This window comes from Tetrao urogallus, assembly GCF_951394365.1.
Source record: "Tetrao urogallus genome assembly, chromosome: 8".
Taxonomy (NCBI): domain Eukaryota; kingdom Metazoa; phylum Chordata; class Aves; order Galliformes; family Phasianidae; genus Tetrao; species Tetrao urogallus.
This window is the reverse complement of record NC_136821.1, coordinates 18,507,615-18,558,530: the sequence shown is the minus strand read 5'-3', so window position 1 is coordinate 18,558,530 and position 50,916 is coordinate 18,507,615. Positions and strand designations below refer to the sequence as shown.

The 50,916-nt window shown below is 40.2% G+C and overlaps 3 protein-coding genes across 3 annotated transcripts; 1 reads left to right on the top strand and 2 right to left on the bottom strand.

Annotated features, from left to right (window-relative positions):
- Positions 1 to 1,156: 1,156 nt before the first annotated feature.
- Positions 1,157 to 1,891, bottom strand: PHOSPHO2 (phosphatase, orphan 2; the record flags this gene model as incomplete). Its single annotated transcript, XM_079538774.1, has 1 exon — positions 1,157 to 1,891. The coding sequence occupies one exon, from the start codon at positions 1,889 to 1,891 to the stop codon at positions 1,157 to 1,159; it is 735 nt and encodes a 244-aa protein (XP_079394900.1).
- A 383-nt stretch (positions 1,892 to 2,274) lies between these two features.
- Positions 2,275 to 8,601, top strand: CFAP210 (cilia and flagella associated protein 210; the record flags this gene model as incomplete). Its single annotated transcript, XM_079539244.1, is given in 10 exon segments — positions 2,275 to 2,353; positions 2,356 to 2,703; positions 3,181 to 3,407; positions 4,053 to 4,226; positions 4,320 to 4,513; positions 5,419 to 5,575; positions 6,107 to 6,246; positions 6,999 to 7,191; positions 7,659 to 7,823; positions 8,257 to 8,601. Coding segments are annotated over 10 exon segments (2,022 nt in total).
- Positions 8,602 to 24,682: 16,081 nt separating this feature from the next.
- Positions 24,683 to 41,301, bottom strand: PPIG (peptidylprolyl isomerase G; the record flags this gene model as incomplete). Its single annotated transcript, XM_079539243.1, has 12 exons — positions 24,683 to 25,793; positions 26,119 to 26,255; positions 26,563 to 26,647; positions 27,715 to 27,882; positions 28,875 to 29,079; positions 34,596 to 34,735; positions 34,824 to 34,853; positions 36,316 to 36,403; positions 38,138 to 38,182; positions 38,663 to 38,770; positions 41,059 to 41,133; positions 41,241 to 41,301. The coding sequence occupies 12 exons, from the start codon at positions 41,299 to 41,301 to the stop codon at positions 24,683 to 24,685; spliced, it is 2,253 nt and encodes a 750-aa protein (XP_079395369.1).
- Positions 41,302 to 50,916: the final 9,615 nt, after the last annotated feature.

The window sequence follows — 50,916 nt, the reverse complement described above, 5'->3', positions numbered from 1 at the left end:
TAGGCAGAATTCTAAGCTAAGGCATATAAAAGCTAAAACAGACAACAGTTCAACAGCAGACTTTAGCACAACTTGGGACCTCTGGGGAGACTGTCAGAAAGCAAACATTTGGCATGAAGACAGATCATTCAACTTTAATGAGACTGAAGTGCCTGTGCGTGCATAGTACAAGTCTTATGGTTCGTCTCACCACGAGTGAGAAACATGCTCACTACATGCTCACAAATGATTCCTTATTCAAACACAGGCAAATTTTGTTACACAGTTAAAACAGACACAGATGTTCCTTTTCAGCTTGTAGGAGAGGATTACAGGATGCACATAGACAAGAGTGAATAAGTGAAACTGGTACAAGAACGCATAGGGACACGCACAGCATTCTGTGGGCAGCAGAAAAAGCAGCAGGCTGAGTCCCAGCTGACAGCACAGGCTCTGTACCGAGTGGCAACAATGCAAAGTGACAACATTCCTCCTGTGCTTCAAGAGAGAACTGACCAAAAGACTGGTATTCTGCAGACTGACACCCACACTTGTGTTAAGCCACTCCAGGCCCTTACAGGAACGGAATGCACTACAGAATACCTTACAAAATCAGGCACTGCTCTTCTCAGTGACTGTAATTTTTATTGTCTTTAATACAAACTATTAAAAAGGAATTTAGTTTGGAAAATATTCAGTATATTAAAAATATAAATGCATCTTCAGATCAAACAGGATTAGAGACATACCAAATCATTTACAAATTAAACATTTATCCCCGATTTTAAAAAAAGTATTCAAAGCCAGAAGTTCCAGAATCACCTTCCTGGTAAGTAAAGCATATAAATTCTTTAAAATAATTATTCTTTTGTGCACTAATCTTACTCCTTCCCCACAGCACATGGAACATCACTTTGGTTGCTGGTAAAGGCTCAGGATGGAGAAGACAAAAGGAATTGGCAATTCCTTACGCAGCCCCCTCCCCCCCACATGCACACTACGCCTGAAAGCCATTTTAACACCACTTTCCCACTACTGACAAAACTGAAAATACAATTTTATATTATGTTTGAACAACATAAGTTCAGCTAATATCCCAGTTCCATAATGTTGTGTTTCCATGTGCATTCAGCATTTCTCACCCAGGAAGAAAAAAGGATAAATCAGTTTCCTTTTATCACTTCAAATGTTCTTTTATAAGCAGCTTCAGATAAGACATAATTTCAACAGCAGATGACCAAACCAGAACAGAACACTCTATGGGACAGAAATCTCGAGAGAGCTGAGAAATCTTTTTCTCTAGGGTATACCCATGCCTGGGCATAGCAACATCACCCTTCTTCAGAAACATCACAGGGCACAAGTCATTCCCACCATCACCTATATAGGTTATCTGCGTATAACTCACTCCTCTCTCCACCTGTTTATCTAGAAACTCTTTTAAAACTGTCCTTTTGCAAAGGTTTTTAGGGCACTTTGGACAATGGTGGGCATGAAAGTTCTGCACGGTCAGGTAGCCAGTACTGCTGAACACTGCTGGGTTTGTAAACACTTCATCAAACACATCATGGAAATCAGCAGCTTTTAAAATCCAGTCAATAAATACTGTGTTAGAATCTGAAACAATGATGCAGTCGAAAAACTCTTTGTTCTTGCCAATAAACCCCAGAAGATCGACCATGCCCGCAGTGAAAGGAATTGTTGTCATGGTTCTTTTCATGTCATCTTCTCGGACGCCACTGTCCCCCAAGTAGACAAAGACTCTGCCCATGTATTCTGTCCAGTGTCCTGGCCGGTAGGAGTTCCGTAACTCATTGGGAAGCTTTTTGTCAGGGGCACATCTCACAATCCAGGTGTCGCTATTTTCATCTACGATTGTATGGTCAAAATCAAAAACCAACAGAAATTTCATAGCTGTCCATGAATGGGTCCCAAAACAAACAAAAGGAGGAAAAAAATATTTACATAAATGAAACTACTGAAATGTTACCCTGGTTCTGCGCTCAGGAGAAAAAAAAAAAAAAAAAAGTAAGAAAGACAAATATCTGAACAGAAAAAGCTATTTATGGCCACTACAACTATGGGAAAAGTAACGCTGAGGCTAAAAACAGCAGTGTGGGAAGGTCAGAGCTGCAGCCCGTGCCAAACCTCCGCCCGCCGCAGCCCCGGACTGCGCCCAGCGGGAGCTGCAGCTCCAGCCGCGGGCCTCGCACCGCAGCAACGGTTGCACACTTCCCCGCCAGCACTCCCAGGGCACACAAACCGGGATTCTCCAGCACCTAGAGGGACACTCAGATGGCGCCACAGAGTTCGGAGACATTTGGCGAGCGAAACACCGAGCAGCGGGCGGCGAGGACACGCCAAACGCAAGGAACCTCCTCAGCCCGCGCAGCCCCCGCGACAGCTCCGCGCCCCGGCAGGACGCACCTCACGGGCCTCACCGAGCCCCTGCCTGCCGCCGTGCCCGGGCCGAAAGCGGCGGCGGCGGCGGCGCCCGGGGGCCCGCAGGACGACAGGACGCCGAGAGCCGGGAGCGGCACCGCCGGCAGCACCGATCGCCACTTCCGGCTCGCGCCGCCCGCCTCCGCTCCGCACCATCACGTGGCCCCGGCGGGGTTGCCCGGCAACGTGGCGCACACACGGCGCCGCGGCCGTCGGCCATGGCGGCGGGGACGAGGCTGACGCGCCGGAGGCGGCGGCTGGCGCGTGAGTGGAGCCTCGCGGGTGCGGGCAGAGCCGCTCCCCGTGACCCTGGGGGGTGTCCCCGGCGGGCGGCTCCCACCAGCGTCCTTAGGACGTACGAGCGCACGGGACGAGGGCGGCAAGGCACAGCCGGTGCGCACCGTGCGTTACAGCCTCCCCGGCGTTCCTCCCTCCCTCCCCGGAGCGCTGTCCGGTCCCGTCTGCTCTCTGACCCACGTCCAAGGGCCTTCCCAAACTGCCAGGTACCACAGGTCAAACCTGCGCACACAGACGGCCGTGGGACGTGTGAGCAGTGCCGCAGCCTGAGCACCAACACCTCTATGGTCAGAACGCGAGACCAGGCGCTCTGTGCTGGCTCCAGGGTGCCGAGGTGGGGAGAACGACCGTGAACAGCGCTTGCTGTCGCTACCGTGCACGAATTCAAACGCTGACACAGGTTTGAATTCAGGATTTTCTGACTCCAAATAACATCAGTATTTTATTCCCCCCTCTATGCAGCATCACATGGATTTGAAGCAAATAACATTCTAGATGGATGTTTTCTTCCAAACGAAGTAGATCTCTGTCAAGTAATTGTATTGCCAAGAGCAGAGTGGGAAAGGATGCAGGATGGCCTCGGCAGCATGAGCAGAGAGGCAGCACGCATCCTCGCGGAGCAAAAAGAACGACAAGAAATGCACTTACGCTCCAAAGCAGCTGTCAAAGACTGGACAAACACCATTATGGTAAGCACTGCATGCGTTTCTAGACTAGGCAAGTTGTTTTCATGTACCCAAAAAGAGAAGAGCCAAGCTGTGTGGTGTGATCAACGTGCCCAAGGGACGGGATGCCATCCAGAGAGACATAGACAGGCTGGAGCAGAGGGCCCAGACAGACCTCGTGAGGTTCAACAAATCCAAGTGCAAGGTCTCACACAGGGGTTGTAGCAACCCCCATTAACAATGCAAAGTGGGGGACGTAAGGACAGAGCACAGCTCTGCCGAAAAGGACTTGCGGGTACTGGTGGATGGCAAGCAGGGCACAAGCCAGCAATGTGCCATCATGGCCCAGAAAGCCCACTGTATCCCAGGCTGCATCAAGAAAATCGTGGCCAGCAGGGTGAGGGAGGTGATTTGTCCCTCTGCTCTGTGCATTGTGATTCTGTGACTCTAAAATGCAATAGTATTTACAGGTGTAATCCCTGGGTTTAACATTTGCTTTTAAACATGTATTTTAACTAAGCTCAGCATAAATAGTTTAATTGCCAAACCTGAAACGCAAGAGAAAAAAAAAAAAAAATCATGGAGTGTGCTATCTTCAGAATGGTTTATATTTAATCCACAATTTTTAAATGTGGTTTATAAGAAGGTGAATTTTTACCTGCATTGTAGGGCCAGGCACAAAGAAAACTGAAAGCCAAAAAACTACGTGAAGAAAAGCAAGAGGAAGAAAGAAAGTTACTTGATTTGGAAGAAGCAGAATTCCAAGCAGCAAAATGGAAGGAGACCATCAATAAAGCAAAAACTTATCTGTACCACCAGAACGAAAGAGTGAAAGGGTTGCATGTCTGTTGACAATTTACAATTTTTCCATTCAAATCATATTGAGTTTCTTTAAACACTTTGGACATGCAAATTACTAAAATTGTTCTCTTGCAGAGTGCCCTTCTACTTGCTGAGGTCCTAAAGGAAAGGGATGCTCAAATTGAATTTAAGAAGTTAAAGTCCGATGTTAACAAAAAGAAGGAAGAAGAAATAGAACGTAAATGTAAAGAAGCTATTCTCAGAGAGGAAGAAAAGGTACATCAACGTTATATGAATCGACTGGCACTATGCAGAGATCAGCTGGAACAGTAAGTAACAGTAAAGTAGGATTGTTTTGGATTAATTATTTAGACTCTCTTCTCACAAATACACTCTATAAGGTTTCTACAGAGAGTTAATAATCATTTGTCTCAGAAATGTGACATTTTAAAAAGAATAATCCAAACAAAAGACCTTGCACAAGAAGGAGAAGCAGTGTGGTAAAGTTGCCAACAGTCTGCATGTGAAATCACTTCCAGTAGGCAGCAATAGGTTTTAACCACATCACTATTTCAATTTTGTTCCTGACAGTGTATTCTAAATCAATTTTGATTCCAGAAAAAGAAGAAATTAGATCAGACTGTTGCATTGGCCATAATCAGCTACCAGATAATGCATCTAGAGAACTCATCACTGCTACCTCCATTCTTTCAGCTATTCCCAAGCATTTATGGGGGAGTCACCAATGCAGGTGACAATTACAGAACTGGTGGCTGACAGAAGGAATCAAATTCCCTGATGCAGGTGGTAGGTTTAAAGTCTGGTCTCAAGAATCCTAGGTCTGGAAGAATACTACTGGTTTAAGCTGTTGCCTGCGTGTCCACACAGAGAAATGTGGGTATGGTGGGACTTACTGGGGAAATCTTGCTCACTGAAGCTGCTGCAGAGATATGGCAAAATGTAATGGATGCAGAGGTGCTCATGAGTTGTCCAGCTCAATCTTGTTACCAGTCATCTGCAGTATATCTGCATATACTATGTAGCTAATTTCTGGTCAGATTACTGAAGAGCTACCTCTACAATGATGCTGGTTTTTACCTCAGACATTCTACCCACCTTCTCTTCAAAATACCAGATATTTAAGTGTTAAAGTACCTGTAGACATGCAGAATCCCTATCTGTTCATTACTTCGTATTGCCCCTTAACCCTTAAATTCCACTTTTTTTATTTCAGAATAAAGGAGCACAAGCATCAAGCAGATCTTGCCAAGCTAGAAGACAAAAGAGAAGGAGAAGAAATACAGAGACTGAGCCAATTGTACCAATTAGAACTTCTGAGAAAGATGGAAAAGGAACGGGAGGAAAAAGTTGAACGCCAGAGGTTGTATCGTGTAAGTAACAGGAAAGCAAAGAGTTCAAAATGTTCACTTTGTTTTGGCTGTCTGGAGTGAAACAGTAATGTTAATTACTATAGCTTAACGGGCCTACTGGCAACAGGAGGTTTGCTGATAGCTTCAGTATGCCATGTACCATGTACCTGCCCAGTTTTATGCCCATTTTTCTTTGATAGGAAAGGGGAATAATTGTAGTTTGTGAATATGAAAATAATTGGAGGGGTTTGCACAGTCCCATTCCTTTCAGCATTCCCTTCTCCCATGTGTGTGGATGGGAGCAAGGGATAATGCTCCCTGCTTTGCACAGTAATGGGTTGGCAGAAGCAGCTCCAACCCATGTCTGATGCTTGATTCCCCTTCTTTCTCTTCTACCACCTCCCCTTCATGCATGCTCAAACCAGATGAGGAAGCAATAAGAATCCCTTTCCTCTCCATTCTCTTTGAAAGAAACATGAAGAAAGGGAGTTGCTAATCCAGGCCTAGATTTTCTAAATTTCATATTATATCAGGATCATTTTGCCTATGCAGGAACATGTAGCTAACCAGAAAATTATCAAAGCAGTGGAGGAACAAAAGCAAATGGAAGAAGACGATCGGATTAGAGCTCATTTCAAAGCAAAGCAAACTATTGCCAAGCTGATGAAAAAGAAAGAAGCTGAAATGCGTAGGTAGGTTCAAAGCTAGCTTATAAAATGTATCTAAACTGCACACTTTTCTTATTCAAATATTTCAGACGGATGACATAACAAAACCCACAACTATTCTGTAATTAAATTCTACTCAATGGGATACAGAGAATTCAGGACAAAAAGGAAGTTCTTTCACAACATAATTAGTAATAGATCTCCTCACTCCTCAAAGCACAAAGATTTACAAAAGTGCAAAGTTCTACTCCAGTGTGTTGGGAACAGTGATTTTCTACAAGTCCTGACAAGCCTTTACCCTCTCAGCAATTAAAGACAACTAGAATCATAGTTAAAAGTATTTTGGGGCATAAGCTATACTTCTCTGAGATAGATCAAGAAAAATAGTTCTACTTCTTAGCAAGGCACCTATATTAATTAATTAAATTACTTTATTAATAATGCTATTAGCAAGGTCTACCTATTTAACACTGAAAGTACAGCATGAATATGCCAGTGATACGAATCTAACTGTTCCTATTTCTGGCCAATACTTTCTACAAGTCCCTCCTAATAGCAAGATTCCAGGCAGACTCCGAATGATACAGCATTTCACTGCAACAAAAAATCGTGTTACAAAATTATGGGGAACACTTACTTGCTAAATCAGATAATTTAAAAAAAATATGACAGGAGGAATACAAGGAGATGAAGAAGTGGAATGGGTGGGGTTTGGTAGAAGCAGTGCTTCATGTAGACTGGGTGCATATGTTATGAATACTTATGTTCCTCTGCAGAATAACACAGGAACGCCGGGATAAAATTGTTGGGCAATTAGCTGCCCAAATGAGTGAAGTAATGAAGATGGAAGATGAGCGTATTGCTAGAGACATTGCAAAAAAAGAAGCTGCACAAGAAAAAGAACAGAAAGAGAAGGAAGCAAAAAAAAAGGCTGCCATTGAGTCTATTGCTGAACACAGAGCCATTGTGGTAAGAAATCTAACCTGTTCTCCTCCCTCTTTGTGGCATGTACGTAGGAATACCTTCTAGGAATACTATGGTTTTTAGCATGCTAACTGTTAGTGAGACATACCCACAAGTTCTCAGTGGCTGCCTTGCATATTTACAATTTACAGTTACACATCTAACACCTTAAGCAAGCCACAAGGTACCTGAGTTCATCCGTTCGAGTTTGAAAGCTCTGTAATTGTTAGTAATTTGTGCAAACACTTCTCAGTCTCAGCCCTGCTTCCTGCAGCTGAGGAGCCTGTCAGTGCTGCCAGAAACTGCACCTGGACAGAGCGCAGCTGCCATCATCCAGCACATCAGAGCACTGGTGTGAGACTGCATTGTTACTGCTTCGGGATCTGGCCTGGAGAATGGCTGATTGAAAGGCATGGCTCCTCAAACTAGCAGGGTAACTGTTTGGTTAACTCCTTCTATTTTATAAAATGCAGGTCAAGATGAAATTGGAAAAGGAGAGAGAGGAAAAAGCAGAAAGTAAAAAAGAACTTCAAGCATTAGTGGAAAAGAATCAGATCTATCTGGAAACAGAAAAAGCCAAGAAACAAAGACAACGTGATGCAAACATAGAAGTACGGAAAATTCAGATCCAGCAAATGGTAAATGGAAGTGTCATACCCTTCCAGCGCCTTCAAAAAGGAGCATGAACCTAACTGACAGTGCTAGTCAGTGTGGGAGTCACCCATACAAACCCTTTCCTGTCAAGGAGTGGTGCATGAGTGAAAGCTGGTTTGCAATGACACATCACTTCCTGTCCTGTGTTGTTATGTATGGCTGCTGTCCCCTTGTATCTTCTGGGCAGATCCCCAAGGAACAGCAGTGAATGCTGACGTTTATTCAGCTATTCAGTGTACACTTTCCTATGGTGGGGTGAGCTGGGAATGAACTGGGGAGGAGTGATATCTGACAAGCATGGTAACGTCACCTCCAATCTCCTGTAAGCTTACCCTCTCTAAATTTTAACAGACAATTATGTTGTGAAAGAAATACTAAGCTTTGTTATTCCCTTTTTTATTTCTTTTTCTTCCTCAGGCAGAAAAGAAGGCAAAAGAACAGCAGGAGAAGCAAGCAGACTTGGACTACAATGCTCACAATGAGCTTATTGCGCTCCATAAAGAACATGAATTTCAGAAATATGCAAAGCAAGTAATTGAATCAGAGTCCATGACGACACATCATCTCTATCCTCTCCTGAAAGCCTCCAAAGAAATAAGAGGCCTTGGAAGTGGCCCATTTTCCAGAGGAAGTGAGGGAACAAATCCTGGTTTTCAAGCACAGGATGTTGCTGAGACCCAATTACCTTGTTGTAGCAGTGCTACTGCTGAAGAACTTAAGTGGTTAAAAACCAACCAACCAAACAAAACCCCAATTTCTTGAACCTTGAATCTTCAGTCAAAACTATAAATGGATCTACATTAAATATATGTTATGAATCTGAAAGTCCATTTGAAAAAATAAATTCCATAGAATTATGTTCTAAAAAAACACCAACTTGTATTTTATGGAAGTTGTAAGCTGTTTCTTTGCTGAAATGTTTCCATCACATTTTACGCGATGTGAACAGAGTTATGGTTTCATATAATAACTGGCTATAAGAATGCATTATATATAATTTTGACCATCAACATTACCCATTCCAGCCAAAGGCTCGCTACTACTGTTCCTTTTTCATTATTTTTCTAGAAATGCATTGTCCCATGTTTTTCAGTTCTGCAGGATATATGTGTGTGATACAGATTCCCAACACCAAAAAAAGCTGCAAAAAGTTACAGTGCTCACTAGCCTATTTCATTATTCAGTATTCTCCATAACAAAAACAAAACAAAACAAAACAGAATTTACAGGGCAGGAATGCACACAAAAGTCAGAGTACTTACGTTACTGCAGTTTCTGTAGTGCTTTGCAACTGTCTCTATAAAATTAATGCTTTGCTGTAAATTAGTTACGTAGAAGTAAGGATGTAAGCTGGTCACAGACAAATGTGCTTATCCAAAAGGCAAGTAAGTCCCAATGTTGCTGTAAATAGCTATGACAAAAATACCACGGCAGTAAGAAACAACACAGTTTGGTGGTTCTTGCAAAAAGAATAACATGCAATCTGCAGTAGGCAAATTCAGATCTAAAATTGTTTCTCAGGAAGCACAGAACTCTTTAGAGCTTACTCTGTTGCACAAAGCCACACATACATCTCAGTCCTTGAGATCTGTCTCTTTGCTGAAATGTTTCCATCGTGTTTCATGCGACATGGACAGAGTTAGAATTTCGTGTAACTTCCTCTGCAATATTCTGGGCTCTGAGCAGGACATTCCCACTTTGGGGTCCATCAGAACTACAGCCCAAGGAACCTGAAGCTTAGCTTAGCTGCACACATCTTTCTGTTCCAACCCCGAGCTGCCCATCTCTCTCAGCCAGGGCATTAGTTAACACAAGTGCTAAGAAAGTTAGGAAGTTTCACAAAAAGGATGATTGGTAATATTTGGAAAACGGGTCTTTGTGTCATCAACGTTCTGAGCCCGGCTCCTGATAGCAAAATGCTCTGACATACAGCACAGGGCCTGACACCAGAGGGCGGCCCCCCGCGCGACCACAGCTCCCCTTATCTCTGCTGCGTAGAGAGTGGGCACGTTCCTTCCGAACGGCAGCAATTGCCCCCTCGAGGAGCGTCTTCCAGGCAGGAGAAGGGAAGTCGAACGCAGTCGCTCCGCTCCCGCGCAGCCGAGGCCCGCCGTGCAGGGACACAGCGTACACAGGCAACGCGCCGCGGCCCGGCAGGGCGGCTCCCGCCACACGCGGCCCTTGGGGCCCGCCAGCAGCGCGCCGGGGCGGGGCCGTGCCGAGCCGCCATCGGAGCCGGGGCGTTCCCATCTCTTCCTTATTGTTGTCCTGTCGCTGCTGCTCTGCTCCTAGTACTGCTCTCCGCCTCAGGGCCGCGCGGGGCTGAGGCGCTCCCGCTCTGGAAACAAAGAGGGCGGGCGTGCCGGGACAGCGGTCGCCGCCGGTGGAGATCCGGAAAGCCGATTTTCTGGCTCTCGGCGGAAGCTACCGATGGAGCACCAGAAGCCGGGCGCCGAGCAGCGGGAGGCGGAGCGGGAACACGGCCGCTACATGGAGCGCCGGGCGGTGGCCAGAGAGCAGCTGGCGCAGTGAGTCGGGACCTCGCGGCTCCCGGAGCGGGGCTGGGGTCGAAAAGCCTGCCGGGGCTGTCAGCACAGCGCCTGCGGGCCGAGTGTGTCCTGAGCTGCCCGGCATCGGCACGGCGGTGCCGCGCTGGGCGGAGGGACCGCGTCCACTCGAAGCGGCCGGCGCGTAAGCGCTGCTCGGCCTCTCGTGCCTTTTTGAAGTCAGTTCTGCGGCTTCAGAAACGCCTCTTGTTGGTGGGGAGCTAAACAAGGGGAGCTGTGTTCTGGTGCTGAGGCAAGCGGCTTGCCTCCCTGGGGCAAAACTTGTCGTTCTTGCCGTTTCCCCGCGGTGATTCATAGGTCTGTCTGACGGGGACGGGCTGATGACTGTTCCGTGCCTCCGCTCGCGCTGTAGCGCTGCTCGGAAGGCTGCGCTCGGACAAAAGCCGAACTTGTACGTGGAGCGGGCCGGCTGTTAAACAAGTGACTCAAATGCAGGCTGTTATTCAAGTCCATATACAGGTCATGTTTGCTTTTGCTAGTATTAACTTAATCAGGAAATTCCTATACTTACTGTATGTGATGGAACTCAGCTTTGGCCAATGGATTTGTAGCTACTGTTTTAAAAAACATGATTCTATTTTGATCTGATGTTCTGCTTTCACTTCAAAGTATCAGATTGTTTAGTGTTCAAGTACTTGTAGATGTGCGGTATTCCAGTCCGTTCCCTATGTCATGAAGTCCCAGGGCCATCTATTTCCTTCCTTTTCTGTTTCAGAATAGAGGAGCACAAGCATCAGGCAGACCTGGTCAAGCAGGAAAACAAAAGAGAAGGTGAAAAAATACAAAGGCTGAGCCAGTTGTACCAACTGGAAATTCAGAGAGGAAAAGAAAAGGAACAGGGGGAGAAATGTGAACGCCAGAGGCAGTATCATGTAAGTAACAGAAGGAGAGAGTTCATTACATGCTTCACCATGAAGCACTTGTATTAGGACCATGAATAAATGGGTCTCTTGGCAGCAGGTTTGCTGACAGCTTCAGTAATGCTGGGTCATACTCCTCTGCCTTGCCAGTTGCAGGCAGTGTTGTTCCTGTCCTCTTTTGAGAAGGGCCCCTTGAAAGCTGCAGTGTGACACCCAGAGTTTTGACTGGTCTGTAATGGAAAACACTCGTGTAAGCACTGAAGAATAGCCCTGACTTGAGAACTGGATTTAAGCCTGTTTTAAGCCTGTTGCTCTTTCTTACAAAGAGGGGAGTAGGCTGGGTCTGTGAACGTGAAAATACCTTTATAAGTTGTCTTTCCCCTTGTGACTAGAGTTGTTTAGGAAATCATAGAATGGTTGGAAGGGACCCTGAAGATCTTCTAGTTTCAATCACCCTGCTATAGGCAGATGCACCTCCCTCCAGACCACAGAATCACAGAATCACAAGGCTGGAAACGACCTGCAAGATCATCCAGTCCAACCACCCTCCCATTCCTATCAGTGCCACAAGCTACTAAACCATCATTTGAGCAAACCAGATTGCTCAAAGCCCCATCCAGCCTGGCCTTGACTGCTTCCAGTGAGGGGGCATTCACAGCCTCTCTGGGCAACCTGTTCCAGTGTCTCACCACCCTCACAGTAAATAATTTCTTCCTAATATCTCGTCTGAATCTACCCTCTTCCAGTTTTAAATTGTTTCCCCTTCTGTCACTACATGCCCTTATAAAAAGTCTATTAAAATTACTTAACATACCTGCTGTTCTCCCCTCCACACATCTTACGTGAACCTCAGTGCTTGCTTAAACAAGGAGGCAGAGGTGGATTGATTCATTGCCAAATGAGACAGTACAAGGAGAGAACTCCACTGAAACCCTGTATGCCTTTTCTCCTCCTTCCTATATTCCTTCTAGTCCTCCATTTGCCTTCAACCTTGCATGTGTGAGAACAGTATTATATACTAATTGCCATTTCTAGGTGACTACAAAATACTTTGTGCTTTACACTTTCACAATTTTACAGAGTTACTTTTTGTATCCTTCAAACAGATACAGTGCCTTTCTTGTGGGCAGTAAGAAAGCAAAGGAAAATTTAACTGAAGGACATTGTACTGGGGACTGTGACTGCATACTAACTTTACTTCCATGGTAGTCTGTGATAGTTAGGTCCTGAGTGTTCTCTTCCATCTGTTCCTATGTTCTATACCTTCTCCACTGTTACAAAGAGCTCTAATTATGGACTAGATGTGAAGGCTCTACTGGATTTTTCTTTTCCTATTAAATATTTCAGAAGTCTCATTCTGCATTAAAATAAAAGTTCTTTTCCGTTTAAACAGGAGCATGTAGCTGAACAAGAAAAAATTAAAAGTGAAGAGAAACAAAAAGAAGACAAAGAGGATGATCAAATTAGGGCTTATGTTAAAGAAAAAGAACTGATGGCTGATCTGAGAAGAGAGAAAGATGCAGAGACCAGCAGGTAGGTTGAGGGCTAGAGTTCTTCGTGTTCTTCAAAGCTCCAACTTAATTTTGTGACAAACATTATTCTGAATTCTTATGCCACCAAAATCACGTGTGTGGTACAAGCACTTTTCAGTAATTAAAACTTGGAAAAAGGTGGAAAATTCAGAAGAAATGCTTATTGTTTTCAGTAGTAATTGGTGCTCTGCGGTCTGAAGTCTTCACGTTGCCTAGACCACAGATCTCTGCATCAGCATGTTGTCTCTTTCTCTAAGACACATAAAGAAACATATTTATTACACTAACAAAAGAAATTGTTTACCTGCTTAATTGTGAGCATATGACATTTCTGAGCCAATGCAACAAGTTCCCTCTGCGTCCTACTTTCAGCCAGTACTCCCAGCATTGACCTGTTTTGGCAGTGTGCTAGGTGAACTGTATGATCCATTTAATTACTGCAACAAAAAGCTAGCGTGACAATAAATATATACATAGGGAGCGCTTATTTGCCGTGTTAGCAAAAGGAGGTCAAGGAACTGAATGGGTGGGTCTGTATGGCAAGAGAGAAAAATGGAATCATGGAATCACCAAGGTTGGAAAAGACCTACAAGATACAAGAAGTAGGACTGCTGATTTTATTCTGAGAAATGCCTTGGAAGGCATAAGCATGTATCAGATATTCCGGTATGATATGGTAGCTTTTTTTGTGCTTCAGGCTAATTGAGGAGCATCAGGACAGAGCTTGTAAAAAACTAACTGCACAGATGACCAAGGCATTGAGGATGGAAGATGATCGTCTCGATCGAGCAGCTGCAGAGGTAGAAGATGAGTACCAAGTGAAAACCAAAGAGAAAGAAGCTAAAAAAAAGGCTGCCATTGAATCTATTGCTGAATACAGAGTCACTGACGTAAGAAAACCTAATCTGTTCTTGTCCTTTTTTCTGGTGTGTACTGAGAACATAGAAACATGTTTTTTAATGTGCTGTTAGTGAAACATACACGTGTATTGTCAGCAGTTTTCATTATATTCACAATCTACAGTTATACATCTAATACCTTAAGCAAGCTGCAAGTGGCATGCAGATTCATCCCTTTGAGTTTGAAAGCTCTGTAATTGTTGGTAATGTGTGCAAACACTTTCCAGTCTCAGCCATGCTTACTGCAGCTGAGAAACCTGGCCCAGATCACAGATTGTGTTGCTGGTGCCATCTTTCTGGGTCCTCTTTCCCACCTGGAGTTGGGGATCATCTGTTGGTGCTGTCGGAAACTCTGGGCCTGGCCAGAGTGCATCTGCCATGATCCAGCACACTAGAGTGCTGGTGTGGGGCTGCATCATTATTGCTTTTGGATCTGGCCTGGAGAGGCTGATTGCAAGACATGGCTCCTCAAACTAGCAAGGTGATTATTTAGTTAACTGCCTCTATTTTATAAAATGCAGGCAAAGATGAAATTGCAGAAGGAGAGAGAGGAAAAAGCAGAGGGTGTGAAGGACCGCAGTCAGTGGATGACAGATGATCGTATCTACCTGGAAATGGAAAAAGCTAAGAAAGACAAACAGCATGATGCAAATGTAGAACTACAGAAGTTTCGAATCCAGCAAATGGTAAATAGAAGTGTGGTACCCTTCCAGCCCTTTCAGAAAGAAGCATGCAGATATACCAACCACACTAAATACTGTTTGCAGGGCAGGGACAGAAGGCATATGTGTGTGATGTGTTTTGTTTGTGATCTGGGTGCGCTGCAGATGTTGGGATTGGGGAACCAGCCACATCTTAGAGTAGAACAGAAATTTATTCTGGGCTTCCTCAGCCTGTATTGGTCAGGGAGGATTACTAGGAAGGGCTATTGATAGCGAAGAGATCAGTGCTGCAAATATGGCCTCAAGAGACACCACTTAGGAATGGAGATCCCCTTTCTGCAACTGAATTTCCCTTGAGCTAATGATGTTATTATTCAGTTTCTTGTGATGTCTGTGTCCCAGTGTGGGAGCTGCTCACGCAAAGTTTCTCTTCCCAAAGAGTGTTGTGCAAGTCAAGTCGGTTTTTCTAATAATTCACTATTGCACTTTTTTCATAACTTGTAAGATGAATGGGATAAGAATTCTGAACATAGGTGCAAAACGTCTTAAGCTAATTATGTTGTAAAATAAATACTAAGCTTCGTAATTCTCTGTTTCTCAGGCAGAGAAACAGGCAAAAAAACAGCAGGAAAAACAAGCGGACTTGGACTACGATGCTCAGAGAGAAGCCACTTTTCATTAAGAGCAAAAATTTCAGAGATAAAGACAGTGAGTAACTTAATGTGTTGCAAATGCATGTAACTTTTATTCTCCCTTCCAAGCATCCAAGGTGGTAACAAGGCTCGGATTTAGGCCCCCTAAGTAGGTTTTATTCCTCTTTTTTTTTTTTTTTTTTTTTTTTTTTTTTTTTTTTTTCCTTTCTTAATCAAAATTAGTATAGGATACTGCTGGAACTCAGATACCTCAGTGTGGCTAAACTACTGCAACAGAAAATTACAAAGGAACATGGAAGGTATCCACCAAGAATTCATAAAATCTCAGCTGAAGATTAGTTTTTGCTAACTGTAAATGTTCATTTATTCAGTATATTAAAAAAAATAAGGCTTGTGTAGCACTATCCACATTCTTCCTTGACAAATGTATGTGAGCTGCTGTCTTGATCAGACACTGAGCAAATTCTTGGAATTGGGCAGGAATGTTGCGACTTACATGCCCCTCAAATCCCTGTCCAAGAATCCAGCCAGGACTCAGAGCACGGTCCCAGGTATTGCTATGGGCTGCTGAGCTGTTTCTGGACAGCAGGACATAGCAAAGTACAGCTGATTCTTTGTATCCACTTTAGTCAGTGCGGCCCAAAAGGGGCTGGTTGTGGAATGAAGAAGCTGCTGCTGAGAGCGTAACATTCATGATGCATGTATTTTGGGGGCATTTGCCCAAAGCAGCAGTAGTCTGGGGTCATGGCTCAATACTCATTACACTGTTTGGAGCATATCTTCCTTCTTAAGTTTTCATCCAAAAGGCTCCAGTTTATCATTACTCCGGAATATGAAAAGCACAGTAAGTAGGAACAACCAGAACAACCAAGAGATCTATCTCAAACTCGCTTCTCATCTACAGAAAGATGTATTCTTGCTGAACTGTCAGCTAAGTCATAGAGTTCTTTTCAGTTATCTTGGAATAATTGACTTGTTTGGAAATAAACTTTTTCTTTTGGGGAAAAAGGCATGACAGAGGCATGGCAATTAGTTTCTGAAATAGTCTCTAAATCCTTTTATACTTTTTTTTTTTTTTTTAGTTCACTAATGAAAAATTTATTTCCCCTCTCTCTGAGCTAGTGCTCTCTTTATTACTTCAAGCTTTTTTCAGCAAAGAATGGAAACTTTTAATAAAGCCTTTTGAAGCTGAAACCTTGAGAAGAAGCACTGACTACAGTAAGAGTTGTGCTGAAGTCTGCAGAGCTTGATTATGCTCCAAATGCATACCCAAGTTCACATTTACACATGCTCACTACCATGCGCAACTGGTGAGTTAAATGGATTTTAGTCTACTTGCACAGCAACGAGAAGCAAGGTGGATTGCAGCCTCATTTCCTACTTAGCTTTAAAAAAAAAAATCAAAAGCCCTGTTCTGTAGATTGTGTGCATTTGAAATCCACGGTGTTTCCATGGGGCTTATATTCCCTTTTCCTTGGAACGTCTACAGAACTACTAAATTCAACTACCAGAAAGCAATTCTTCCTTTCACTATCTATAGTGAAATAAGCATCTAGGGTAGTTTTTAAACACACTGGCTACATGTGGATTCAGTTGCTTATTTCAGCATTAAAAAAGCGTTAATGAGTGATATTGCATTGACCTCCAAAGATGTGTATTCTTTGTGTGCTTGTTTTAAATGATTAATTCTAGTTAGTGATCCCTATAAAAAAAGCAAAGAGGTTGTTTTAGCAACACGAAGAAGTAAATAGTTGAGGTTCTAGGATTTTTAGTGAGAAAACATTATGGTAACATTTAATTGTTCTTTACAGTTGTCCTACCTGAAAGGCAAGAATGGAAATCTTGCAAGAATAATAATACAGAAGACTAAAGTAATTTGTATGTTTGATATGTTGAAGAACACAAAGAAAGAAGAGAAGACTGGGAAGAAATTAAAAGAACAATTCACTGTGCAATTAAAAGCAGATGAAAGCTATTGAACAGCCTGAAATGATAAACAAACTGAAACAGTGAGAAAGTTGAGCTCACTGTCTGGCAAGGAAGAAGCTAAGGAGAGAGCTAGGAGCAGCCTGCAGCTGTTGGAAGGGTAGTACAGCTAAAGCAGAGCCAAGCTCTTGGTACTGTCAGATGATTGATACAACAGATTATTATGTGGGAGATCAGGTTGACTGTAAAGACACAGTGTGTTCATGCTGAAAGAGGTTAAAAATTGATCTTTTTGACTAGAATGGTGGTCAGCTATCAGCTGAGGAGGCTTTGAAATCATCACATTTAAAGCAGATTGGTCTAGCTGACCACCATCTCTAGAGTGATGCCAAGCGTCACTACATATGCTTATTAGCTAAAATTGCAATTTATAGTTAACAAATCAGAAGATGCTTTGAGAAATAACTTGACTACTAAACACGAACTACTGATTTTGCTCAACAGAGCCCCCTCTCAACTGGTGCGCTGCCTTGCTTCAGAAGTCATAGGACACATGCATGTCATAGGACACAGTCACAGGTATTGGTCTTATGAGAAGGCCAGGACCTAAGAAATGCAGGGCCTAGAGGGACTGAGACAAAGCAAACTGTGTTTTTTCCAAACGTGTCACCCAACTTTGTGGAAATAGATTGGCACTTTAAGTGCTTACCTCCAGGGTCAAGTGTGATTTTTCAGGACAATACCACAAGTCTGATGCCTGTATGACTATAGCAGTAGTCTTCTCTGATTGAATTCTCACACAAAATGGAAGAGAGGAACTTTTAAAATACCTCATCCTAGGTAGATTTAAGTTAATCACTGTGCAATTCTTTACTGTCAAGTGGTGATCTGGGCGAGAGTTTTCTAGTTCTAACATTACAGGCTGCTGCTGCTCAACTCAGAGGAAGGATGAAGATGACACCAAGTGGAAACAAACTTTTACTGAAGAGAAGAGTTGGCACCACAGGGCAATTAAGGATGGACGCTTTCAGATGCCACTATAGATTGGCTATATATAACTCTTGTGAAATTTTTTTCAAAACTTAATGGTGGTTTTAGTCAATTCAAAAGAATTTGTTCTTTTAATGACTAAGTTCTTTTAGATTTGTTATTTACTTATACCTTTTTCATATTTATAACACTCTCCCATTTCAAGACATGTAATCTTCTTCCTTTGTCTGATAATGATCCTTGTCTCTGCTGAATCTCCATTCTTGTTCTGGCAGTTCACCTTTTTCTCTGGTAGACAATCTTCCTTTTATTTCTAAATAGCTCAAAAAAAAAAAAAAAAAAAAAAGACTTCAGAGGCAGTTAAAGTGAAAGCTAGAGCTATGATAAGACTGCATAAGATACCTTTCTTTAATTCCTTCTATTTAATGTGTTGTGCTATGTTTCTAAATTTGGACTCTCTAGTCATTCTACTTACACTCTTGCACTGCCAACAGTGCAATTTAAGCATCTGTTATGGTCTAGTAAATGATTCAAACCTGCTATTTAATCTATTAAATCAATCTTTTAGAAGATCTAAATCAGCTTTAAAACATAGTATCAAGTAGTTACAATCAGCTATATTAAATAAACCATCATCATATTTTTTTAAAGTTATTTTTTTCCCTTCTGGGTTTCTCATCGCCAATACATTATCCAGAGAAAATGACAATTCTGTTAGGTACTGAAGGGTGTGTCAGAACTGCAGGCCCAATAAAATTCAACATTAGATTTTTGCTCATATAATAGTATTTTTACTACATACTCTCTTCCAAATAAGTAGCACCTGACTGGACTTACAGTAGTCTATACTGTTTAAAAAAGAAAGCTGGAAAGCTGCAATGCTTACTGTAGGAAACAAGTAATAGTCACTGTGCAGAGCAGAGAGAGGCTCAAAGGTTTGAGGCTACCGAAACCTGGCAGCCTCCAGCATCCAGCAACTGGAACAGGGGCGTGCCAGACATGGGAAATTTGGACCATCTTTGGTAAAGCTTAGTATTACCTTATTGCTGTAGGGCATTTACTATTGTTTCAATTACAATCCATCAATTCATGTACATTCAATTGTACAGTAATTAGAAATAACACAGCAGGACTTAAACTTTTTTTCTTTCTCCTTCAGAGATACATCTGACAAGCATAGGAGCACCTTCAAATGAATAAGAAGCTATAGCCACTCTGCAAAACCTACCAGTGCCTAACAGCTGAAGCTGATTGGAATACATTACAAGACATGCAACATGCCAGAACCTGCCTATATTCAGCTTCAGCTCAAGAAACAATTACCTTATCTACAGCCATAGATTTCAATAAGCAATTTTAACAGTGATTACTGTACTTTTATTATGAAACACAGCAGTAGATTTCAGGAAGCCAAGAGGTAAAAATCTAAACATGTATTTAAGCCTGACATCTGTGCTGTACTCCTTAAGCATTACTGGGCTTCTAAGCTTAAGTAAAACCTTGTGTTGTGGCTTTAAAAAAACCTGAATAATAAAACTGAGTAAGCTGTTCAAAAATAGCTGCCTGTAACAGTAATGTCAGTGCTGAGGGTTTTTTTTTTGTTTGTTATTTGTTTGTTTGTTTGGTTTTTTTTTGTGTGTGTGTGTATGTGATTTTTTGGGGGAAATGGTTTCTTTGGACAATTTTCTACTTAATTTTATTTTGAAAACATAGTAGAAGGACTAGATTGAGAAAGCTGCAGCACAGGCTCAGTCTCTAATTCTTTATTAGAGAAAGAGATGTCTGCAGCAAGATAGTTGTGTGCCTCACACTCAAATTTCTAAATTAATTAGGAAACACACAGCGAGGGTATGGTGTGCTTCTCTGCTGTCTCCTAAACACTGCCCTGGCAGAGCCAGGGTGCCAGAATGGAACACTTGTGTAGGTGAACTTTTGATCAAAACTTAGCTTTGCATTCAGTTCTAAGCTGGCAGCTATCTTACTGCTGTATTTAAATTCATGTCATCAAATAGGAACATCTTCTGTAACTGGTGAAAACTATTCTCCATAAATACAAGGTTTGTTTTGATCAGAGTTTGAAACTTGCAAAAAATCTATTGGGATAAAATACTAGATCAGTTTAGTCACACAGCTGCATTTTTGTGTGTTGAATTAGGTATTAGGTATATAGCCTGTCCTTTGTCTATTAGCAAACGTTATCGTCCAGTTCAGCGTGAGATTGAAGATGTGAATAGCCAGATTTTAATAAAAGCATATAAATTTGGGTTTAACTGAAGAGGTCACGGCCTTACATCACATCATCACATCCTGTAAATCTATACAAACAACAATTCAGAAGGCTCAAGATTTGAATCACAAGCACATTTAAATGCATCATTTGCACCATGGGAACCAGAAATGAGCAATTCCCTTAATTATACACAAAAAAATTAATACTGCAAGCACACTTTGCAGACAGATCAGTTATGCTAACAAATACGCCAAAAAAGCATTTATTACTGAAAATTAATTTAATACACAATATATACATTTCCTTTCAAGAACTTGCGTTCCCCCAGCTGAGAACTGGGTCATCATCCCAGTTGATAAGTACAGATTACAAAATATTGAAGAGACAAATTTTGAAATATTTCACTAAATATTACATGCACACCACTACTTACATAATGAACCACAGTTCTTTTAGCTGGTGAAGGAAACCAGTTATCAGCTGTTTCCTCTTACAACATATCATAAATAGGCCTAAATTTCCAATCCTTCCTTTAATTAGCAGTTATGACTAAAGCAACACAGTGACTAGTTTTTTAATGTACACTTACAGGGATATGTACAGAATATGTAGAAATAACTGCCTGCCAAAAACAGGATGCCTGCCTGCTTTGGATGTTGCAAAATTTCAATTCAAAGTCAGGGTGCTGGTGTAGTTAAATAGTTCATTTGATGTTATGGCAGAGCTTTCATGAATATAATTTTTGAACAAATATGCTTTTTGAACAAATGTTAGAGATGTGTATTTAGCAATGTAAGATCAGTCCTCTAAACTTGTTCATGTTAACTACCACATTTATTTCATATAAACAGTGACTATGATTAAGGAAGGACATACCTCTTCTACTTTTGCATAGTTTTACTATCTAAACTAATCACTTTATTATTGCTGTCCCTTTCATGGAATATCATATTAAGAAAACTTACTTTGATCTCATAGTTTTTGCCCCCACTCTCCAATTGAATATTACTTCTTGGTTTTATTTAGGAACAAGTTCTGTTGGAGTAATGTTTCAATGATGAGAACTGTTCAAGGATGTGTAATAAGTACTACACTAGAAGTACACACACAACAAGCAGGAAAGCTCAGTTTTTTTTGCTAGAAAGCTGCAATAATATACCAAATTCAAATTCTGCAAAATGCAGAGTTCTTAAACTTCGTGATATGCATTTTCTTGAACAATCTGGTTAAATGTTGCATTAGAAAAATTACAAAAGCAAAAGAAGGAAAGCAGCATGTAAGAGTTCTTAACATTTATGTCACTTTGATCTAGAAACATGAAGATTAACTTTGTCACTTGTGTCCCCCAGGTAAGTTGACCAAAAATTAACTCATGACTACTACTGCAAAATACTACTGTCTTTCATCAAAGTTCTTCCAGTATCAGGGAAGACATAAATCATTTAAAAGAGAGGTATATGGTAAAACATAGTATGTTTATCTTGAGGCTATTGTATCTCCAAAAGCAGAGAGATGCATTTTTGACAGTTTTTCTGGAGTAAGGTCAGTTCTGGGGTGCTGACAGCACAAGCTGCCTTCTAGGCAGACCATTCTCCCCGGCCTCATTCAGAAGGAATGACCACAAGCATTGTTTTCCAGTACATGTAATTATTGCTTTCAAACATGCTTCCACTTCAGTTTTCTAAACCAAAAGGCCAACAACTTACGACACTGCTGCCAAAGATGGCACTGAGTTGCACTCTGAGCACAGTGCAATGGAGATACAACATGAGGCTGAGAACAGAAAAACTGCTGTAGAGGGAAGAAGGGCTCAAGGACAGCAGGAGCAGTATCTACAAGCTCACCAGGCAACAAGAGTTCAGTGGTGCTTGGGGACATCCTGCTGTTCAAAGGACTGTGCTTCAGTCCCACTGAATGTCTTATCAGCATTCCTAATTTCTAGACAAAGAAAAGCACAAATGTGGCACATTCCCCCTCTCACTGCAATTTTTGAACTTAAAGCAAACAAAGCACTGAGCATTAAAACAATTGAGTATCAAATACAATACAGGCAAGGCACACACTCAGCAAGAGATTAAGAGTATCCTACCATGTGCTATTATAAGTGACCAACTTCTTCCATGTTACCTCAAAAAAGAGGAAAACAATCCTTGTGCCACTTATTCAAATGAATTTTAACCCGCTATAAAAGAACTAGAGAGCATTAAATCTGCACAAATTTTTGACCTATAGCAGGGAAAGCTCCATATTAAGAGCACATAAGTGCATCTTTTGAAATTACTTAGAGCTGAAAATTACAACTGAATCTTTGACATTTTAAATAATTATGTTCAAGACTTAGTAACCACTTAACATTTTAAAATAATTCCCTATGGATTACCTTATTGCTGCCTGGTGATATTTTTACCCTTTACTAGAGCAGGACTTGATATAGCTGAGGTTTTTTTGTTTGCAGGTTTATATGCCCTTCAGTGGCATTGGCAGGAACATTCTCAGTAGTGCAAACATACCTCTTGAGCAATGAGAAGTTCTGTAGCAGCTCCCTAAAAGATTAAAGAACACTGCAGTTTATACTCAAAGAGACCCCGAAGTGCACCGCACATGCATACTGCAGAGCAAAAATAACATTGTGTGAGCTGCCACATACATTTCTTAAGCCGAATTTCTTGACTTTTTCTTACTATTCAAAAATCAAGAAGGAACTGCTCCAAAGTTGTGCTGTGTTCTGACAGGCAATACACAGAACAGGCCCACTACAGGTCTTTAATTCACTCCCTTTTAAATAGTTGTGTTATCCACACTGTTTGGTCTTGGAAAACATTTTTACAAATTCTGCGTTAAATGACAATGCAAAATACATACTAAAACACTTTAAAAAAAACCAAAAAAACCCAAAAAAACGGTAGCCAAAGCAACTCCACAAACCATTCTACTAAAAAGTGATACTACACACCTCTAGTTTCTGTCCAGTAAGAGTTCTCACTTTGTTCACAATCCTGTATTTTCTTTTGTTCTCAAGACATAACAACTTGTTATTTCCTTTAGAGTAATAACTGTCTGGAGCACAACATCAAACAAAGTTTCAGCAATTCTGCTCATCTGCTGTGGACACATACTCATAATAAAGTGGGTTATTATACGGCAAAAATATTGACAAACATTACAAAAACAGTAAGAATAAGTTATATCATGCAATCAGATCTGCATTAAAAAAAATCAACTACTGAAATAGTTACACTTCAAAACAGCTTGACATTAATGCCCTTAAGACTTCTTAGAAACCTTAAGATTCATCAGCCTTTGGTGCAAGCAGACTGAAGGACGGACAAAAACGTTGGGGTTTGCACCACATTTGACCTCTCAACCCACAGCCATCACATACCAGCTCTGGGCTAATGGCACATATGGAAGCAATGCTGCAGCAACCAAACTGACTTCCTTCTTTTTCATGAACGTGTGGTGTTGAGAAAGAAACAAGGTAGAGTCCTAAAAGCATGAGAGGAAAGCACAAAAGGGAGGGAATTAAACTGAGGAATGTATGTTTGAGGATGGGTCTTTAGAAAGTGAGGACACAAGGAGGGAAGCAATTTTTTGCTCAAATTAATAATAATTTATTATTATTATACTCTTAATTGCTCAACTCTTAATTGCTTTTTCAAACTCTTAAAAAGCAGCAAAAATATAAAGGATTTGCTGGTGGTTCCTTATTCTGATCAGTGACCACCATGTCTGAGATGTGCAGACACCCACTATGAATTCTGGTAATTCTCACTTTCTTGTGCATTCATTAACTAGGAAGCGAGGCATGGCAGACTGAAGCACCCAAGCTGAATTTTCTACAGTAGACAAAGATGAAAGCATAGAACAAGAAGAGCGAGGTTAGAGAAAACAAGAAGTGAAGTGATGAGCACTCCAAAAAAACCTATTCTTCTACAGTCAAATACAGGACAAAGAAAGAATTCCCAAACACGGATGACTGCCTTACCACACAAATAAATTCTACTGTTGGCAGTGACATAAGTACAGAAAAAAATTAATTTTTGTAAATCACAAAGTGAATTAAGTCACTCATACTCCTTCACAAAAAAATAAAATAAAATCCTAGGTTGTACCTACTGAATTACAAATGTACCAGCACTGGAATGATAACCCCTTGCAAAATTATCCTGGGTTTAAGAATACATGTAGTGTATGTACAGCTTTTTTCACATGTGAAAAAAGGTTCTTCACAAGAAGTCACTGTGTGCCCCAATGTAAATTCACCAGGTGGAAAATACATGTGGCACAGAAAGTATCTTCTTAGCTGCTAACAAACAAGGGTGCATAAAACAAGGAAATATTTAAAACACAGCACACTGTATTACACGTAGAATTTTTCATTTCAAGTTTATTAAAACTTTAGCAGTACAAATGATCCAGGTTTTAGATTATCAAAAGACCAAACTGAAGTCCACATCTTAAAAAAAGGCGTTCCTCAAAACGTCTCTAAAACTTTGAGACGATGGAAACATTAAGTCCAAACACTCATGCATGCCTGTCATCATCTGTTCCAGGACTTGTTTCACGATCAGATTTCTTATCCTTACTAGGGGCATGATCTCTGTCCTGACTCTCTGATTTTTGGTTAATTTCTTTTTCAGCTGAGGATCTGGTCTTTTCCTTTTCATTACTCCTGTGTGAGTACGATTTTGATTCTCTCTCTTTGCTACTTGGTCTCTTTTTTGAATCTGGACTTCTATCTTGATCTCTACTAGACTTCTTACCTTTACTGGATTCAGGACTGCTACTTTCACGGCTTTTTGAATGCCTCTTCCTTTGGCTTTCACTATCATTCCTCCTATATGAGCTTCTACTTTCTCTATTTGAGTATCTTTCTCTGTTTCTGCTCTGACTTTCCTCTCTCTCTGAGCTCCTCGAGTTTCTCCTCCTCCTATTTTCTCTTCCTCTGTATCTATCTGGTGTACCTCTCCTTTCTCTGCTTCTTGATCGTCTTCTTCTTGATTCTCTATCCCTGTTCCTTGAATATTCCTTACTTCGACTGCGATCTCTGTCTCTGCTTCTTGATCTACCCCTTCTACCCCTATCTCTGCTTTTGCTTCGTTCCCTTGTTCTACTGCTGGAACTATGTTTTCCTCTAGCATGCTCACGCTCTCTGCTTCTTGATTTGTGTTTCTCCCTGTCTTTACTCTTCCTATGGTCATGTTCATTACTTCTTGAACCTGCCCTTCTGCTTCTCTCTTTACTCCTACTTCTTTCTTTATCTCTCCCTCTAGAATCATAGTGCTTTTCTTTTTCTCTGTCTTTCTCACGGTCCCTCTCTTTGCTTCTTGATCTTCTCTTCTCATCATGTCTGCTGTGTTTGGAGTCTCTTTCTTTACTTCTTGATTTCTCTCTGCTTTTACTATGGCTTCTAGATTTGCCTCTTTTCTTGGTCTTGCTTCTATTATGCTTGTCATCTTTTTCCAAATTTCTTCTTGTCTCCCTGTCTTTACTGCTGGATTTATGATCTTTTTTCTTCTCTTTTTCTCCTCTTCTGCTTGGACTTTCAGAAACTTGTCTGTGGTCTGATGTTTTTCTCTCCCTTCCTCTTCCTGGGCTTTTTTGATTATCTTTCCTGATTTCATTTATTTCACTCCTTGGAAAAAAAAAAATTGGAAAATTAAAAAATAATTTGAATCTCCTCCACTATGAAAAATGAAGTCAGAAATGAGGCTGCTTCACAATTGTAGCTTAAAATCACATTACATCATTTATAATAATAATTGTATTTTTATGGAAACCACAAATGAGTATGATTAAAGCCTGGTAGTTAAGTAATGGGATAACTAAGTCAGTGCGTCTTGTTTTCTTGGAATTAACTATAACTGAAAATTGAAGAGAATATGTATTACTTCTAATATATACAAAAATTTAAATGCATATATTTTAAATGCACATACACCGAACAGAAATCATCTTACTTGTCTCCTTTTATCCATCTTTCTCCACTTGACACTCTCATTCTTTGAGCTCTTTGCATTTCTTGCCTCCAATGTGGAGGAGTTTCACTGCGTCGGAATCGATCTCTTGACCTGGATCTGGAAGGAGTCCGGTAACGCTTGACAGAAAAAGAAAAGAAAGCCAGGTGCAAGTTAGCTATCAAAGCACATGAATCCAAAACAACGTTTTAATCCCCAGTGGTTGATTCTCCGCAGCACCTACCATGACTCAGACGCGTTCACTGAAATTATTAATTTACTGAACATCATGACATCATTCAGCTAAAGCAGCCCCTACATCAATTATGATGCACCCATAGATTATTTGCACACTTTTTTTTTTTTTAATTTACAAAATTGACCATCCTAATGAAAATGGAGTGCTGCCGCATTGTTTGCTTTGAGGAAGGGATTGCAAATATTTACCCTTGGTCCTCTTCCTTTTATTTTCCTTCCCGATCTGGTCACCAGCAGCCTTCTCTGGTATGTTGACTGGGAATTCGATAGATTACTAAAAATAAAAATCAGTATTGTTTGTAACATCAAAGAAGGAAAGAAGATCAAGACAACTTCATATCCTCACACAGCTCTGAGTGACACTATTGTATCCTGGCAGCAACAGTACACAGCCACCCTCCGCTATCAGTTCATTTCATGAGAATAGCTGATGCTCACTTTGAAGGTCTGATTAAACCTGTTACTGTAAAGTAACAGAAACTCAAGTGGTGAAGTATAATTATTCAATTGCATTTAAACCTTTCTAGCCCTGGCAGAAACAGCTACAATAATGGGCAACCCTGAAATCCTTCATTGCATAATTGTAAAACTTAAAACCCAAGATGTTTTATAAAACAGTGTTTGTGGAACTTGTATAATTTCCTAAGGGCATATTCAGTAATTACACAGCAGTAGCTTTCCATATGAAACTTCCACTTAGGCAAAAAGTAACCTACTTGAGACAAAGCCTGAACATGTACTGTTCATTTGTTTATTTAACAGATTTAACCTAAAAATAGGTAAGACAAGCTTGCCTAGTCTCTATATTAAAAGGATTTCATTTGAAGGGACATTAGAAGGAAAAGAAAGCTAAGAAGGAAACAAAAACTAATTTTTAGGTGTACTTTTCATTGGAAATTATGAGAGGTATACCTGTTATGCAGATAGAGATTTTCAATATTACTGTATCAGCTGGCTAATCAACCAAAATTTCTCATGAAAGCTTCAGTTTTGATTACTAGAAAGTATTTCACTGGACTGCTGAGTTCTTTTTTGAGGGCAGATTAAGATATAGACTCAGCTTGGACAGCTATAATGAATTCTAAATGAAACTGCAATCTATTTCATTTGCTTTTTCTTGAATCAGTCATTTTAAGCTTTTCATTCACCAAAAAACCATATTCAAACATTAAGCTTTTGCTCTAAAAAATAAAAGCAAAACCAACCGTTGCCAACTGAAAAAAGGATTCAGAAGTGATCACAACATTCAGCTGTTTAATAGGGAAATAACTCAGTAGTTTAAAACAGCACTACAACCATACCACTATCAGTGTCTAGTCAGACTCAAAACAGGTATACTACCTCTCTCTTTCCTTTTCTCTGCTTTTCCTCTCTTTTTCTTTCTCATCTGCTTTAGGAGGACTTTTTCTCATTAGGAACCGGTTTTCAGGTATTGGAGGAATTTCTTCAGGACGGACAGTAGATAACGGCTGTGCTTCAGGGTTTTCATCTTCACTTTCACTAGATGAACTGTATTTTTGTATAAACAAATATTTATGCTTAAGGCAAGTTATGTGGATGAGAAAAAAAATATTTGATCTATTTCAGTAATTCAGAATTCTCTCAATTCAGCATACAGATGATAAAATCAGAAACTTGGGGAACAAACAGAACTGTTTTAGAAACACTTTCTCCTACATCCTTATTCTGAAACATGCAATTGCAGTAGATTTTTGACTAGTATTTTTATTTTATGTAGTCCAGTGATGCAACACTGAACACTTATTTTGTATTTAGACAGAGCTTTAAAATAAATAGACATCAAGAAAGATAAGTTCAGATTTTTACACTCATATATATAACAGACTAAAAACTATTGTAACTCCCAAGTAGTGGGTATAATCGATAAAATTCTGTGAAATAGACTTAATTCCACAGAAAGAAAGCTTAGGCCCTAAATGAGTGTTTCTTACACTTTACCATTAGTTTGGAAAAATGTGACCTGCACTGACTACAGATTATAGAAGATTAGAAACACTACTTTCAGAAATAAGAACTTTTTGAGTTGTATCACATTCTAGTGACACTGCAAAACTTTGGGCACATCAGAACTAATGGTGTACATATATTCATCTGTATTCATCTAATTTTTTTGTTTAGTTCTGCTTATGCTTCTGTGTAGCACAGGAATCCCACGGCACACAACTGAAACTGAACTCTACAGAATTATCACGACTTATTTAAAACCAAACATTCCTGCAATTTTTCAAATCCAATATATGAAATTCTTAGTCTATTTTCTTCATTCCTGTACAAGCTGTAGTACATATGCACATAGATACTGCACTCTGTCATCAAGTCAGAAAAAGTAAGGTCATATACGAAAACAGCCTCCAAAATTTCCACGTATCTACTTTCCCAGTTACAGAATTGTACTTTGTGTTGTTACAGGATAGGAAAACAACACTGCACAGGAATATGTTAGAGAAAGCAAAAAACAAAAAACAACCCTCAATACTGACCTTTTCTTGCTTTTCTTTCTCTTTTTCTTTTCCTTCTTATGTTTCTTGGAATTTTTCTTGTGTTTCTTTTTTCGCTTTTTAGATTTCTCTTCTGAAGCACTCTCAGAATCCGATGATGAATCAGAAGATGATTCTGAATCACTTGAACTTTCTGAGTCGCTGGATGAGGAAGACGACTTGTGCCTTTTCTTGTCTTCTTTCTTGGCTTCAAGTCAGAACAATAAAGACATATATTTACATATCAGACAGTTTTAATTCACCACAGAAAAGCAAACTTATCTCGGAATTTCCTAAGCTGCTTATAATTGTGTCATGAAAGCACTTCACCAAAATACTCTAACAAAAGGTTTTGGGTAAAAAGACTGTTTCCCCCAAGTAAAATACAGTACAGGTCTCTAAATATATAAGGAATTTAAAATATTGTGTTTTCATAAAGAAGATCTAAAGCACTAAATATGTGCTGTCAAGAATTAGTATAACTGCATATGTTTTGCGATGACATTTTATGTAACATAAGCTTTATATGCAGTATTCTTAAAAATTAATTTTGTAAACATTTATAAAATTATTTGACTTTCGATGTAATCTGACATCATGTAAAAGATGCTCAAAGCACAAATGAGACAAGTTTACAAAAAGAAAATATACTTTACACTAAGTCCTTTGAAGTTAGCCCAACAGAGGGTAGACTCAGATTACGAGTTTTGCTACTATGTGAAACTGCTCAGAGAACAGCCCCACTCCTGCAGCTCACAGTGTTTTCCTACACAAAGATACAAACCCCTTACTAACCATCTGGTATGAAAAAGAACCTCGCTAAAGAGCAGGCTAGTCCTCAATTATGTACATCACCATTTCTCGTGTATCAACTGAAGCTGTAAATCAGAAATTTATTATCAATCTGATGGCAGTCCAACAGGAAGTAACACAGCACTTATCTTTTTATGCCCTGTAATGGAACTCAGATCTACTTAACCACTACACACTTCAGGTAAATTAATTAAACGGCATGGATACTCTCTAACGCGTTAAGAAATTCCTATCAAGCTATTAGCCACAAAATTAAAAGTTCTATTGAAAGCTCCAGTAGGGCACACTGGTTGTTTCTGTATAATCATAGTTAAATTTTTTAATTGGTATCAAATCTTACTTGACATGGCTCCTATAAATTGCAAAGACTATCGCTAACCATACAACACAATATCAGAATAACTGAAAAAAAAAAAAAAAATCTTCACCATTAAACAATTACACACAAAAAAAGCAATGGTTTCTACATAAGCAGGATAGAGATCTGAAGATTAAAAAAACCAGTAACATCCACTTAAAGAACCTTCTATGAAGAGTAGATGTGGAAACTGCCCTTTGGAAAAACCAAGCAGCTATTTCATGGAACAGCACACTGATTTTTGGAATTATCAATATTAGGATCTCCAGCTGCTTTGCAGTTATTATCAAGTTGACTGACACTTGAGAGAGGCAGCAGTAGGCAGCAGTAATATCAATAACATGACTACAATATAGCAAGTCTCCAATTTGACAACAACTTAACCTCATTTTTCCAGAACAACAACTCGGAAGGCAGCAATTTCTCAGAGATGATCAAAAGCAACAAAAATTGCATTAAATCTATTGTTCAGTCGGTAAAACTAAAAACAGTAAATGAATTTCTGCCTTGCTATGCATTATTTGTAGTAATAGGCTAGCACTTCCCACCAACTTTTCATGGGAAACAATAATTCTCATTTGGACTAACATTATAAAATCAGCAAGGACAGATCCATAGTTGGCCAACCAAAACAAGATTCTAGTTGTGGTTCAGGTAGGTTCTTTTTGATAAACCACGTGCTGTAGGAACTTCATGTTGCCTCTTGCATGTTGGATGTAACTGGATATGCTTTTGAGTAGAAAATTAAGTGGAAATGTACTATGCCAACTGTATAGTGACAGTTATGGTCCCTAATGGACATGAGAGCCAGCACATTTCAGAAAATAAATAGGAGGCACTACCTCCACGTAGGAGCAACCTATGTACTCTCTGATGACAACTCACTCATTCTGTCCACGACCAAATACTATTTTGAATACAGAACCAGTTTTTGAATACAGAGCCAGTGTGGTTCTGGCCAACTAAAGATCAAAACAACAAACAAAGCCACTCCTGCAGCATGAAGGTCATGAGGTGAGAAAGAAACAGACTTCTATTTACAGTTCAACTGTTCCAGATCATTAACTTCAGGATTAGGTTTCAGCTTATGGTCACATCTGAAATAGATGCCTTACTTCCTACTCCATTCACTGTGACATATATTCCCCACACTTCATGAATTACATGATCACACTGCACAATACAACCTAGCACTCCCCACATTTCAGTTTGTTATGAAGTGTAGCAACTCTCAGTTAGACATGTAGTATCAGACTCCTGGACTGAAACAAACAAATGACCTGGCCAGAAACAGTCACAGGCACAAAGGTCAGAACAGATAATCTCATCTCATAATTCACAGCTTCAATCTGTAGCTTCGTTTTGAACCTGTCAAAACCAACACACAGTTTGTACCCAATGGTCAGTTCACTTAAAAAAAAAATAAATAAATCCACAAAATAGCAAACTGTGAAGCTACAACAGTTAAGAGCAACCAGCTGGTAGAAAGAGGCATGCCAATGCTATGCAAAGAGCTTATGGAAGAAGTGAGTACCTAGGGGTCGGAGGGACAAGAAAAGAAGCAAAGGAGGAGACAAAACAGAAGTCCAGACAAACATGATTTATCAGAGTCACTGCTTTCTAAATGTTTTTCATTGACAATCCATGAGTCATTGCATAACTCTGCATCACCAATTCCTAATTTTTACGGGGAAAAATAAAGGTGCTAACTAAAGTGATAGAACAATTAAATTACAAAACTGTCCTCTGCTGAATGAGGAAGGCAGCCATAATCCTTTTAAACTGCAGAAGACACATGTTTACCAGCAGTGATTCTATAGAGATGTCTTCAACATCAGTGAAGATCATGAAACAAACATTCCAATGTTTGCAGAATCCTCTAAAAAATGTCATTTTTCCATGAAAAATCTTCATTAAAATCTCCTAACAAATACTGTCCAACTTGCAAACCATTTTTGTTACCATAGTAGCTCATCTAATCTGTAATGACCTTAGAAAACACTGACACATCAGTAGGTTTCTTTAAGTTTGTTGTGGCTTTTTTGTTTCCGTTACATTTTAAGATTTTTTTAAAATACCACTTGGCCAAAGAGATTCTTCTTCTATAATTTAGTTTTTCTCATTCAGTTTCACTAACACACCTTTACACTTCAAATAATAAAAATAGGAAAAAGCCTACAAGCATCCCACTTTTCTAGTCAATCAACCTCTAATACCAAGAGAAAGCTTCTGTTCTAAGCCTCTGCAATACTGTAATTCAACTGTGATCTTTAATTACTCAATTCACATAGAGTCCAGTAAGTTAACTCAATGGTGATCATCTTATCATCCCTAAACTGATCCAGTTCTTTTCTATGAACACTTCTGTTTGCTTCCTTCATAATATGCTTCATTCCAATACTCATGACAATAGCACAGAATCTTTCCTCAACTTCCAAAGAACATCCAAATCACACACCTAGCTTCTACTGTGATTCCTCCTAGTAGTGCCATCCTGGCTTCCCAAGAAACTCAAGAAACATCAGCGCAGTTTTCCCTCCATACAGACTTGCCCAATTCCTTTATGTTGCATATCAGACAAGCCTATAAAATAGATCTTAATTTAAGCCCCCTTAGCTATCATAGCATAACCCACATAAATTCATCACCATTATACTTCCCTTATTGTCAATCTCCTTGTTCCTCTGCCCTAGATAACAAATTCCCAAAAGCCAACTCTTCTGGTAACTGCTTCATGTTTCACAGCATCAGTCCATTTTTGCCTGCTACTGCTGTAATGTGCTACAAATACTTTCTTTCACAGCTAGATGATTCAATTGACCATCTTCCACTGTGCTACTCACCTCCCAAAAACTGCTGCTTTCATCTGGCTTCTTCCTTATACTCACAGGTATCAGGGCAAACACTTCCTTTAATTTCTGCTACCTCAGGCTCAGTTGCTTCATATTATGCATTTAGCAAACAATTAGAGTCATACCGTCCAGTTCTTTCAGTAGTGGTGAACTTCCCTCTGTAGATCCTACAGAAAGCCTTTGCCTTTCAATAGAGGGATTTTCCAATCACCACAAGCATTCTGCAAAGTAGCACCTTCATCAGGCTCCTCATTAATGCCCATACTCCTCCCTGCACTCAGGCACTAAGACTGCAAAGACAGAGGGCAGGGCTAAGTCTTGCTGATTCCCAAATACTCCTGCTGCCCAGTTATTTAGTACTGTGCCTTATGGTCAGTTGAGGGGCCTTCCTCTATCACTCTGGCAGCAATCTCTCTCCATGGCACACCAGACCAGCTACAGGGAGCAGAGCCTCCAGGATCCTAGCAGTACCAAGACAAAGAGGTATAACCACGCAGACAAACCGGTAGGACCAGTCAGATCTCTCCAGAAAAGCTAAAGGAAAAAAATGCACTTTTTTCCCCTGTGCCTTTGATGAATTCTTTAAAAGCCTCTCTAACAGCTGGAAGTCTGTGCAATTGAAACTATGACTTCCATTTAGTCTATTCAACTTCAAGATTTTTTGAATGTCTTAAGGAAAAGAAAATGTTTGGCTAACCAAGACAGAGCATGAGTATCTCATCCACTAGCTCCATCCATACTACATTTGTAGTCCTACCTCTTCATTTTCCAACTGATACAGCACTATTTTGTCCAAAAATATAAAAACAATGTTCTAACATAAAGGACAACTCATGGGTTAATTTAAGAAGTTGCAGAGCTTTTAAGAAGTCATAAGCCACTACTTGGAATTCTGAGAGATTTAAAACATCACTTCAGAACACACAGATTCCACAACAGGTAACCAGAGAACTACTATAAGGAAAACAAAACAACCAAGAAGCTCAAGTTTGAATGCTTGCATTTTCTTTAGGCCAAAGATACAATTAGCCCTGCCTCATGCCTTAAAATCCTTAGTGCAACCCTTCACAGTACTTATAAGCAGAATGTGCTGAGAAAGAAAAATGATGACAATCCTTATTAGAATTCCTACTAAAGATGTATCATGAGTCTCATTTACCAAGATTTTCTAGTGATAGCGGAATCTTAGATAGAGCCTTATTTTTTAAGAGAACCAGAATCCAGTCTCCAATACCACGTTCAACTCTGGAATGGCAGAGCAAAGAGATTCTGTCCCATTCCAGCTTATGAATACAGTTTATAGCTATTTAACAAGGATATGTGCTAAAGGGAAACTTCAGGCTTTCCTACTCTCCATGCCTGCTTTGCAGACTTACCTGAAACTTCAATTCAATTCATAAAAAGACACAGTTATTGAAGATAGTCAGACTGTTACTGCACTTAACACAACCTCTTCTTTAGGACAAGTGCTTACCAGTTTTGTACTAAGGCTGACCTAGCAGAGAAAAGATCTTCTGCACCAAAACCAGCTATGCTTTTTCAGAGACAAATTGTACTGCAGCGTTACTTAATTCCTTTCTGATTGTACCTCCATAACATTATCAAGAACGTCTCTAATTATTTCAGTGTCTACCAACAGGAAGAAAATTAGTAATACAATAGCACAGTTCACATATACCTAGATGTACAGTTAAAGCATACCTTTGGATTTTGGAATCAACTCTCCACAACTCAGTATGCGTACTTCAGCATATGGTTTACTAGATGCATCTGTTTTCTGGTTTTCTATTTCTCTCACAACTTCTTGACCTGAGATGACTTGTCCAAAAACAACATGATGTCTGAAGAATTTAAGGAAAAGTAAGAATTCTAATATTTAATTTTTAAGGCAGATCCCCAGAAAAGTATAAGAAAGTAACAGACACTTACCCATCTAAGTGAGGTGTAGGTTTAGTAGTTCTGTTGTTTCCAGTAGGTGTAATTTAAAGAGGAAAACAGGAATCAATTTTAGTGGAAAGCAGACAACATTTGAAATATGTACACAGATGATGAAAGTTACTGAATTAATAAAATTTAATACAACCAAGTACACATTATTCTAAGTTTGTATGCAGTTAAAAACATTGTATGATTTATACAAACTACCTATTCAATCCCTTACCATACCTTATTGAACAAGTTGTGACAAATTTTTAGATACATCCTCATTAAAAAAAGTATTAAGAATTGTATTTCTTAAATTACAGGAATACTACCAAGAACAGAAATAAAAATTAAGGCAACTGCCTCAGAAGAGGAAAAGTGAAAAAAAATAAAATAAAATAAAAAACCAACAACAAACTTATAGGAAAATAAATTAGCAAAGGAAAAAAAAATCTATATGTACAGAGTATTTGACATCAGAAGTAGAACTGACTCTCTACACCTGCACATAACTGAACAGTTGATAGCCTTCCCCTATATTAGAATTACTAAGGTATACATATGTCAGGCATGGCAAAAAAATAACAACAACAACAAAAAAACAACAAAACAACCCAAAACCTGAGCCAAATACAGTAACAATCACCCAAATATTCCAAAATAACGGTTTAATGATAAATCACAAGCACAACTTACCATGTTAAAAATGGTAATGAGAGATAGATAAGACTGATCAATTTCAAGTATTTACTTCTATAGAAGCATGTAATCCAGATGCATTTTAGAGTTTTAAGCTTTAGATATAGCTACAAATGAGACTGCATTGAGAAGTTATCTTGTGACAGAAAATTTTTCTGTTACTTTCAGCTAGAGGACCCCTGGAACTTTTTTGCTTCTTTCCAGACAACATATACTAGAAAAAAAGTGAAAGAGCTCTACAGGGAACTAACAGACTTATGCTGTTGCTTGAGTTAGAAGACAGTTACTAAAAGAGGACCAAAAGGTCTTTTGCACAGATAATAAACACTGAACAGCAGAGTGATAAAACCTCTCCCTAAAGAGCTCAGCAGGAAAATGGCTATTTCCGTGTGTATAATCAAAGAATATTAGGATGTTATAATCACAAAATAAACAAGAGAGTTAGGCAGACTATGATAACAAAAGAGAAAGCCCTTATCCTGGGCTCACCCTCAAAACACCATTAGAGACGATCTCCAGAAGAGATCCTTCCCCTCTGGTAGCCAGCTCTTAAATAGGTCTAGGAGCACAGCTGAATTGCCTTCACCTGTGCTCCTCTGGCTGACTCATGGCTCGCCTCAGGTGATCAATCAGAGGTTCAGGCCTCTGATTCAGGACTCAGCAGTTCCCGTACACCATGTAACTTCCTCAAGAGGCATCAACTTTTATATGTTGTAGACCACCTCCCATGCAAACTCAAAAAATAGTCTACAGCTTACAAAACAGCAAATCACACATTTCAGAACAGTTCAATACTTACATAAAGAACTGTGAACCATTTGTATCCTTTCCTCGGTTGGCCATTGAAAGAAGAAATTCTTTGTTGTGCTTTACAGCAAAGCTTTCATCTGAAACAAGCATTTTCAATCACTTTATATACATACTGCATATGCTTAGATGAATGCTCTACTCTAAGTAAACTCATTCACGTTAAATAAATTTACTAGTCACATCTGTAAAAAGTTACATTAAAACTCAATACAAGACAAAAGCTATTTTTTCATATACATTATTCTTTTTATTCTAAATAGTGTAATTTAAGAAAGGGAAGTAAGAATTAATAGCTTATAGTCTGGGAAAAACTAAAAATGGAAAACAGAATTTTCTTATAAGAGATTTGTTTTATTTTTCTTGATACCAACATTAATAGAGCAACAACTGAAAATAATGAGTTCTTTTTATTCATCACATGCTGGTCACTATGTCTTTGGAGTAAAAAAAAAAAAGTTTTCAGTTGCAAAGCACTATTAAGAAACCCTGTTTCTTCCAGAAAGTATTTTATTATGTATTGCTTAATACACAAGGATAGTCAGTTTGAGAGCAATAACAAAATGGTTCTGTTTCTCTGTCATCTACACAAATGATCTTAATAAGCCAGTCATTAAAAAAATAAATTCAACTTGGATGAAGCTTTTACTTCTAATAAGCACATCACTTCGACAGTTTAGATTAAATTCAATGAAATCGTATGAAGTAATCACCATTCCTCATTTAAGACATCTGTAAGAGAGCAGTCTATCTTCCTCCTACCACAGAACAGCCTAACAGTTGCTTGGGGATCCAAACTATACAGATGAAGTTTGCTCAGTACTCCTTAAATACAAAGGGCAGGAGCCAACATTAACAAAAAAGAAAAGTATGTAATCTGTAAGGCTGTGGTTTCCCATCATACAGCATAACAGCCAGTAACAGGGACAGTCCCACTTAGTCTATATGGTCACCTATATAACTGCAGTATTGTGTGGCACTGAGTATCTAATCCTACAGTGAGCTGGTTAAGGATGCCACACACAAGCAATACTTTCTAGAGATTCAATTTTACACTGTGACCAAGTTGAAAAGACACCTTGCAACTGCCAGAAAGTAGAAGTCCTCTTTTCCCACCTCTCTCACTTTTTCTGGCTCTCATGCTTGCCTATCTATGAAATGAAATCCACTCACCAATAGGGAAACAAGTACATTTTTTGCTTTAACAGTTTTCAGACATTCTAGCATGCAGTCAGTTTGCAGTTTGATCCAAATGAGGGCCAATGCAAGGTATGATCTCCTCCATCTGGCAATTGCAAACTGTTCATTCAACACAATGTCTGATAGAAAATTGCAGCCAGCCTCTACAGTGAATCATTCTTTTGATGCCTTGCTGCAAGCTCAGACGAGGTCCAACTGCTCCCAGAAACAGAGTTGCTCCAGTACACTCCTGACAAACACGGGCTGAGAAGCACACTGGAGAGAAAAATTCTTATGCATCAATGATTGAAGGAGAACCAGTACTGTGAGAAAATGGATGGCTTCCTCATACTTAATTCCTCTTGGTTCAGAAAAGCAGGGTTTTATACTGTCTCACAAAGGTAAGATTTGCAAGAAAGGCATAATAGAATCAAGTTTTCTCCTTCTGACTGGAAGAAAGGCAATCCCCAACTTTTAGCCAGCTACTGAAGCAGAAGATATGTTCAGAAACTGTGCTGAAAAATTTTTCTAGAACTGCGAATCTAGTAAACCTGACATATGAAAGCAATTGTATAGAATATATAGATAACTGCTTACAGTATCAACAAAATAGAGCAGACTGATACAATTCTCACCTTCAAAAAAGCCACCATAAATGGATTCTCCTCCCCTGCCATTTCCTTGAAAGAAAAAACATGAATTAAAACCTATAATAGTGTAAAAAGTTGCATAAGTGAAAGATGCTTCATAATGCAAAATATAGCTGCGTTCAAGTCACTAACATTATTCTTCAAGATATGCAAAGATCAAGATATCTTCATAGTACCATTAAGCAGAAGCAAACTTGGAGAAAAATTGAAGTTTTCCTACATATTCTGTTATATGCCTTTTTTCTTCTCAGCAGCAGATACATTTTATCTTCATATTTATAACTTGCAATTAAGTACTTAATGCTCTGAGACATGAAGTCACAGAGCAGAATACATGCATACAAATTTACGTAATTTTGTTACACAAGTTTACACAAAGTTTCTTATGCCAAAAATAGTTAAAAAAGCAGTTAAATTGCATAATTAATGTAAATTGATGATGCTACGTAGGACTCCCAAAACATTCTACTGCATAAGCATTAAATTTTTCTTGAAAGATTCTCATCATACCTTCACTGAAGTCACCGCCTTGGATCATAAAATCTTTCACTACCCTGTGAAATAGACAACTTTTGTAATGCAATGGCTTTTGGGTGGATTTTCCTGTACCCTTTTCACCTAAAGGAGAGGAAGGGGAACAAAAAACAAAATGACTCTTTGTATCCGTACAGTCTCCATTTAAATACTTAATCAAAGCTATCTACCAAGCTCTGAAAAACTAATTTGTGGATACATACTTGTAATGCCAGTAAGAAAGCAACGCAGAAACTTCTTTTTATTTCTACAGTTATACTAAAAGAAATCCTTACTTACATTAGCATACAACATAATAATAGCTTTTTTTTTTGCCAGCCCAGCATCACATACAGTCATAGCACAATGAATTCACAGAGAATTAAATTAGAGCTCACACAGATAATGCAGAATGCCACCTACCTGGAGAGGCTTAAACATGTAAGGATACGATATATTACTGTTACTGCTAAGAAAACTCCTATATAGATTGACAGAAATTAAACAGCCAGATTAACATAACCATCCTTGCTCACAAGCAAATGAGATACTCAGATCTTCGGTTACAGGACTAACGTAGCATAAAAGCTCATAGACAAAAAATAAAATGGGAAAAAAAAAAAAAAAAAAAAAGAGATGAGGAGGGAACGAGAAATGATTTTAAAGGAATTTGTTACCTTCCCAACTCATGATTCCAACTCCCAGTCTCCTCCCCTAAATCAGATCTAATGCTCTTCAGACTCCTAAGCAAGTCCTCTGCCTCAGCAAAACACTATCTACTTTTGCTCCCACCTTCAAACAAATAAGGTCTCTGCTGAGATAGCCAAATGAATGGCTCATGGTGGGGGCCTTGTGAATGTCAAAGCCAACATCAAGGTAACAGTAAAGCATAAGAGTAAGGAGCAGGGACCATCCTGAAAGATAAAGGATTCTTCCTTTCACTGCTCCCAGACCATTAGACTGTATCTTCCCGCAATCTCATTCCAAGCTGTGAAACTGGCAGTTGCCACTGAACTTACCTGATGCTCCACATGGATCTGACTAGTTACAATAAACACTTCTGATAGGAACTTTGATAAATGTGTGGCTGTGTACTGTGCTGGCCTGTCTCACACCTAACAGACGTGCCAGTAAAAACAGGTGCTGACCCATTTTTCAAGAAGATAGCATGTCTTTTTCAAAACCACCAGAAAAAAGGCAAGCATAAATAAAATTAAAATTTAAAATGTTTACAATCAATATCATAAATACTTCTCCAAAATACTTTCTTCACCATTCTTAAATATTTAAAAGCAGCATAGTATTTCAGCCCCTGATTTTAAATCTGATTTTATTTTAAACTAAACAAGGAGCTACGTTTCTGACCTGAAGTGCTGTTCAAAGACTTCAAGTGAAAAATCTAAATCAGTTTTCAGAGAATAACACCTTGTGCAGTAAATCTGACTTTTGGACATTTGACAGAAAATAAAGAATGCCATGGACACATGAAAACACATTACCATTGAATAAGAAGAATCACTTTAAAGTTCAAATTGGTTAGCAATTTTTGATAACCCGATTCTGAACCAGAATCCCTAGATGAGATAATGCTCAGGAATGCTGCACAAAGCTAACTTGACATGAACGCAATTATGCGCTCACACCTGATTCAGACCGTACTAGTACTAAGTGATTCGGTATTAACAGCTGTGAAGCACTGACTAGAAAGACAACAAACTGAAAGAAAAGCAGGTGGAAAATGCTGACAACATTAAACATGGATTTAGGTATTCACAGAATCATTCCTGTGATAATATTCAAGTTCTGCAAAGCTGTGAGCATTTCCAACCACAACAGGTAGAGCATTGAGAAATAATTCTACTTGGAAATAGCTACCTAGAATAGTAGCTTCTAGGAAAGAATCTTCTTAAATAATTTCTTCAACAAATAACTTGAATTTCACTAGGACTGGAAATCACCAGCATCCAACAAAACTACTTTGTGAAGCAAAATATTAATGCATACCAGCAACAGCCTTCAAACATACACAAGTATAGTAAAACTGAAGGGTAATCCTCCATGCCTGACCTCTTATTGGCTACCTTTTAAGATGGATGATGTTATACAATGTGAACAGTAGTATCTGTGCTAGTAAAAGAAAATCAGCTTACCGTGCCAGCATTTGAAGTTGATTAGTACATGCTCTCTGCAACATCTTAAGCCAAAAACTACAACTGCTTTGATTCTGCATCAGATATATATGAGAAGTTTGCTAAATCTCCAGAGATATCAAGAACTAGTGTTTGATGTACTTAGTTTTACACCTCAGCATGTCGGAAAACGTTAACACAGATGTTAAATTAGCAAACATGGTATTACATTTGAAATTATAAATAATATTAAAATCTACAAACCTGTGCAAAGGCAGCGAAAATTCTCACATGTCTTTGGACACACATCTGAAAATAGTTCAAAGACCACTCTTCCAGCTAGGAGAAAAAGACATATTTGTTATGAAGTTAACTAGTATTTGTATTATTTTTAAACATTTTACAGGAATATCCCATTATTGAATTGACTGTTTTCATTTTCTTACCAGGTACATTGTTGATGGCTATGTCGAAAAAGCAACGAGGTCTCTGGACCTTTACTCCCATGGCTTCGAAAATTTTAATACTGTAAATAATAAAAAGTAAAATTGAATTTATTCCTCTGTGTAGTGAATCTATGTTCAAGTTCTACAATGTGGAAGATTTTATACAGACAACAAAAACTGCAGAAAAGATAAAAATAGAAACTTAGAAACAGGTAGCAAAACCAGTATTTCTAAAGGTTAAGAAAGAGCTACTTAAGTATTTTAAGCCATTTTCATGTTTTGTGGAGTAATTCTGTGAGTAATTCTGGTCATTCCTGCTGCAACATTATCAAATCTAAACTTCAGTGACGTATTTCAGGTGAGGAATTACAAACACAAAAGATACTGTATGGTGTGGGGATAACAAAGCTATAAATTTGCTTGCTTTCCAGCTGAGTAATCACTTAAGTTGTCTGCTCCTAGAATTCTTGGATCTTCAAGGTAAAATAGTGCCAAAGGAAGACAAAGTCAGCTTTGAGACCAGACAGTTGTGTCAAACAACTTTTTGCAACTGCCTTTCAGTTGTTTAAACAGACTCATTTTTGCAATCCGCTTGGCTCAGCATCAGTGGCTGAGGTGGCCACCCACCTTCTGGTCAGGGGGACAAGCCTTGTGGCAGCTTCTTTTGCTCAAGAATATACTGGTGGCTGCAGTTCGCAACTATGGCCAGTTAAACTAAGATTCCTTTAATACACCTCAACCACGAACTACAGCAACACAAGAAAGTACACTGTGCTTGTAACGGTGAGGAGCACAGTGAGGTGGACAGCCCAGAAATGATGAACTTCAACAGCTGTAGTTGAATCCATTATTATGTGACAGTGTAAAATGAACAGTCTTGCTGCTAATCTCTTATTTTGCTTTCACTCCCCGTCCATGCTGAGAGAAGCATCCATCTGCTCTCACAAAATAAACAGCCATACAGCCTGCTTCACTACTTACACAGCACATTTTCTCCTATGGCAAACTACAGCAATGGCTTTAGACCCATCGCTGTGACACCTGCAGCCTGATTAGCACACCTTTCCCATGAGCAACTTCCCACTCCTCAGTGGGAAGTACAGACCCGAGGTGAACTGATGGACTTCCTGACCATGGTGGTGACAGGCTGACAGGCTGCCCTGATTGCAGGTGTTATTGTGTCAAACTTGGATATAATGTAGCAAGCAAAGTAACATGAAGGATTTTCTCTGAGCTCCTCATAACAATTGAGCAAGTCAGGTGGGCATGCTTTCAGAAATACCAGGACTTCAGCACAAAGGAGGAACTGGTCAAAGAGCAGAAGTTAGGTTACAATGATCAAAACTAGAACACGTGGAGGATTAAACCTTGTTTTTAGGCATATTTCCAGGATTCCTGTCATTGGAGTGTCAAGAGCTGCTCTAACCAGGATCAAAACCATTCCACACCATAAAAAAAGATGAAGATCTTCCAAAATTACTGCCAAATGAAGCAGTTCTGGCTTTGTATCATTTCTTTTCTTTTTGTGTCATTGTTTATCTGTTTATCTTGATACTTTTAATGCAACTTGTCTTATACCTTTAAGCACATAAATCTCCTTGTTTTTGTGCAATGAGCAGTAACTTAGTTTTGTATGCAAACACAGTCTTCCAGCATCACATACAATCATACAACTTCTCTGAGGCTGCATCCTCTCTGAATTCAGAGAGGAAAAAAACAACGATAACAAGAAGATCCATAAGACTGGAATACTTTCTCCAGAAGTTGAAATATAATCCATAATTAATTTTTTTTTAATTGCCAGAAAACACTACTCAAACACCTTTCCTAAAGCTTCACCCATATCTGTGCCACAGAACAGCCTCGAAATATACAACTGTTGCCATCTGTCACTTCAGTTTATGAAGGAGAGGCTACAGACTCTAGAACCACGTTAGTCTGCATTCGCTCTCCTTGTGCTCAGCATCACTCTCAGCATCTCGCCAAGATTACACAGCAAAAAAATCACAAGAGCAACACAGGAAGGATTTACATGCAACACCACTCAATAATTTATCATCCACGTGATTCTTAGCTAGACTTTTTAAGCTAGATTCTTCACAGCTAGACTGTGCAAACATGCAGAACCTCAGCAGACACACACTTAGCTGTCTAACAAGTTAATTCACACAAGCCAGAGATTCACCAAAAGCAGTAGCAGCCCTGCCTCATCCTGCTTGTTCTTCTTGCTGAACTGTTTGCTGTATCTCCTCTATTACTATTAACACAACTTTTGTAGCCAGGCAGAGAATCAGAGAAGGTGCACAGAGCCAGGGACTTCGATGCTGCCGGGTCACAGGTGGCTGGACCCACACAAGGGATGCAGATAAGGCAGGCAAGAGGACAAGCTGCCCATCAACTCACACACTGCCAAGAGCACAATGTGCTACACAGGCACACAGGAGAGGAAGAGAAGACTTTTTTTTTTTTTGCAGAAAGCCTCTCAGAACAAATGCTACAATACATATTGTTTGGTGATCAAACTGACGGGCTGAAATGAACCAAGACACCTAAGGTCCAGCAGTGCAGCAACTGACTAATTGTACCCAAACTTGAAGCATTTTGGCCTTCAGTGGGTTGGGTGAGGAGGGATTCAACCCTGCTTTACAGGTAATCTGCTTGAGAAATAAAGGTGTCTACACGAACATTTATATACAGTACTTTAGCAAAAAAAAAACCCCACAAACTGCTTTAACAAGTCCTGTAACAGTATCACTTCTTCAATAAATACTGGCTGCACGCGGTACTAGATGGCAAGTGCTCAGGACAGGCATGCTGACTGGACACACAACACACCAAATAAGCATACCTTCCCTTGAGTAGATGCTGCAAATGCCTCTTGGAGAGAACACTAAAAGGTATCTTTTTTGTGCAGCAATTGACTCTCCTGAGCTATCCAGAATTGCCTTATCTTTAAAAAGATTTGGAAAACAGAAAGAAAACCTACTGGAAAGGCTGAGGTAGGCAGGGAGCTAGATGTACAAGCAGAAGAGAGAGCTGACAGGCTATATAAACTTAGCTACAGCCCTCTTCAACCAGGCTAAAATATCAGCAACATTTACCTTATAATACCTTACCTCAAGAGTATTTGCTTTCCAATACACTTAAGTACCTTTACTATAACCAGCACTTCAGACACATCTCACTGAGGACAGTAATACTGAGTCACAGATGATTCATGTAGTATTTAATAATAAATACAGTCACTTTACAACTTTACAATGTTCACTCAAAACTTGTCTGTATTAAAAGCAAGTACACAGCGTGATTTCAGAACCAGCAGAGAAATCTGAGAGTATTAAGAATAAAAAAGAGAAAATGACATGTAAAGCTCAATACTATAAACACAACCTGTGTTGGTAACAACAGGGCTTACATGACTTGCATATTTTTCTCCTTAAATTTAATTTCAGTTACAATGCAGATGCTATTAGTTCACAATACATGATAAAATTTGAAGGGAATTTGATTCTAAAGTCAATCCAAAAGGCACCCACTGTACCTACATACAGAAATATGCTATGGAGAAGGGCAATTTTACTTACAAGTCAGCTTTCTTATTCCTTCCAAAACTATGTACTAAAGGATACAACAATCCAAGTACTATTCTGAAATGACCACGTCACTCAAGCATTTTCATCCATCTCCTGCTAGAGGAGCTTCTTACTAAGAGAAGAAACAATGCAAAGCAAACAAACAAAAAACAACCACCTTCAGTATGCCTAAAACAGCCCATTTGTCAATGAATATTAAAGCACTCTATGCTGAACTGTTAATCTCATTTTCAGAAATAAAAGAAATACAACAAAAAATGTTTTTCCGGAACAGCTGCACCTATAGCTAGTGCATCCCCAGTTGTGTCTTTCAGGATTCGCATCCCTTCACACCTGCATTACTCGTTATTTCACTCAAGTATTTGTTGGATAAAGATGGCCAGCTCCCGGCCAGGCTGCAGACAGCCATTCCCTTCCAAAATGAGCCACACCAATGAAAAAGATAACCCTCACAGACTGTTCACAAGCATTTCTGCCAGGGATTGTCACTCCTACTAGTTGATATGCCAAAAAAACACATCCTGCCGAACTTTTTTTTCCAGTCAAAATTACTTGTGCTAGCAAGGATTAGTAATAATACTGCTTAATATAACAGAGCTCCTTTCAGTTGAAATGCATTAGTCAAAATGGGTTAGACTGAAGCGTGCCCTCACAGATGCACATCAACTGGAATATCCACGCATCACGCATCTCACGAAAGCTGACGGCAAGCAGCAGTATGGGACTATTTCCCAACTCTGAGGAAAATAAACCCTTCACCTGTACCCACGGCACATAGCTCACTGGACTGCCAGTTTATCCCAGCCCCACAAAGAGCACAGCGGGTTTGGAGCAAAAACGTATTTAGTAGGAAAAAAATATTACTATGTCCTCTTCTTTCATTTCATTCTCTATCATCACCTACTCATATCTACTCTCCCCTAATTCTAATTTCTCCTTGACTTTGTCTTCATATTAGTTCCTCGCATCAATTTACAGCTATCTTTGGCAGCGGTCTTCATTCGATGCCCAAATGAAAAACAAAGCACATAAATCCACATTTCTGGCATTTTGTTTCAGGTCATCTTCACGTGCACAAACACAAATCCACACTGATTTACATTGCAAAGATAGCCATCCAGAATCTTCAGAAATATTTTAAAGTAATATTTTGAGTGTAGAGAACACAAGTACACCAAGTGACACAAAGTATGCATCACATTTGCTAGCGCTGTTCCACAATCACTTAAAGCCACGTGGACTGAACCCCAGAATGGAGGGCTCACACAACAGCGTGGCCAGCCCTGGTATAGTGGGTCTCCTTAAGCACGTGAAAACTACACCTTCCTCTGCCTCCTTTCAAGAAAAGACTCTGGCAGTGGCACATAGCAACTTAATATGACAGTGCAGCCACAGCCCGAGAGTGGTATGTTTGTTTTATACAGATTAAACTACAAATGAATGTATGATTGCTAAATGAGACATGTTATCCTAGTACTAGTGCCATTATGAACTTCCAGCTCTGTAGGATGATACTGAAAGCAAGAACAAAAATCCAACAAGCCCAATCCCAATCTCAATAATTTCCTCGCTGTGTTCCCAAACACCAGAACCTCCCAAATAGCAGCAATGACAATTAAAGAAATTAATTCGCTTTCATTTTACTAATCAGCAGCACAGGACTGTTTCGCCAACAGATTTTTTAAAGGCACTACACTTCACCACATTCCAGATTTTGGATGCCGTTTGGCAATCACGTGGACTTAAAAAAAAAAAAAAAATGTTTTGTAGAAAAAAAAATATTTTTTACAAAGGTCTGTGGAATTTCTCTATCTCAAATAATGCTGAAAGTGTCTTTTGAACTGATTATGTATTTTTCATCCTAAAAAATGAAATCAAGGGAAGAGGTACCTGACAAGATCAGCCATTGCCTGCCAGGAGCCTGCTATCCTCTTAGATATCTCAGATGTTAGATATCATGTTCAGATTGGTGCTGAATAAATACACAGAATGTACTCCTACACTACTGCACAGCAGAACTCATTTACATAACTTTTTGTAAGATTTTTTGCAGTTAACATAAAATTGAGCTTTTTGTATTGAAGTACACAAGGCATGCACACCTAAATGTAACATCACAGTTGGAAGAACAGAAGAACACAAGATTAGGCTGAGAAGCTGATAACATTCTCCTAAAACCATCTGAACAGGGATACAAGTTCTCACAAGATCATGTCCTTCCTTTTAGTGTCGTAATAAAGAGAAACCTAAAATGAAAAATACCTTAAAATACCTATGCCCTTTTGTTGACACCAAGGAAAAACTTTGCTGCTGAGAGTAAGTCACACTTTTCTATCATCTGATTTACCCAGACAAGTTTGGGGTTTTTTTTCCTTTTTTCTTTTCTTTTTCTTGTCTGCTATCAGATTTGCAAAAAAACAGACGTGTTTTCCCAGGTCTGTGCACAACCAAATGCCTTTAGTTGTTCACAGCACTCCCAGAAGCAGTGAAGAACATGACTACTTCAATCCTACCTTTCAGAACTGAAAACTGGAGCTGCATTAGGTCCAGAAGAAGCCATTAACTAACAAACAAGAATTGTAGAACTAAAAAAATACTAAGAAAACACAAGCTTCAGTATTGTGTAAAAGAGAAAAAGTGCTGATTACACTGTACCTTTTAAACAAGTCAGACACCTGCTGGAATCACCAAAACAGACTTCTGTCCTAGCTAATGAAGACCAGAATAAGGCTAAACTGTGTAACAGCTGGACACACAGTTTTTAATGCTGACATATTTGCCAACCATAACCCCCCAAAAAGCTTGTTTTATGATCTCATTCTCCTCCTCTCTCAACTACTTTAGTTCTACATCCCTTCCCAGCCCCACCCCAACCTCTAACCAAATCCTTGCTCCATTAGAAGACAGCTGGATGTGCTCCTGGCTGCTTCCAAATGGAAAGTGGCTCTTGTATGGGAGCGCACGTGGTACAGAGGACTGAAGTGGCAGTGGAAACACCATGCTGCACTACAGTAACATCCTCCACTGCAGCACATACACTTAACTGCCAACTCCCTCATAACTCACTGATTTTCTGAAGTCCTAAAACCAATTAAAAAAAAAAAAAAAAATAACAGCTGGATGATCAACTGGCTAACTCCTAAACAAAAATTGTTTCACAAAAAAGGACTGTAAGAAATGCTATAATTAAAACATATAGCCCCAAAGGATGCTCTCCAAGCATCCTTTATTACTTTGTACGCCCCCCTTCAAAACTACCTCATACGCTAGAGCCATACTTTTTTCAAAACATTAAAAGTAATTAAAAAAAAACATGATAAATCAAAAATATACGTTCTTCAAATGTAAATAAAATACTATTTCATAAAGTATGTATAGTTGTCATATTTTGATCATTTACTTAACATGGTGGCACCTAAAAATGTGACTCATACCATTCCCAGTGCATTACTGTGAAACAAAATGAAGAAGAAAAAAAAAAAAAAACCACCAAACCCATTATCTATCTCCACCCAAAGAACAACTTTTCCTGCAGGTAATATGGAACAAAAACATGAAAAACTGGATATTCTCTCTTACTAAAACATTATGAACTTAAGTCTAAGACTGAGTAGCTACCAAAGTGACCTCCTTATCAGGCCTATGGAAGACACATATCTGAGCGAACTGTAAGGCAATATAACAGAAATTTCAGCCTATTTCCATACACCATTGCTTTTTCTCCTAAGCCTCCCTCCTCCAAAGCCTCCATAGGATTTCAAGAATAACCGTACAGATACAGTACTAACGGCCTGGTCATGGCCATAAGCGTGACGGGTCTAACACACATCTCCCACAAACACCCGTCAAGAGCTTTAAGAAAGCCCCGAGAGGGAGTCGGGGACCCTCCTGCCGCCACGGCAGCTCCTCCAGGCTCCGGATCCCAGGGAGAGGCCTGCGGAGGAAGGAGAACATGTGGCACGCAGGCAGCCGCTCACTTCGCCTTCTGGCGGAGGAGGAAGGCTTCATTCAAACTCCGAGGCTAGCGCCGAGCAGCACCCAGGCCGCGGGCAGCACGTTCCGCAGCGGCCCCCACCGCCGGCCGCAGCTTTCACCAACCAGGCCCCGGCCGCCGCCTCCCGCCCCGGCCCGCTCGCGGCTCCCCGGGCCCCGCGTTCCCCCCGGAGGCCGCCCTCACGCGGAGTGCCCCCAGCCCTCCCCTCACAGCCGCCGCCCCGCACGACGAGCCGCGGCACCCGGCGAGAGGGACCCCGCGGTGCCCCCGGCGGGCCGGGGAGGCGCTCGGCTCCTGCCCCCTCGGTGACGGGGCTCGGGCCCCGCAACCTCCGTCCCCGGCACCGAGCTCTCGGCGGCCGCCCGGACCGCGGCCCTCCCCCGGCCACATGGCAGTGCCGGCACTCACCCCGCTCGCGGCCCGCGTCGCCCCGCGCTCCTTAGCGCCTCGCCGCCATGTTAGAGCTGGTGCGGCACGGACTGCGTCAGTGGAAGGAGAGGGCGGGAGGGGACGACCCCAGGGGCGGCGCGGCGGAGCGGGGCGCGGAAGCAGGAGAGGCGGCGGCTGAGCCTCGCGGGGCTGGGAGAGGCGTGGGGTGCGCAGGTACCGGCCGCGCGGAGCAATCCCCAGTGGCGGGGACCGCTCGGAAGGAGCCCGAGCGGTTGGGGGAAGGGGCGCCCGCCCCCTCCAGCTCGTCAGCGGCGCTCCGCCCGCCGCCTCCACTCCCCTTAGCCGGGCCGGGCCTGGCGGGAAGGAGCGCAGGCCGTGAGGGGCGGGCGGCGCGCCGGCACCGGCTGCGGCCTTCCCCTCTGGACGCAGCTGGAGCGGCGGTTCGGCTAACGGCCCGGAAAACGGCCGGGATTTGGGACAGTACAAAGCTCCAAACGCCCCCGGGAGCCGCTACAGCAGTGCCTGGCGCGTGGAGCTGTTAAAACTAAAAAGGAAATTATCGCGTAGAAAAATGTCCCTGATCTTAACCTGTGTGTTTACGCTGCCATTCAAGCCGTGTCAGTCTGCAATAGAAACAGAAGCTTTCTTGCTCTGTACGTACGGAGTTTGTGAGTACGGGGTTTGTAGTCGCGTGTAATGGGAAGGGAGGATGCAAGTCCTGTGGTAAGATGCTGAGTAGCCTATTGAAAGCAGGAATATACTCTTCTCCTTCCAAATTTCTAACCAAAATTAAAATAATAATATGATTTTTAAAAAGATAAACCAAACACAAAGGAGAGATTGACTTGTGAGTCAGGAAGTCCTGAAGTAAGTAGAGTACTACATGGTGAATCAACACCAGCTTCAATAGGCTTTGGTACAAGGCTTTCTTCCTCTAAATGCCCTGCTTAAAATGTAAAAAAAGTTATCTAGCCTCTTCAATTTGCTTTAGATGTTCTTAATTGATTAAATAATTGATTTCATCCAAATGCACTTGGCAAGTCAAAAGTAATAAATTCAGCATCTTTTAAAAGGAAAGTCCATATGATTTGCAGAAGTCACCTCCATGCAGATAAGATGTACTTTTAAAGGGGAGATCAGATTTTCCTAGAGTTAAGTGAGTTTGCACAAGGGTAAGTGCTGCCCTGAGATCCCCACAGGGCTCAGGTCCTCCCTGTCACTTACGTGTGTATGTGTCCCTGCAGTCTGCAGCCCAGGCCATCTGCATTTTACTATTTTACTAGTTTGAGGGAGTTCCATATTTGTAAGCATCCAATATTTGAGGTGTAACAGCAGAGGAGACAAAACCAAAGCTGTGATATGCAGCTGCAAAACAGCCAATCAATCACCAGATAATACTGGCTGTGATTTCAGATAGAATGATAGCAGCCTGAGGCCATGCCATAGAAAGTTTGAAGGATAAGTGAGCACTGTGAGCTTGGCATTACCATTGCCTCAAATCAGTTGATGCTGACTAACCGCATCAGCAGATACTGGATGGTGTTTGTTATTTTCACTGGTGGTAGAGAAGATACAGAGAGATTTGGAGCTGTTTGTATGCAAATATAAATCACATATATGTCACAATATGTTAGATTTGTGTTCCAGAACTTGATGTTTGATCTATGTCCCAAAACTTGCAATTTAAAACTTCTCTTTT